Source organism: Strongylocentrotus purpuratus, unplaced genomic scaffold (assembly GCF_000002235.5).
Source record: "Strongylocentrotus purpuratus isolate Spur 01 unplaced genomic scaffold, Spur_5.0 spur5_scaffold_17, whole genome shotgun sequence".
In the NCBI taxonomy this organism is placed as follows: Eukaryota; Metazoa; Echinodermata; class Echinoidea; order Camarodonta; family Strongylocentrotidae; genus Strongylocentrotus; species Strongylocentrotus purpuratus.
This window is the reverse complement of record NW_022145602.1, coordinates 13435318-13507406: the sequence shown is the minus strand read 5'-3', so window position 1 is coordinate 13507406 and position 72089 is coordinate 13435318. Positions and strand designations below refer to the sequence as shown.

The window sequence follows — 72089 nt, the reverse complement described above, 5'->3', positions numbered from 1 at the left end:
AACACTCACACTGGGTTCTTTCTAAAACATCAAACAAGCTTTCTTCAATCCCTTTTGGCCAGGCCCATGAGCAAGAGAACAAGATTGTGAAAGGTGCAGGTGGCGCTATTGGACTCCTGGAAAACCCTGCTACCCTTAGATGATGGATGCTCTCTGGACCAGAAATGGCTACAATGCTGAAGGAGTTTGAGGAAGAATACTTCACGGAAGATGATAAGGAGAATCCTAAGAACTTTCAGCACCATGAGCAAGATCTCTCATCACAGAATTCGTTGAAGAAACAATCAATGTCCTTTTTACAAGCATCAGGCAAACGGGTAGTCCATTTTCGGATGAGTTAATGATCTGGTAAAGCATGACAGTTGCACATGCACAGAGAGAGCCGTTGCTACCACAGTCCACAATCTGGAGTAGACTAGAAGGAAACAGTACCAAGAGTTTTAAAGACTGTGCTTGGTGAGCGCACCCACTCAATCCACGATCCAATCAAGAGAAATTCACTGGCTCTCTTCAGACTGCAAGATAGTTCAGAAGAAAGACAAGAAGATCAAAGTGCTTCATAACAATATAGCACTTTTTGGTCAACTCTACGTCGCTCTTCTCTCTCAGACTTCGGTACTGATCTTTATCTACCAGGTACAAAGTCCGACCTGCTGCAATGCCTTGAGAAGCCTGACCAACCAGAGCCACCATCAGCATATTGCTGTAAAGTATTCGATGGAGCTGTCATCGTCCACTGTCTGCCTGTTATCGGCATCAGTACTTTGATGGGTACGCCAACGAAGTCTTCATTCCATACCTGGAGAAGCAACAGCAGACTACCAAGAGATTAGATCTTAAGTGGGACACTTACATTCCAGACATTTAGAAAGTCAGAGTCTATCCGTGAAAAGAGAGGAACTGGCATCCATTGGAAAGTGTCTTGATGTTGTAGTCATCCGTGTCTTATATTATCAAGACTCAACCATTAACTGACATCTAGGTGGCATAAGGTATGGGGAAGAAATACAGATACACCTATACTTCCACATCAATGCCAACTGTGGGAGTTTAGGATAGCCAAAGTCACAAGCACTGCCTGTGTTACACTCATATTCAGGTTGCGACACGACATCAGCATTTCATGGCACGGGAATGAAGTCAGTCTGCCAGGCTTGAAAAGTGTACGATGATGCCACAGAGACATTTTACTCACCGTAATATCTAGCCAAGCATCCCTTTTAGAAGATGACCGTTGACTCTGAGCCTTTCCAGGTTCTTAAAAGGCTGACCAATTGTCTTGTAAGACAAGTCGAGTCCATCAAACTATATCAATGAGACAAGAAGAAGCCTCCAGTACGACGCCCCGCCCCAAAAATCACACATATATGAATGTATTGTTGGGGGCTCCCATCCTAATATCGTTCAATAAGTCCCAAGAAGCCCTGTACCAAATATGGCATGTGTACAACACCAAATCAATGCCATTTTAAATGAATTTTTTTCAGGTAACCCTAATTTTTGTTTAAATGTAATTATGCACTGTATATGATGTGGGGGCTCCAATGCGATCTTACATTATATTTAACAAGGGGGCTCTGGCTCGACGCCCCACCCCCATTCACACATATATGAATATAATGCCGTGGGGCTCCGAACCTCACATTGTTCAGAAGGTCACAAGGAAGCCCCTTACCCAAAAATGCACTTTTACAACAACAAATCAATGTTATTGTACCTTATTTTTTATTTGGGGGCTATGGGACAACGCCCCCGCCCCCAAATTGCACCTTAAGTTTATAAATATTTTGTTGGGGGATCCTACTATAACATCTTTCAGAATGTCCTAAGGAACCCCTGTACCAAAAAATTGCGTTCGTGCAGCAACAAATCAATGTTTTTTTTTAAACCTTATTTCTTATTTGGGGGCCTTGGAACAACGCCCCCGCCCCAAAACACCCTTACATGAAGTTTTTGGACGGGGCTTCTATCCTAATATTGTTCAGTAAGTCGTAAGGAAGCCCTGTACCAAAAATTGCATTTTTACAACAACAAATCAATGTTATTTTTTACCTTATTTCTTATTTGGGGGCTCTGGAACGACGCCCCGTCCACCACGCCCTTATATTAATTTTTTGTAGGGGGCTTCTATCCTTATATTGTTCAGTTAGTCCTAATGAAGCCCTGTACCAAAAATTGCATTTGTACAACAACAAATCAATGTTATTTTACCTAATTTCTTATTTGGGGGCTCCGGGAGGGCGCCCCCGCCCACCACACCCCTATTTGAGATTTTTGCCAGGGGCTCCTACCCTAATATCGTTCAGTAGGTCATAACAAAGCCCTGTACCAAAAATGGCGCTTGTATCCGGCCGGTAACGATAATTTCACTAAGCCACCTGACTATATATCATAATGACGGAAAATGCGAAATACTCTTGGTCTGGGGACAGAAGGTTTGGACGACATTGCAACATATTATCTAGATTAGAGTGATCACCGGTTCGCATTAAACCTTATATTTTGTTATTATATTGAACACATTAATATCGCAAAGATTTTCAAAAAAATCAACCTGTTAAAATATCTAATCAATGACACTTGAAGAAAAAAAAATGCAAATAAATGAGAAGAAGAAAAGTAGAAAGTCATAGTTATAGGAATAAAATAAAAGACAATCTGCGACAACGAATGAAATTCATGGAAAATGAAGAGGATTATTCAGAATAAAGCTTCTTCCCATTTATGAAGAAGGCCAACTTCTCAATTAATAATTAGTACTAACCTGTGACTTTTTCAAACAAGGACCACCTCAACTCGTGCTCGGTTAAACACAATATAGAATGAAAGATGCCGATTCTGAAAAATTGTAAGATTCTCAATACTCTCACTGCTGTTACGATAAATCGAAAAGACACTGGTATGCTTATCCAACCAACGCAGTAATACTATTTGATCCTTTTGCAGTGAATCCAGAGATGTACATGTATTGCATGAATGCAAGTGTTGTGGGGATTCCCCAGTACACGTTGTCATTTCTGCATAGTCTAGGTAAACAGACAGTTTAGCCAAATATAGCGTTTCAGTAGCGGTTCTAGACGGTTTTAGGAGGCGAGAAAAGGGGGGGGGGGAGGAGGGGCACCTTGCCCCCCCCCCATTTTTACAGAACTAAAAAATCTCCCTTTTTGAATAGCTCACTACCCCCTTTTACTTCAGATAACTGACCCTTTTTCTTTCAAATAGGTGCCCGTTCCACAAAGGTGCCTCTTTCACCCCGAAAAGTGCTCCTTTTCATTTGTTAAAAGTTTTCGCTAGGCACATGTGAACAATGTATGCAATAACCCCACGCCCCCCCCCCCACACCAAGCCCCAATATATGAAAGTATCCTAAGGCTTACCTAAAGGTTCATCAAACAAGCTCCTAACATGGGATATGCAGGCGAGATTGTGCTCAATCGTCTGCTTAAGGTTATACAGAATACAAGTGGAGAGATGTGGAGATACCCACAAGGGTCTGCAAAGCTACAAACTAGCAACTTATTGTTGTTGAGGTGACTAATGTCATAATAACGGATATTGCGAAATTGTCCTGGCCTGGGGCGGGAGGGTTTGGACGACATTGCAACATGTATTATCTTAGTTGTACTAAAAAAAGCATACATTGCATCATGGAATAGGCCTAGTTACCTACCCGCTCCCTTCCTCTCGTCCAAATCAAAACGTTTTTCAGCAAATTTTTCCTTTTTTTTTAGGAATTTATAATATCATATCCCTTTAGCAAACAACGTCTTCTTCTTTATTTCATCGTTAGGGTGAACTGTGTTGACACTTGAAGTTATTTGAAAATAACTTTACACCCATGCATCTTGTTTGCAGGCACATATTTTACCCACAGCTTGTAAATTTTAATGTAAGTTCTGATAATGACCGAAATAAAACATTTACATCGAATAATAATGTTAATTAAAACAAAATAATATAAATATACCTTGCATTTGACAGAAATTTGACAAAATATTTAACTCACTATTCGTTTCTTCTAGAGTAACTTATGCATTGTTTTTAGCTATAGCTCCAGGCCAGCTCGTTTTACATGCCATTAATCCACATTTGCCACACTCGACCCAGGTGAGGTAAATGGGTAACTGGCAGGAATTAATTCCTTGAAATGCTAGAGCGTCATTGTGTCAAATCTGACAGACACGAGCGCTATACAAGTACCCTCTATTAATGTATTAATATTTTATACTCGGTCGATCTTCATTGATTCCATCTTCCAAAATTAATGTTGTTTGTACAAATTTAAAACAAAATCTTCAATACAAGTGTGTACGAAACTCATTTGACTTACATTCGTAGTTCAAGACCTATTACGTGCGGGGTAAGTGAAATGAAAATCGCATATATCAGAAGCGGATCTAGGGGGGGGGGGGGGGGGGGGGGTTGGGGGGGGGGGGGTTGCAACCCCCCCAAAAAAAAATCCGGGGACCATTTTTAAAATCTTATCTTTTTTTTTAAAACTTGTAATTTTATTTTATTCTATTTCTATGTATTTATTTCATTTATTATTATTATTATTATTATTATTATTATTATTATTATTATTATTATTATTATTTCTTTTTGGGGGAGGGGGGGGGGGGTTGGGCGAACAAATGTCACAGAGTCCCTTGCCCCCCCCCCATCAGCTTTTTTGAGGACACGGGCCACCGCCGAAGTGACAAGCTAGGCCAGCGTTGCCGATTCTCATCCCCAAAATCCCCACATTAAAAAAAAAAAAAAAAAAAAGGAAAAAAAAAAGAAAAAAAAAAAAAAAAGAAAGAAAAAAGAACGCACGCTGGAGAGAAACCCTTTCAAGTGCAAATATTGTGAGAAGATATTCAACTCATCTGGTAACTTAACCAAACACATGATAACTCTGGATATAACTCTGTATTTAACTGTTACTTGATTTAAAAAGACGTTATCATGCACTGCTTTTTATGGTCTCCATTGTGTTAATAGATGCCAGGAAAACATCACTTACGGGGTTCAAATAAACACCCCAAAAAAAATCGGCTCGCCGCTTCGCGGCTCGTGGACGATGCTCTGCATCGTCATTATTGGTCAACCCCCCCCCCCCTGAGCAAAAAGCTAGATCCGCCCCTGTATATTGACCCTGTAACATTTTTTTTAAACCACTTATAATCAATCTTAAACATTTATTGTATCTCCACTCTTCGTGCTATCAATCAAATCTTACCATGCACGCGTCGAATCTGTGAAATTTCAAAAGTAATCGTAATTTACTATTTATTGTGAAGTTTCGATTGATTGAAGTAAGGTACGATTGAAGGAGAATATATATATATATATTTTTTTTTTTTTTGGGGGGGGGGATATACTATTGATTTCAAAAAAATTATGTTACAGGGCCCATGTGTGTGTGCGTGTGTATGTGTGTGTGTAATTGGGTTTTTACAGACGTGTATCAATCAGACACAATCAAACAGTTGGCCAATCGCGGCCAACTGTTACCCCGGAAGTGAAAGTTCGCCGTGTATAGGAAATTGGGGAAAAGATTCACTGCAAATCGCACGCGACCGGATCTGCACTGTGACCCCGGCACGCCCCCAAATGTTTGTTTACATGCAGAGCGCTACTCTGACAAAATATTGAAAGGTTACAATTTAGGCCACGACCGAGCCTGCACCTGTAAACGCACAAAATTGCGGGGCCGAGTAGGCCTGGCTCGGCCGTGGCCGGCCCGGCCCTGGCCCTCTTCTCACTGTAAACGGGGTCTAAGTTTCGAACCTGCGTCCTCGGCCGAATCAGTTTGTAACTTCCAATGTTGCCTGGATTACAGGCCCATGCCACAACGCCCTGTTGTGCCCCCCCCCTCTCTCTCCCTCTTTCTCTATCTCTCTCTCTCTCTCTCTCTAAAGCTATTTGTAATATTAGAGTATATTCTGGAATAATGCTGCTATAGTACAAAGTCATCATTTTGATACGCTAATAAATCTAACTAAAGATAGCATATTGAAGTTTTGTTTTTCAAAAACAGCTAAGGTATATCATAATAATCTAAGACAAATTATACTTATTTTTAGTGGGGGGGGGGGGGGGGGGTTGGGGGGGGGGGGGGGGGGTTGATGAATATTTTCAAACGACAAAGGAATTTGGAGCACACAGAATGCGCAGCAAACTAACGGTGAGCGATGTCTAAATCGATAATGTTAACTCACATAGGTCCTTTTTTACCATAGATTTCCGTCATTAGTCCGTAGGGGGAGCTTTTCACCTTGAAATAATATACACCTTTCAGTACGGTCACTATAAAATGTACAATAACCCTCGAAAATAATTATTTTAATATACTGCTCCACACGGTCGATAATTTCCATGCTAATCTTTCTCTATCGGCTTTATGTAGAACATGCAAAAGTAAATTTAAAAAGCTATATAGCTGAAATCATCCATCCTTTATCTATAAGATAATGACGTACAGAATTTCGGACTCCCTAACATTTTTTTCCATTTTTCATCTGTAGGCCTACTTGCATGAAGACACAAAGTGTTGGGTATTTTCCAAAATCCTGATTCCTACATAAAGTAATATAAGTTGAATTTCCCACTATTTCTAAACAAATTATTAGAAACTGAAGTTTAAAAAATAAATATATAAATAAATAAACGATGTGAATTTAGGCCAAATAAAAAAAAAACATGCGTCCTGTTTTTTCTAAAAAATAGGAAGGAGGAGGCCTTTTTTTTTCTTTTTTTTTTTCTTTCAAAATGGCCGCTCAAAATGGCCGCTCGATACAATTTCCCTGACATTTTAGCAGTGTTTTTCATGTTTTTTTCTAAAAAAAAAAAATTCAAAACAAAATTTCAAAAAAAAAAAGAAAAAAGTAGGAGGCGGCCCCCCAAAAGGAAGTGGGCGGGGACGCTTAACATGAATATTTTTTACATGGCATTATCCATGACTTTATTTGTCTTCGTTGGAAGGGCTTATGAACTTATAGTCCATAATTGAGTTAATAACCGCACCTACCAAGGGTGTCGATTTGTATCCGTGGTTGGGGGGATGATAGGTGCCAAAATATTTTCGGCAATGGATCAAAGCAATCAAGAGGTAGAAGCGTGTGGCAAGTTGCACCCCCCCCCCAAGCGCGTAGCCAGGATTTCATTCTAGGGGGCGGTAGTGAGCACGCGAAGCGCGGTCCCTAGGGGGTTGCGTGCAGGGAGGGGGAGTCCCCCCCCCCCGCGAAGTGCGGAAGCTCTGATGTTTCATTAGATGATTAAAGAAAGAAGACGATCACCATTCTCGACTCTTAATCCTTGTTTGAATCAAGTTCCCCTTCCTCCGCGCATAGCGCGGAAGCTCTGACGTTTCATTAGATTATTAAAGACAGAAGACGATTCGATGTACCATTCTCAACTCTTAATCCTTGCTTGAATCAAAGTTCCCCTTCCTCCGCGCATAGCGCGGAAGCTCTGACGTTACATCAGATTATTATAGAAAGAAGACGATTCGATGTACCATTTTCGACTCTTAATTCTTAATGTTTGAATCAAGTTCCCTTCCCCTTTGACGTTTCATTAGATTATTAAAGAAAGAAGACGATCCTATGTACCATTCTCGTTTCTTAATCCTTGTCTGAATTCATTTTCGCCCATTCCTGCGCGAAGCGCGGAAGTTTTCACATTAGAGAAAGAAGACGATTTGTTGTATCGTGTCCTTCATGAATTCAGTTTCTCCCCTACCGCGCGAAGCGCGGAAGCTTTGACGTTTCACTAAATTATAAGAGAAAGAAGACGATTCGTTGGACCGTTCTCGACTCTTAATCCTTAATGTTTGAATCAAATTCCCCCTTCCCCGCGCGTAGCGCGGAAGCTCTGATGTTTTATTAGATGATTAAAGAAAGAAGACGATCCTATGTACCATTCTCGACTCTTAATCCGTGTCTGAATTCATTTTCGCCCATTCTTGCGCGAAGCGCGGAAGCTTTCACATTAGTGAAAGAAGACGATTTGTTGTATCGTGTCCTTCATAAACTCAGTTCCCCCCCCCCCACCGCGCGAAGCGCGGAAGCTTTAACGTTTCAATAAATTATTACTCTTAATCCTTGTCTGTATTCATTTTCGCCCATTCCGCGCTTAGCGCGGAAGCTTTCACGTTTCATTAAATTATTCGTAAAAGAAGACGCTTCGTTGTATCGTGTACTTTGACGTTTCATTTGATTATTACGCTTAATCCACGTCTGAATTCAGTTTCCCCACTGAAAATAATTTGTGTGACAAATAAGTTGTGACATAATAATATTTCTCCAAAAATGAAAAATCTTTTAGGAAATATCAGGAAATAAAATGAGTGAAAAAAACAAAAATAAAGATCCAATGACGTGAATTTAAAAAGGGTGAACGGAAACAACATAACAACTAGAGAACTATTTTATAAGTCATACTAATGTCCGAAAATCTTTCTCCTTGTCTCTGATCTCATCACGAAATCGTCACAGAGTTCATCTTTGTTTACACTGTCCAGGATTGTCTGATGTGCATTGCAGATTGCTATTTTTGCGCTTCGCGCTTAACATTTAGCTCGTTGCTTTTTGACGCTGCGTCTTTGCATTTGGCGCACTGCACTTCTATGATGCTGTTGATTGAACAAATTGAATAAATTCATCAATTCCTGATGAAACCGTAATAACTATGAGCGAGAATTCAATTTATTCTTGTCTCATATACGGTTGTCTTATTTACTTCGTATAAAAAGAGATAGCAAAATGTGTATATTGATGGTCATCTTGCGAGTAATAACCATTAACTACTCTCATCGGGCTCTCATCCTTAATTTTTCTCTTCATTTTTTTTTTTTTTTTTTTGATGGTGAATTATTGGGGGGGGGGGGGGGGGGAATGATTGTACAGGCCATCCCCCCCACCTGAAATATTGGGGGGGGGATATATCCCCCCATTCCCCCCGGGATCGACACCCATGGCACCTACTCTTGCACCAATACTGTTAATACTCTTTTTTTTTTTCTCTCTCTTTTTTTCTACTACTACATCTGCGTAACGGTTAAGTTTGTTACGTCATTATAACATACGTGCCTGCGCGGTACATTGTTACGTCATACTCCGCGCCGCGCCTCTATCTGGATTTTTCTTGAGAAGGCATTGTGACGTCATGATGCGTTGCGAGGTAACTTGAATGTTATAATATTCGCATCGCGTATTAATGTAATGTGTACGTTATACTCATTCCGCTTTCTCTATCAAGATTAATGTTTGAATTTTTACGAATCTCTACGATTTGCGACAAACTTTCGTGATGGACAGTTCGAATATCATGTAAGTTTATTTTTTATTTAATTCAACAATATTAGTTTGAATATCATGTAAGAATATTTTTTATTTAATTTAACTATATTCAATAGCCTTGCCACTTATGCACATTTTTGTTTGTATTTGGTATTAAAAAAAAAAAAATCAAAATCGAATATAATGTTGAGAAGATCCCATATTAACCCTTTGCTTACGGGAACCTGGTGGTCCCTGTGTTAAGCCTATGGGACATATCAAATTCAGTAGTCAACGAGTTAAGAGGAAATTTGAGGGCCGAGCGAACTTCTACGTATTTTGACTTAGGTACATAATAGACGTTACAACTGCTTACTTCAATAATATTCTCTAAAATTTACCCTTTACTGCCGCCATTCTCGTTAGAAAAGTATTCTGATTGATTTGGAGCTTTTTATTATATTGAAGATCATTATTTTGATGCAGACACATCTTTGACAAAAAAAATTACATGAGTTTTGTTTTGCGCTCAAGTTTTTGTATTACTTGTTTACACCCGCATTAAAGACAACTTTTTCCTGTTGGTAAATTTTGTCCTAAAATGTTTGGAGTTACTTGTTTGCCTGCACCAAATTAGCCAATTTCTTACTAAATCTATTTGAAACTTATTCTTATTTTGTATTATTTTCATTATCTTTATGTCATTGGATTAATATTTCTAATTCTGTTTTGTTTTTCAGACGGTTACGTCTTCGTGACCGTGTTGATTACACACCTGCTTTCTGTGATGTCATCTCTCAAGGAGATTACGTAAGAGTATGTTATATAATTCTAACAAATTGAATATTAATCTATCCGTTCACCTTTACAAGATTATAGTTTATCATATAGCTCTCAAGAAGAAAACAAAAAATACTCGAATCCACTCTGTTATCCTTGATGTGTATAATTATAAACTGTAGGCCTGTTCCCCCTTTTTAAATAAGGCATACATTTCATTATCGAAAAAAATTATGATTATTTAGTAACGAACTTCTCACTTTTCTTTTGAAACAATCCGCTTTGACAAAGACTTCGGATTGCACGGGTGATGCTGAATGATTGGAATTGTATATGTCAATGCGTATATGCTAGTGAAATTAATTCTTCTTGTTTTCTTTTTGCAGATTTTGCAGCAAGTCCAGGCCTTTTATTCCGGTCTCTTTGGAGTCCAAATAAACAGACTACGTCATAATGACGTCATACAGAGCATCCAGGACTTGCAAAGTAGCCAGAACCATCTTCTCTTACAGCTTCAGGTTAATGTTAGGACTTTTTATTTCACTATCATGTTAGCTCTGTATTTTTTAGAATAAAAAAACATTAATTCTTGGATCTCAGGTCGTCTTGATACGATGAACGCAATAAAGCCACCTTAGTCATTTTAATTTCCATAAGATTTTTCATGGATATTACCTACTGTCATTTAATATGTCATTAACGTGTGATCACCTCCTTTTGAAAAGAAGTCTTATAATTTGACAGCCCCTGATGTCCTTTGGCAAGACATTGATTCTACATTTGCCACTCTCCACCCAGGTGTTAAATGGGTATCCGATAGGATGCTAAATATAATGTGCTTAGATTAGCAAGTGTGCGTTTGTAAAAAAAAAAAGACGCCTGGCTGGAATGCTCCCCAGGGAGTGGAGAATGTGCATACATTGTGTGCGGGTAAGCCTGAATCCGATGACCGGGGTAATAATATATATATCTGTTAGCGCTTTGAGAGTCCTCGCCTTCGGTCCTGAAAAGCGCTATATAAGAACTAGCTATTATTATTATTATTATTATTACTTTTATCTGCCTGAATGATTGTTGGAAAGTTATTCACCATATACTACTGCCTTAATATTTTGAAATAAAAGAAGTATACTACCAACCTGAACTCATTTTCAGTGATGCGGAAACCTTATGATGAAGGTAAAATGCCATTAACATTGCTTACTTTTGTTTCCTACTTCTTCCGACCCTTAAAGGAAAGTGCCGCCATCTTGGGCATTGATCTTTCCAATGGCACAGGACCCTTCTCCAAAACAATTAGAGAGAAGTGGCGGAAGATGGGAACCCAAAAAGATGAGGCCACCGAATATCTGCAGGTAAAATATGATTAAATTGAATCAAGGTGCTCTTGTAGGTGGAAATTCGTTTCATTTCACATTCGAATTGCTATAAGGCAGCAATATCATACTAAGATGAATATTCTGGTACAATCAAATCGTGAAGAGAGTCTTATACATCCTGGAATATTTGAATGAATTTATCTTATTGTATTACGTAATCAGTAAGATTAAATCAAGCCTTCTCAAATCTTCCAACACTGAACTACCTACTCTTTGAAACAAAAACTGGCATTTCTTTACCAAAAAAGAAAGTTTAACCAAAAAATTATGCTTTTGTTTTGTTTTGACTTGCTTTAAAAATAAATCAAATAATTCATTTCTGGTGTCCTGCAACTAGTAATATTATCTTTGTCTTTACTTTTAAAGGCAAGTGAGGGCTCCGGTGGTGACCTATGCAAGGGTGTCCTACAGCCTGTCAACACTAAGAGTATCCCCTTCAAATCAGCACAGCAGATAGGCGGACAGAAGTACAGCTCATATCACCGCCTGATCAAACCTGGTGATTTGAAGGTGACTACCAGTCATGCAGAGACTAGCCCATCAGAGCTGCAACGGGAATGGTGCACAATCCCTTCTGAGAGTCATATTGATGGACAAATGCAGTGCCTTCTCTGTAGGCCATGTGACTTTACCAGTCTTTTGGGACCTGACGCATATATCCTATCGACTTCCACTTCAGAGGAAGACTGGTGCTCTGCCTCTTCTCATATTAAGGAAGCCAGTGTCCCTCGAATGGGTCTTCTCAAACCATGTGATTTCAAACTGTCGAAATCCATTGGATATTCCTCTACGAACTCAAGCCTAGAAGGGGACAAGTTCCCGACCGCTTCTAATGTAATTATTCCAACCAGTCTACATCGAGTATGCCTTTTACGACCATGTGACATGGATCTCAGCACGCACCAGAACTCATCTTCTTCAGAGACATCACCGAAACAAGACTGGTCTTCTGTATCTTCTCACACGAATAAGACGAGACTCTACCAAATATGCCTTCTAAGACCAGGAGATACCAGCAGCAGCATATCCAAGAACTCGACTTCTCCTTCAGAGTTGGATGTTGAGCAAAACTGGTTTTCGACCTCTTCTCAACCTAAAGTCAGCAGTCTGCCTCTCCTGCGACCACGTGATATCACAACCACTGGATCCCTAAACGTCTCCTCTACGCAGAAGAACAGTCCTCTCCCATGGAAGTTGCATCTGGTTAGACCGTGTGACCTTACCAAGTCTTCAAGCACTTCTCATGAGGTCACTTTCTCGACGACCAAATCTGATACTTCTCCTCCAACTTCGACCTACCTCTCGGCTTCTTCCCATCTACCTGACAGCTTCCATGAGAGTGTCTACTCTTCGGCTTCACTGGGACATGGTGATTGGAGTGTGGCTCAAGAAGGCTCTCCTTTACCTATGCGATATCTGCATCGTACAGCGAGCTACTCCTGCAGATCTTCAGGGTAATTAGCTTACCAATCATCGTTGATGAGAGAAGATTACATGCAAATCTATATAAAATGAGAAACTTTGCTGTCTTTAGCACAATATACCAATGAAATCGTTTATGCGATAAATCAAAATAAATGATATATATTATAAGAAGAAGAACTAAAAAGGAAGAACAAAAAGAAAACTGATTTTGGAGACGGAGTATATATCGGGATTGAAATTCACTTTCATACTCAATCAAAATTTTCTGTCAAATTCTATTTTAATTGAGTACCTAGAAATGTTTATTTGCAGTAAGTTGACAATTCATGAAACTCTTTCTGTAGCTCCAATTAGACATGAAATCGTTTTTCCTGAATTTGCAGATCTTGGGATGAATCTACTTCAATGAGCTCCTCAGTTTCACCAGGCTTCTCACCAGTCAAGAGATATCCTGATCTTGTTGAACAAACCCTCAATTCCATCTTCCTGCCTCACACCTCCTCCTTTGTGCGTTCTCTGGATGACTTGGCATCTTGGAACCCATCCGGACAAGGAGGATCCGAACTAGGCCGGGGAGTTTACGGAGCAGTTCACCTTTACAGCCACAAACAAACCGGGCAGGCAGTTGCAGTCAAGGTAATTACTCTTCCTAAAGATTACACAAAGCGCCGTGCAGCCATCTCCCTATTTAAGAAGGAAGTACAATTCCAGGAACTTGTGAGCAAGTCTCCCTATTTCCCCAAACTCTACGGGTGCTTCAGGCTTGATGAGGATAAGGTAGGCATGGCCATGGAGTTTGTGGGTGATGAGGTCATCGGAAAGAGCACAACACTTCGTAAGGCATTAGAAGTGTGTCAACCTGCACTCACCAGACAACAAATGCTGCTGATTGCTGTGGATGTTGCCGAAGGACTTCGAGTTCTGCATGACCAGGGTATTCTCATTAATGACCTAAAAAATGATAACATCCTTATCAGGAAAGAGTTTGGCAGGTGGCGCGGGGTACTGATCGATCTTGGATACGCCTGCATCCTTCAGAACCCTGTCAGGTTCCACTTCTCGCAGCGAGAGAAGCAAGAGTACCTGACCATCGGACGCTATGGACACATCGCTCCTGAGCTTGCAATACGTGAACAACCAGCCACAATCGCCAGTGATGTATTCCAAGTCGGAGCTGTCTACATTCGCCTGGGGCAAATCTATCAGATGAATGAACTCCATCAGCTGGGCTGTATTTGCTGTAGCATAGCGCCCTCTCAGCGTCCTACACTTGATGCTATTGTTCAGTGCCTTGGGGAAATTATGAAGAAGTACTATCAGTAGCAGGAATGAATCACTCGGACTGGCTCTACAAATGTCACAAACAATAACCGTCCCTTCTGGAAATCTTCAATATATTCCTATTGTCAAATATTTGAATGTACACTTTGTAAATTTGATATTAATTAAAGAAAATTCAAAATTCATATCTTCTTTATCAGGAATTTTTTCTTTCCTCTTTGTTATTAAAAAAAATAAATATATATATATAATATATATATATATATATATATATATATATAACTAAGAAAGATCAGAAGGGAATGAGAGATAAGGAGAAGGGAAACAGGGGGGGGGGGGGGGGGGGGTAAGCGGACACTTTTTTCTTTTTTTTTTGGAGGTCAAAATAAAATCGCAACGACTCAGCCAGCCGAAAAGTCGCTCAGTGGGGGGGGGGGGGGGGGGGGGGGGTAAGAGGACACATTTTTTTTTTTTTTTTGGAGGTCAAAAAAAAATCGCAACGACTCAGCCAGCAGAAAAGTCGCTCAGTGGGGGGGGGGGGGGGGGGGGGGGGGGGGGGGGGGGGGGGGGGGGGTAAGAGGACACATTTTTTTTTTTTTTTTGGTCTCGAAATTTCAAAATTTGACATTTTTTGTCGTTGGGGGGGGGGGTAAGGTCACCTTATTTAGGTTAGCCGTGGGTATAATTTTTTTTTTTTTTTTTTTTTTAAATAAAAAAAAAAAAAAAAAAAAAAAAAAAAAAAAAAACCAAAGGGGGGGGGTTTACATACATAAAAATACCAAAGGGGGGGGGGGGGGGGGGTTTGAACCCCCAAAACACCCCCCCTGCGTACGCCCCTGCATCAGCAGGTGACTTTATAAACAAAAAATTGGACCATAATTTGTTGAGCTGTGCTCCGAACCTCCTCCTCCACATCCTGCCAGAGAATCCAGGGTCCCAGGAGGTTGTCATAAAGCAATGTTATAAATATTTATAAATGCAAGTAAGTTAAAGACTTTGCATTTCACACATGTACAGAAATGAAACCATAGTTAACACACCATGTCATATAATTAAAGGCCTCTTCCACAGTTTTATTCATAAACAAATACATGAATTACATGAGATTAATACACCAGCATGTGTATATAATGACAATAATTATGCCAAAGGGGGTGATTTTCTTTTCCTTTCAAAATTGCAAACACAGAGCATTAACCAAGAAGAACATCAGAGAGATGTTTGTTCCCCTTATACAATACTGCAGGTTGATAAATGCTGATGCTTTTATTACAAAAAAAAATTACTTTGCTCTCTCCTTCAAATCACGGCACAGTCATACCACTGCGAGTATTTTGTTTGTTTTTCTGTATAGTTGAAAACAGTATCCACTGTCTTTGTATGTCATCTTTGCTGGATGAACTACCAAGCCCTGGGTTGCAAACACTGAATTCATATCAATCTGCAATCGAGTTTTATACCGACAAACTCATAAAGTGACACTCAGATGATTACAGATGTGCGATAGATGAAGAACCAGATACCAGTTTAAATAAATAACAGTGCTTTGTAGAAGATAGTGACCAGGGCATCGTTTCACAAAACTGTCTTTATTAAGAACAACTTCCCTGACATCCCATTAAAACGTGTGTAAAATTTAATACACAGGTTTCAATGGGATATCATTGGACGAGTACTGTCGACAGTTTCGTGAAACGATGCCCAGGGGCTCGTTTCAGAAAACCTGTTAGTAATTCCAATTGCGAAAATTCTACAGCTGTACATGCTCACACCCTCAATCAAATACAAGAAGAGTTTAAGGAGCTATACCGGTACATGTATATTGATTTTTGTAATTTGATATTGATTATAAATTTATGAAACCGGGCACACTTTTCCCCTATACAGGGTGTATCAAGAAAATGTATCCAACTTTGTTAGCTCCTTATCTAAATTCATGACCAATATGACTTTGAAATCTATGTCATGATGACGAATAACTTATTTGCTGTCCAATGATAAACTACGGTATTCATAATATTTCTGCCACGGGTGACTGAGCATCAGCGTCTTTAAAAGGTTTGTCAAAAGCGACTTGTTTCAACTTCGGGATGAAGGAATGAATGAGGGTCAGGCATCCGTGGCAGCACAATTACGAATGTGGTATCATTAGACAGAGTACAAGTTGCCCTTTACAGTGAAATATTTTTCAAGGTCACATACTGTAGGTAATAACTTTTTATTAGAAGCTTCCGAAGTTGAGTAAAAAGGGTTTTTTTTAATACACACTCTATGTGCATCTTACACATGTAACCTGAATGGTCATAGTTTTAGTACATGCAGCTGTGGGCATTAAAACAAATTCGTACTGAATAAAACACCAAATGCAGTGTGTGATTATACCATATTTAACCATTGCCTGTGTGATGAACAGCGAAACTTGGCAGACACATGTACGTGTATCTGACCGACTCTTGTAACGCCCCAACAATCTTCACTCAACATGCAAATAGCTGTGTATTACAAGACAGCTATCACACAGTATGGCATGGTGAGAGTACAAAATTACATAATACATCATACTATAAACAAACTGTAAACTTAGCGCACCTTCACCATATCATAAAAAGGAAGAATGATAAATGAGAGTGTGCGATACATACACGACTTCAACTGGAATTTTCCCGTATTTCTTTTCCGATGCAAGATGAGCCAGAAGGACATTTAACACTGTGTTAAAGTCCTCCAGACTCTAACCAAACGATTGGAAAAACTAAACGGCAAAATAAGCGTATTCCTGCATCTACATGAAGAAAGAATCCATACTTAGGCTCATATTCTGCTCAAAAAAGGATATCCAAACACTCAAGTTTAATAGGCTTCAGTCTTATAGGTCACGTTGAAAGTTGATCACGGCAACTTGATTTTGTCTCAATGAATTACAACTTAAAGGGAAAGTCCACCCCCAAAATAAGTTTGTTTCGATAGAGGCAGAATAATAAGAAAATCAGGTGAGTGAAAGTTTGAGCAATTCTGAATGAAAATAAGAAAGTTATGAATTATTGAAGTTGTGATCAATCAAATACAAATTGGCAACTCTGTGACTTATTATACGAGCTCTCCTTCATTTGCTTTGTGCATAATATTCCATAAAATCATGTTTCTTCGTTATTGATGACGGAATATATATTTGTTCCTGCAGGGGGAGTATAGAAACATATTTGCAATTATTATATTTAGGGTGCATGTATGGTTGAAATTTTTCTTGAGGGAAAATGAAAATTTTAGATTTTTTTAGTACTGAGCAAATGGAAGTTGAGCTCGCATGATACGTCATAGAGTTGCCAATTTGTGTTTGATTGATCCCAACTTCAAAAATCCTAACTTCTTTATTTTTAATCGGAATTTGCTCAAACTTTCACTGACTTGTTTCTCTCATTTTTCTACTCCTATTAAAACTAACTTAATTTCAGGGTGGACTTCCCCTTTAAACTGAGGATAAGCCAAGCAACATCCTTAATTTGTTTTGTAAAACATGGACCTTAAACTTACCAGTATATTTGAATCTAGGCAAGCATATCACTTTTTTAGAGTAGTTCTTCTATTTTCTATATCCTACTGGTACATGTCAATCACGGTCAGCTGATATTGCATCAAGTATCTGTACACTAATTTCTTCCAGGCTTAAAGGGATCGATTAACAATGTTAAGTCCGAGATGCGAGGCCCTAAGTGTTATCAGTGTCTGTGATATGGTGTTATATTGAAGCCCTAAAAAAATGCGCTTCAAAATGATCCAAGAAGTGCCTCAAAAAAGTAAAAAACCTTTGAGTGACCAGTTTTACCATACTCATTTTCCCCAATAGACTGTTGTGTTATGAAAACCGTTTGGCAAACGCAAAATTTGATTTCGATTTTCAATCATATATATCTTGATAATCAGACAGGCGATCGGCTTGTAAAAGTCATGGGGTTCCTGACTGACCTGAAGGTTTATAATTGTCATTGCAGCAGGAGCTAAATCAAGGATTTAGTAAAGGATCTAAGACAAAGTTACCGGATCCCTTTAAACATAGCTAGGAGATATCGCTTTTCGATGGCATCAGAGAATACACCTGAATAATATCCAAACAACCGTTCTGCAGCACAATGTGAAATGAGAAATGTTATATACAGTACATAACAAGCATTATGAAATACAAACCACACATACACACATGTATAGAACATAATAAAGATGTGACATATTTTAGATACACCTGTACGCTTGCTATCGATTGCAATGTAGGTACAGATTAATTGTGATTGACATTTATAGGAACATTTGTTCCATACAACGACCAAAACAAAATAATTCAGCCAAATCTTGTCTATTCGTACATGCTAACTAGCAAAAATGGGTTACAACATACATGTACATATGACATAATGAATACAGGGTGGAGTTAAACACTGTAATCCGAATGAACATTTAAACTGCTTTCTAATTTATTGACATATGTGTATAGGCTTCGCAGTTTTAGATCTTATAATTTACCGCTCGGTGAATATGCCCAAGTCCTTTGTTGCACGCAGTTCCCATTCATTTTACAAGCAAAAAAACTGTGGCGGCTTTTTACTGCGCCATATCTGAACCAGCCTTAAGAATGGATATAGAAATTGTCTTATTAGATATTAGATATATATTATCTTAAGATACGCTTGTTTTGTATGGGGTTTATTTCAATATTAAAAGCAGTTAACATTTGTAATTCGCCATGTCTGTCAAAATTGACACCCCTGCCGCAATTCTAAGAAAATGGTGTAATTGTGGGCACATATCTATAAAGTAATTCAAGAAAAGAAAGCAAGTAAACATAATTTTAACATACTACTAGGCATAATTTTGCAATACTAGAATTAGAACAATATTTTCAACATAACAGAAACATTCAAAATATCATGAATACTTATTCAGTTATGTAAACTATTAATTAATGTACATTGGTTGTGACAATAGATTGGGAAGCTCTGTAGATAATCAATTTATAGTAAAAGAGAAGCATTTACTCTGGATTCAACAATGTATCACAGACAAATTAAAAGAAAAATGGAAATAACATGAATACTATTGATTGTGATGCTGCTGGTAAAATTAAATCAATCTCATCAAGAAAAAGTTTGAAGCAAAATCTGAGGAACCAGTTTATATTGTTGTTTTGTTTTTTAATTTGGTGATGACAAAGTGATCTGACAAAATGTTAGGACACAGGATTACATTGAACGAGGGGAACGCAGCAAATCAGCTATAATTCAAAATGCTTCTGGGGCATGATACAATTTTAACAAGATAACAGCATATTGAATACAAATCTTTGAATAAACTGGACAAATAGGAGAGACAGATACAAAAAAAACTTTCCCCTTTAAGATCATCCCAATCACAATGCCTTATTTCAGAAGTACCACAGGTTAATCTACATAATATGATGAGAATATTATCAGGGTAAATAAAGAATTTTATGGAAGTTCCTTAAGCACAAAGTAAGAAAAAAAGGTATACATGTCCTATAACATTTGAGCAATACTCGAAATGTTCCTCACAACTTGATACTACTCAATGGTTAACAAGTAAGCGGTCATTGATGTGATACATGTACAATGATTGCCGAGTGCAGGAGTAGAGGTATTGGGGTCGACAGAAGGAATAATGACATAATACCATGTATACATTACTTATGGCAGGGCTCCACACCATAGCTCCTTGAGATAGAAAGTTGCGTCATTGGAATTTACTTCCGATTGGTCAGGCATTTCATGAAGTACAATTTCTATGGATCTATCTATGAGAGAGAACTATCCCTCTTTATATGCTATGCTCCACACTAATGTTTTGGTTTGAAATTTATTGTACCTGTATGCACAGCTCTATGTTTAAACTTAAAAATAGTAGGGGGTTTTAACGTATGATAAATTTTGACCTGGAATAACTGCCGAGAAAGTTTGGGACCTAACACAGAGCGTCCGCCTCACAACCGGGAGGTCGTGGGTTCGAACCCCGTCCGCGTCATACCAAAAGATGTTAAAAGACGGAAGTTGCTGCTACCTTGTTTGGCGTTCAACAATGAGGGATAGAGCAACGTCGATCTGGCGCTGCTCAGTGGCTGCCGGGCCCACGATCAATTAGGTAAAAAGAATTTCCATTTTCGGTTGAACTTAATAAAATCTGGAGTGGACTTTAAAAGATTATTTTTATTATTATATGGGAGTACTTTCAAAATCACTTTCAAAATAGCGGCCCTTTTCCATTCTTTTGTTGTTATAAAGGAGAAAGTCTAAACAGGATTAAATGGCTCTCTCTTTCTCTCTCTCTTCTATTAAGGGCATAAAACATAAATTGAACAACATACAAAGACCGGAAATGTTAAGATTAATACAATTGGATAAACATAAACATGAACAATCCTCCTCTTTCTTCTTGAACATTAGAGTTGATGAACAAATATGGTGTAGAAATGGACTTGTAAATAAATATATATAACTCTCCCTTCAACTCGCACACTATGTTAGATTTTGTTGCTCCCTCAAAGAGCACGAAAATCAGAGCAAAAACAATTACTGAAAGGACCATTACTGCATGATGTCTGCTTTTATATAACATGTATTCTCTTCTGGCTCTCAAAAAGTACATGTACATGTGAATTCTTCATATAAAAAACTCTCCATTTTTTAAATCACTGGACTGTGCGTTTATGCTCGGATGATAAGCGCCAATCTTGAACGATATTTAAACAAAAACGCAAAAATGGATCTAAGGAAATACTATCCCAAAGTCAATTTCTAGTAATCCTTGAAATTCTCACTTCTCTAGCATAATGTACATTCCTTGAAATGCTAGAGCGCCGTATGGCAGCTATGCTAAAGCCAGGAGTGTCACGTATGACAGACATGAGCGCTATACAAGAACCCACTATTATTATTATTATTATATTTCCAAATAAATATATCTTAATTGTTTTTCGCTACAAATTCAAATGCCATAAAGAAGACACCATTTCAATATTAAAGCATAGTGTGGCTCGGGTAAAGCTTTAACTCAGGAATACGAATAAATTAAACTCAACAACAAAAGATTATGTTCCTCCCAAGATTTATCTGAAAAGGAAAATTAGACCAAATGAGCTCCCTGTGAGTATTTCACCATAAAATATTAATTGTTGTGTTTTTGTTTTGCATTTGTTTTGTCTTATTTTGTTATGTTTTGTTGTGGCTTCATTTTTTAAAATGTTTTTTAATATTGTGGAAAGGGGGAGGGGGGGGGGGTAGGGAGGATTTGGTTATAAAAAATGAAAAAGTAAATCGTTTAAACGACAAAAGACTTTCCTGTCTATCCCCAACTATCTGGATTTCAGGTTGTATAACATTTTTTGTCCTTCAAATTTTGAAATAAATATCATACGATTCCCCATGTACCTTTTAGATTGAAAGAGGAGAACCATACTATGCCCTCGAAAATGACACTATGCATCTATAGTGACGCTATCACAGATTAGCTACTTTGTGCATTTCTGGTTACAGTTAAAACATACACAATAAATGGTGGAGTCGAACTCCCCTTGGCACTTTTAATATATGAATAATCATCACCAAATCTGTACAACAGTCACCTCAACCCAATTTAAAGTAGCAAAACACTTGGTAATATTTCAACTTGAGTTGCTCTCGCGGGTTAGTGTTTTCTCAATCAATGATGAGTATCACTGAAAGACATTAAAAAGAGCTTCTCACTGCAGATTCAGAGTGGGGTGATGAAGGTTGAGCTTGAACCGGTAGATATGCTCATAGTCCTTATGATTCAACCCTTCACCATTTCCCTACAACATGCTTCAATGATAAAGATGGCTCGAAAATCCATGCATGCAGCACGTGTTACTAGTAAGTTCAACAAAATCAAGTTCTCTCCTCGAGCAACGTTGCTTTGCCAGTATTAAGAACAATACCAAGAGCATTCACTTGCAGCGTTGACAAGTGAGGAAGGTTGAGAATTCTCGGTCTTCAGTCTACCTTTCGATCTGATCAGGACCTGGACTGGTTAGCCGTCTTGGTCCTGGTCTGGCTCGGGAATATGGTGCTGGAGCAGCATGGCGGCCCCCTCGGGCGGACCCCCTGCAAGTTCCGGGTTGACTGGGACGTCCACGCCACCGCCGAGGGAGGCAAGATTGGGGATGGAGCGGCTCCGGACGCACTGGAAGTCGACGTGTCTGCTCTTGTGTTCCTCCTTCTCCCAAGACATGCGCAGGAAAGGCCTCTGGACATAGTTGTAGATCACTGCCAAAATACATGGAAATACATATCAACATAACATACAGAGCTTCTTCAATGATTACCCTGGATATTCGATTTTCATTTCATTTTTATTTTTTCATTTCCAACGAAAAACAATACATTATAACGAATACAATGTAAAATGTATACAAAAACATAGTTACATTTGTAATAAACAAATCTTAATAGTAATTTATGTTATGTATGTTATTAACAAAGAAGAAGAAAAAGCCAGTCAGTCACTCAATAGTGTCTGACAGTAAAGTCTAGCAAGTAAACGGGTTTCCTTGCATAATTTGAATATGAGGACACTGCTAACGTTTGAATTTCACAGATAGGACATACATGATATATTCATAATTCCTACAAAGTTCTACAGAATTTGATGTTGGCTGGAAAAGGGACATAGTATCTTTAACATACTGGTACTATGTTTCAAGTCTAGTACAAATTTCCCTGATAATTTCATTGAAATATGTACAACAGCCGAGTAATGTTAATTCTCATAGAATCAGCCCCAAAACAAGACGTGTACAAATAAATGATATCTGCCAAACAATCTAAGGCCCCCCTATGATCTCGGCCGTGAAACGCCCGATCACCGCGAAAATTTGCATACATGTCAAGTGAAGTGTATAGAATACTATGGTAATTTCAATTTTTTGAAAAATTCACTCATTTGCATATTTATGGTAATTTATGCAAGTAAGGTCATAAAATTCACATTTTTGCCCATAAATCAGACATTATTCATATTTAAGCATTCTTTCTCACTACATATACTTTTTAGACCATTTGGAATAATAGTGCAACACAAAAAATAAAAAAACAGGGTTACTCCTTATGTTATCTATTGTTTTGATAATTTCTTATGTATTTTTTGTTTTTTTAACTTATGTATTGTTTTTGTTGTTTTACTTCATTTCCAATTATAATTCAACTATTTTGACCCCAAAATAAACAACTTAACTATAAACAAGACCAAATAACCAATGTTTTATCTCTTTTTTAAAAATGAGATTTCCATATGTTTTGTACACAAATCACAAAAATGAGCGATTTTCGGGCTGACAAAGACAAAAGGACATGTGACTTTGTAATGATAGGTCCAATTTTCGAAAAATTTCTTTCAAAAGATGTGCAAGACTCGAAAGAAAAAAGTCAAACAACTTTCAGTGCAAGATTTTCTTGCGTTAAAAAATTATCGCAAAAAATGTCGAGGGGGGGGGGGGCTTCTAAAGTCCCCCCTCCCCCCAGGCTAAATAGGGTTAAGCATTTGATTTAAAGTGGATAAGATGCCTTACAAATCTCATAATTTTTCATTTTCTCTCTCTCTCTCTCTATAAAGTGCCATATCGATTGACTTTGGTGATCATGCTGCTCCACAACCCTCGGCTTCTAGCCTTCTCTATTAGTACCACTCCCAGTTCTTTCACTCCTCTCTCTTCCAACAATTTCTGCAGAATTTCCATCCAAAGTATCCTCTTTCTACCCCTACTCCTCTTTCCCACAATTTTCCCTGTCAAAGCAAGATTCTCTATGCCTTTTTCACGTGTAATGCGACCCATGAACTTCAACTGCCAAATCAACATCTCATGTATCATTTTCCTTTGTACTCCAGCTCTTCTCAGAATTTCTTAAATTAATAACTTTGTCAGTCCAAGGGATTTTTATCATTCTTCTTAAAAACCACATTTCGCTAATCATTATCATTAAATCTATATTTACCTTCTGGTTTTCCTCCTGGTCTCTGCTTGATCTTCTCCTTGTAGGTTGGATAACCTGATGGGTTAGGACACAAAAATGGTAACATTTTGAAAATTCTTTCTTTAATCTAACCACATACAGTTGTAACAACAGTTTGTAGAAAAACCTGAAGATAGCCACAGCAATGAAAATGTCATTGATCATTGCATGACTGGTCTTTTTTTAGACACACAATGATGAACTTAAAATAAATTTTTACAGGTAAAACAAATTTTGGTAATACTTTCAACAGGATTGGATTATGATTTCAAATTGGAATAGAAAATCGGTCGATTTTAGTCAAGAAACATTGTTTTGAAGCAAGAGTAATATCAAACTTGAGAAGGAGTTCTACAACATAAAGATTTTAAAACAAAATTTGGTAATATTTTCAACAGGATTGGATTATAATTTCAAATTGGAATAGAAAATCGGTCGATTTTAGTCAAGAAACATTGTTTTGAAGCAAAAGTAATATCAAACTTGAGAAGGAGCTATACAACATAAAGATTTTATCATTCACAATTTCATCTCTTAAAGGGACTTTGTAACATTTTACAGATGAGAGAAAATGGTGCTATTAAAGCTAGTGACTTCAATATTACTAACGATAAAAATGGGGAAAAACTGATCTGATCAATTCCTTAATTCTCCCAACCATATTATTACAGTTTAATTACATTTTAGATGAACATTAATCGTCATAAAGCAATGAACAGGCTCTATATACCGAGTTTATACCATTCCAGACATTCAAGTGTTGAAAGATTTTTAAAAGCCTGTCTTATGTCTTATTTTCATGGAAAAACGGTTAGGAAAATCCAAAAAGTGTTTGGGAAATTTACTGACAAACCATAACTTCTATGCCTAGTCTTGTCACCTTCAAACTCATTTTCCAGCATATTGGCATATAAGCTCTGCATTTAATGAAGCTTAAGAGATATTAGAGAAACCTTACCTTCTATGCCTAGTCTTGTCATCTTCAGACTCATTAAAAAAAATATTGGCATATAAGCTCTGCATTTAATCAAGCTGGAGATAATAAATAATCATATCTGATCGATACACGTCTGTAAAAACCCAATTACACACACAAGCTTGAGAGATCTTAGAGAAACCTTACCTTCTATGCCTAGTCTAATCTTCTTCAGACCCCTATCCTTGAGTACCGACTTGGCCACGTCCCGGTTCTCAATGTACTTGAAGAACCTGTAGAGGGAGGTGCTGTAGATGACCGGGCAGTTCATCTTCAGACTCATTTCAAGAATATTAGCATATAAGCTCTGCATTTAATAAAGCTGGAGAGATCTTACTTACCTTCTATGCCTAGTCTAATCTTCTTCAGACCCCTATCCTTGAGTACCGACTTGGCCACGTCCCGGTTCTCAATGTACTTGAAGAACCTGTAGAGGGAGGTGCTGTAGATGACCTGGCAGTTCTCTTCGCCCATCGCTGGAGGGTAGTCTGGATCCCACTCTACCACGTCGTCCTCCAGTAAGATCACAATGTGGCATTCCCTTTCTCCTTTCTATTACACACACATAGATTGTGAAAGTAATAATAATATTCCGCTTATATGGCGCTTAAAGACCGTCACCACTACTGGGCCAGAAGGGATTAGACCACACAGAGAGCCATCGAGGTCACTGTGACAGGTGGCTATCTCATTAACTCAGCTCTCATTTAACATAAGAAAAAGAGGATCATGGGGGACCAACAGGCACCGATTGGGGAAGTTTTCTATATAGAGGGAGCAAGTAGCTACAAGTATGGCAGTGTGCCTTTGATACAACGTCTCTAAGCCAGAGATGCAAACCTCTTGACACAAAAACACAGACTGTGTATCCTACAAAGAAATATCAGATTTTGGAGAGAAAAATCAGATTTTCACGAAAACTCGACACTACCACTGGCCTGTCGGCCTACAGTCCGGTAAAATTTCAGAAAAATGTTTGCTCTTTCATTAAAATTTAATGAGAAAATTGTAAAGCAAATTTTTGTTGGGGTTGCAGGGTTTACTTGTACATGTATCTATGCGTTTCCGCTGTTTTTATGGGTTTAAAAACAAAAACAAACAAAAAAGAAGAAGAAAAATCGTATTTTAAGATTTTATGATCGTATTTCACTCTTATTATCAAAGTTGGCATCTCTACTAAGCGCTTTACAGATAAACTATTACCCTCTTATCAAACACGAATTTGCAGTCTTCTTTCTCTTATGATCATATTTGCTATTGATATCAATCTCATATAAGTTGGAATAACTACTATAACTTAATTAAAAGGTAATTGGCCTGGGGCCCGCCTTAAAAAGAGTTGCGCTTGATCCAAATCAATCGCAAGTTCTCTCTCTAATCAAACACAAATTTGCAGCCTTCTATCTCTCATGTTCATAGTTGCTATTGATATCAATCTCACATAAGTTGGAATAACTACTATAACTTAATTAAAAGGTAATTGGCCTGGGGCCCGCCTTAAAAAGAGTTGCGCTTGATCCAAATCAATCGCAAGTTCTCTTTCTAATCAAACACAAACTTGCAGCCTTCTATCTCTCATGTTCATAGTTGCTATTGATATCAATCTCAAATAAATTGCGAATAACTGCTTTAATATGGGGTTCTGGGGAGTGTTTCACAAAGATCCCAAGTTGATCTCAACTCTAAGGAGGAGCTAAAATTCTGGAAAGCCATTTGTAGCCTTAAAGTAAATTATATTCAAAAGCATCAATTCAAGTATTTTAGACTCTTCATAAATTCTTCAAGAACATGAAATCTCCCATGATAATAGAAAATATGAATGATTTGAATCAACATTTTATGCCTCTTAAAATAACTTTTACAAAATATTTTCATAGATGCTAACAGCTTTCCATAATTGTTAAGTCCAACTTAGAGTTAAGTTTGACTTAGAATCTTTGTGAAACACCCCCAGGGGGCTAGTTAGTGTTCCCTGCCTTGCACCACCTACCTGGGCGCAGTTGACCATCTCTGGTAGCAATGCTGCTTCCAAGTGCTTCTCAAACTCTTGTCTGGCACCGTCATTTGAAATCTCATGTAGTAGGCATCCTGCAATAAGGCATGAAAGAAGGATAACGACCTGAAACTATTAAATGTGTGCATTACAGTGACTCAGTAACATTGTCTCAGATTCTGAAACAAAATCCTGCATTTATCTCATGCTGCCATGATAATTATAAACCTTTAGGTCAGTCAGTCAGGAACCGCATGACTTTTACAAGCCGATCGCCTGTTTGATTATCAAGATATTAATGATTGGAATTCGAAATCAAATTTTCTGTTTTCCTAACAGTTTTTATAACACTACAGTCTATTGGGGAAGAGGAGTATGGTGAACTCGGTCACTCACATATATTTACTTTTTTGAGGCACTTCAAACTGGGATGAAAGTGTTAGGAGATGGCATTAATGTGAGTTTCCACTCACCAATACTTTCTACTTGTAAAATGATGATGACCGTGAATTTTCTGATTGCATGTACTTACGTAAATTTTTGCACTTAATGGTATCCTCTGTAAAAGGTATAAGGAGATAATCACACGCCTCTCTCAGATCCTGAATAGACACACTTGGGGGACAACGAATACAGCCAACTTTGTAGAAGTCCTGGGAAAGAAAAGAACAAAGTCAGGCATAAGACAAGAGCAGTCTGTCAACGCGAGGAATAATAATAATCTAGATTTATATCTAAAGCACTTTACAAATATCACCCCAGTCATCAGGTTCATTTACACACAATATACAACATCTCCACTCCTTGGGGAGTATTTCTACCATTTGATCACCGTAAGGTCATATGGCAATTACTAACACAAAGGCTTTTGTCATCATACAGGTTCCCATTTCTCTCCTGGGTATGGAGTGGCAAATGTAGATTAATGTCTTGCCAAAAGACATGAGGGCCGTGCCGGGGATCAAACCACCGACTTTGAATTTCAAGTCAAGTGCTTAAACCACTCGACCAAGAGTGGAGGAGTAACCTGAACAAAACAACATTGGCATTCAAAAATGAAATGATATATTAAAGCCTCACTGCACTACTTGTAGCTACTTGCACCCTCTAGAGCAAACAGTGCCTAATTGGTGACTGTTGGTCCCCCATAGTCCCTTTTTTTTGTTATGTTAATTGAGAGCTGATTTGATGAGATAACCATATGTCAGTGACCATGCATTGAGGGCTTATCCCTCCTGGCTAAACAAGTGCAGGTGGACTTTATAGAATAGTTTCTTTTTTTCTTTCTTTGCAATTTAACCCATCAATGTCTTCAAAGGCTTACTAGAATGGATGAGAAGATCTCTGCCGATATGCCATGCGCTACTTCATATTCTCCTTTATCGTTAGGCCTGGTCATCGTATGGTCTACTCCATTGCTAAACATTCTGTGGATTGAGAGAAAGGGAGAGAGGGGGGGGGGGGCGGAGAGAGAGGAGGGAGGGTGGGAGACAGACAGGGAGGGAGAGAGAGAGAGAAGGAAAGAGAAAGGAAGAGAATAGGGGAGATAAGGAGAGAGGGAGAAAGGGGGAGAGAGAAGAGAGAGAGAGAGGGGGAGGGGAGAGAGAGAGAGAGAGACAGACAGACAGAGAGGAGAGAGGGGAGAGAGAGGAGAAAGAGAGGAGGCAGGAGAGAGATATGAGGAGAGGAGGGGGAGAAATAGTCGAAGGATGATATCAAAGATACTCTTCAAAGCTACTTATCAACATTTTGACATGGTAATGTATAAAGCAGTTAAATGCAATATCAGTAATTCATGTCTGCAGTATGTAACAGTTATTCAAAAATTAAAAGATATTTCAAATATGCTAATGAATTTACAACAAAAATGTTGCAAACTGGAGAAGCTTTTCATCGTACCATTTAGAAGATTCTTTCCTGGATGGGTTATACACCTGTATATACATGTACATGTATACATGTAATTACCGGTAAAGATGTTCTGGCGAAAGTTCCAATTCGAAATGCCTAGAGTCTCGTTTAGATATGGCGGAGTACACACAGTTTTACAGGGTACAGAAATGTGGAGCATATTACACTTTAAATCATCATTTTTAAAAAATGCAGCGGTTTTGCCGCGTCATATCTGTACGGGTGTTACAGTTTACAAGAACCTCAGTGGTATATCCGTAAAAATGCATGAATGGCAAAATATATATATATATATATATATCTGAGAAGATCCTTTCTATTCAGCATCAAATGGAGCACGGCACACTAGAGATCCAAGAGTTTTCGGGTTCACAAGAAAAATTTATCAAGTAAATTATCCTCCATGGGCACAAAAATATCATCTGCTATGTATACTTCATACATTTTAGATTATGGAATAATAGAATAAGTTGTCGTAATCAGAGCTGCCAACCTTGTGCGACCAAAAAAAGGAACCACAATGGCAAAAAAAAAGGAATTCATTAAAACGAAACTTACAACCACTGCCAATGCAGAAATGTCCATTCCTCATGCTGTTTTTTTTCCATACAAGCAGGTATTTTTGTGTGGTTATTTTGGTATTATCGGCATTTCATTTTTTTCAAGTATGTTTTCAAGTATGTTTTAAGCTTAGTTTTCTATTGAATTTGTGATCAAATCAACATTTTAGGGCAGTTGTTTGACGTGCGGTATGTAACAAAATAAATTTATTTAAACAAAAATTTTAAAAAATTAAAAAAATTAAAAAATTATGAAGAAAAAACGTACTACCATAATTAGGACGGAAAAAAAAAAAGAGTTATTCCGGCAAAAACATTATGGTTGGCAGCTCTGCGTAATGGATTAAATGAGAGAAAGAGAAGGATTGAAAACTTCAGATCTTACCTTCCTAGCATGGTATTTGGTTGAGCAATGAAGAGCGACGGGTCTACTACAAATCTAGTGTTCTCTACAATCAAGGTTACTCGGTCAGCTAGCTTGAACTGACCAAGTGCTCCTACATGGTTTCTTGCCATACCTGTGAGAGAGGGAGATGGAGAGAGAGGGAGAGAGGAGGGGGTAGGATGGAAAGAGAGGTGGGAGGGGAGACAGAGGGAAGGAGGGAGAGGGAAGGAAAGAGAAAGGGAGAACATAGGGAGGGGAGGTTGGAGAGAGAGAGGGAGGGAGAGAGAGAGAGGGAGGGAGAGAGAGAGAGAGGAGGGAGGGGGAGGATAGAGAGAGGAGGGAGGGGGAGGATAGAGAGAGAAGAGGGAAGGTGGGAAAGAGGGAAGGAGAGAGAGGGGAAGGGAAGGAGGGAGAGGGAAGGGAAGGGAAGGAGGGAGAGGGAAGGGAAGGAGGGAGAAGGAAGGAAAGAGAAAGGGAGAACATAGGGAGGGGAGGTTGGAGAGAGAGAGGAGAGAGAGAGGAGGGAGGGGGAGGATAGAGAGAGAGGAGGGAAGGTGGGAAAGAGGGAAGGAGAGAGAGGGGAAGGGAAGGAGGGAGAGGGAAGGGAAGGAGGGAGAGGGAAGGGAAGGAGGGAGAGGGAAGGGAAGGAGGGAGAAGGAAGGAAAGAGAAAGGGAGAACATAGGGAGGGGAGGTTGGAGAGAGAGAGGAGGGAGGGGGAGGATAGAGGGAGAGGAGGGAAGGTGGGAGACAGAGAGAGGGAGGGAGAGAGAGAGGAGGGAAGAGAAAGGAGAGAGAATAGGGAGAGAAGGAGAGGGAGGGAGAGAAGGGGTGGAGAAAGGGAGAGAATAGGGAGATAAGGAGGGATAGGGAGAAATGGGTGGAGAGAGGGAGAAATGGGTGAAGGGAGGGGAGAGAGATGAGGAGGGGAGAGAAAGAGAAAGGGGGAAGGGGAAGTGAGAGTGAGAGAGGGGGGAGAGAGAGAGAGAGAGAGAGAGAGATAGAAAAGCAAGGAGAGAAGAGGAAGGAGAGAGAAAGGGGGAGAAGAGAGAGAGAACTCTGTCAAATGAGAACTTCAGAAGGCGACATCCAATTAACAAATGACAACTTCCCCTTCCTAAAATTTAATCAACGACAATATTAAATAATTTAAATTCATGTAATGAGCAAATCTATGAAGCTTTTATAAGTTTTAACATGCAATTTCTTTCAATAGCCCACCGACAGGAACATGTACATTGTACATGTATGCAATACTAAGATCTCAAGTTTGTTCACAAAACTAAATAGTTCAATACAACATGCCTGTACAACAGAGTGGAAGAAAACAAAAAGTTGCTTGATCCTACAATAAAAATTCTAGTGTGTTGACTTCTGCATCCATGTCATTTTGAGGAGGTACCTAAACATACATTGTTAACCTTCATACCCTTTATAGTAAACTTTTCTTTCCAACATTAGAATATTTTCTCAACCTGTATCAAAATAGATGTGCAAGAACTCTTGATTTCACGTGAATACACAAGCTCAATTTTATGCATGTTTCAATAGCAACACAAATACAAGCACAACAAAAACAACAAAACCATAAAGCAAGAAGACTTATTAGCAATCAAAATGATCAAATATTTGCTCTCATTGTAATTTTAGCAACAGCAAGTGGAATTCATCCTTCGAGATGCCAACATGCATTAAGGGTGATTATCACCCGGCCCCCCACTCCGAGAATGGACGGACCCCATGCGTGTTACCAAAATGTCCGGTAAAGGGGAACTTTTTGTGCGATAAAGTCCGGCCCGAGAATCGTAAAAAAAGGGGTGTATTAACTTTTCTTTAAAAAGGGGATTTTTTCTTTTTTTCTCTCATCTCTTTGGACTCCTGAAATATTATTCCGAATTTAGGGGGGTACATTGAGCATTTTTCATGATTTAGGGGGATCTCCAAGGCAGGAAAAGCCCGCGAAAAGACAGCGAAAGGGGGGTTCGGAAATGTTGGCAGTCCTCAGATAGGGGGTGCTTTCAAAAAGAGGGAACAAGCATGTGCGTACCCTAAATAGCACTGAGTGGGGGGGGGGGGGGGTGGGGCGGGATAATCATAGTTCAAGATCTTTGACTCTCAAAAGAAAACCAGAGAACATGGAACTGGCCAAATGCATGCAAACGGCCGACTTACTTAATCATGTCAACCGATATTAATCATCACTTGCAGCTTAAAATTAAATCTTCTGCAATCAGAATTCAACAATTCACTCAAAATGTCAAAATAGTGTTAAGTGTGAGAGAAAACTTGCATTCAATGACCCAAGCACATTCCAGATGGTATGTACATTTACATGAATTTTTTTTTGGGGAAAAGACCTTTGTTATGACTATGGAAATGCTTTTCATCATTCCGGATGAATACTGATAGAATTCTCTATTTAGATGCTTTTGGTTTTTGATTATTTTGTTATTCATGCATTGCTGAGCCTGGGAGGCTTGTTTTTGCCCATCTTTCATTGCTTGAAATAGGGACTTTTAAATTTGCACGTTGACATAGTGGACTGCTACGTGTGACATCCTCTTAAGACAATGGCAGTGCCTTAAAAGGACGTCACACATAGCAGTACACTATGTCGACGTGCAAATCTAAAAGTCCCTATTGAAAAAAATGGAGGCATTGCAATTTTTTAACGAGCATGTAAACTTTATATTTAGAAAGCAATTAACTCTTTATTTGACTTGTATTCAAACCCGGGACTCCATGATTGTGTGGCGCATAATGTACATGTGACAGAAGTCGACTGCACATGGCAGTCCTGTCTGATCTTTTAGTTGACCAAAGCCAGTAAAAGTTAAAGCTCGTGTACAGTTTTGGTAGCAAACAGGAAATTGGAAGGAAACTGTTCAATATAGCCTTGTGTTGTCCTCCATGTTTTTCTCCTACGTTGTTCTTCTATTAAAATATATATGTAAAAGATCACTTGGTATTCTATCCATTATTTTTGGCGAAATGTAGTGTGATTGTCTGCAAGGGATCCTAGACAAGGACTAAACACTCCCTTATTAATCTCAGTGTTTCACTTAGGAACAGCGTGTCTGTTAACTGTAGCATAAACACACAGTCGTCTTAGGTTTTACATACGTGTTTAGTCTAGGTAGCCTTTTTTAGAATTCACTTCTGAGGATGGTATGTAAAATATTTTCTACTTTTTATTTGTTCAATATTTTACTTAAGGAGGAAATAACTTCACAGCAGCTTTAATATCTTCCTACCTGTACTTATCACCTAAAATCAAAGAAAAGTTTCTGAAGGCTTACCAACACTGTACTATTACCTTTGATGATAAACCATACAGTTTCAAATTGCCACCCCACCCCCCCCCCCCCCTCCCCCTCCGTTTAAAAGAAAAATGTACAGATGTTATTGGGAAGAAGGGGAGAAAATCTAGAGAAGCCATATTTCTTGATATCAAACATCACAAACATTTAGTAATTAGTATGGAGCATTCGTGGATCTTCATGAAATGACATATACCGTGCTCACATGCAGTTCGTCGATTCCTGGGGTTCGTACAGTTGCTCATGGTTGTAATCGTGATGGTCGTCGAGGCAACGTCGGAAGGCGGGACTCTCCGTGCCTCGTTTGCGGCCGAGGAAGTCGGGGCAGCTGCGCGGGCGGCGGTGGAGGTGGTGATCGTCGTCTGCGGCGGCGTCGATGTCGTCGATGTCATTATCCGAGCGGCATTGGAAGAGGACGACGAAGGCGATTTGAGGCACGAGTGTGTTGGGGAATCGTCGCGGTTTGAACGAACTTCGACAGGTTGGGCTCGAGAGTTTGCCGAATCGGTGTCACTGGTCATCATAGATGAAGAGCGCCCTCCTACTTGCGGATAGGAGCTCCTGTAAGTACAAGAAAAAACAAGGAGTGTAAAAGATTTATTTTGTATTACTGGCCGTTGTTTTACTTGGCATTGTATTACTTGGCTTTGTATTACTTGGTGTTGTATTACTTGGCGTTGTATTACTTGGCGTTGTTTTACTAGGCGTTGTGGCCTGCGCCTGTAATCCAGCCAACAGTGGAAGTTACAAACTGATTCAGCCGTGGACGCAGGTTCGAAACTGAGTCACGTCTTTCGAATGGTGACGTTTAAAGGTCAATCCCCAGACGTAAAAAATCATATCTGATTGGTTTTTTTTATTTATTTTTTTTATACACGTCTGTAAAAACCCATTACACAAACACACACACACACCACGGCTCTTAATTGTGTTTCTTATAATCTAATCCAACCACATTGACGCATCCTACCGAATATTCATCTAACTTCTGGGTGGAGAGGAGCAATGTAGATAAAAATGCCTTGCTCACGAACAGAAGAGCCTTTCCCGGGATTGAACCAACGACCTTTGCATATCCAGAAAAGTGATTAGACCACTCAACTACAACACACTTTTGGATTTCCTATTGTAATATCGATATATTCATATTTTAAAGCTCTCTAAAGCCAATTCATTTATTTACCTAGAGAGTAAGTTAGTAAATTTTTCTTAAGAAATAAAAGAAGACCTACAAAAACACGCATTAGTACAATGTACATGTACATTGTACATGTACGAAGGGTACAAAATATGTACATGTACATGTAAGTTCCCCTAATAATTTATGAAGTAAAATCAAAAGATTGATTGATCTTTGTTGTATTGTACACTGCACATACTGTGTACATGTACATGTACATGTACACACAAATAATAGTACACATTCATGTAATTGTATATTTCACATAAAAGCATACATGTAGGGCCTTGGCATTATGCTAGACAGTTTTAAAGGTAAAGACCAGTATTGGAAACGCCCCAATTTCAAAAAATGAAATGGAAGCTCTCATTACCAATCATGTGAAAGAATATGTTTTGACTAATACATGATGATAAAAATTTTGCCGGGAAACTGCCTACTAATTCATATATTTGGTAAATTTGTTTCTCTCATGGTCTGTGAGAGATATAGGGTAGTCCCATATACATCTTTCTGTGTATAGTGCTTGTAACTTTACGAAGAATGGGCCAAATTTCTTATCATTTTGATGATTCCAGAACCTTGCAGATGCTACATGTAGATGCTAGATGATCAACCTTTTCTGATCGATTCCACAACGTTTCTTTCACAATGCAATCGCATGACCATAACTGGTCTTTACCTTTAAGGGGTAAAAACAGGAATTAGTTTGGACGAAATTGTAACTTTCATAAACAACACTACTACATTTACATGTACAGTACATGTACATGAATGTTAGCCATTAAATGCATTGAAAACACAACATTCACAATTTTTGCCCCCTTTAGACAAACATTTCTGGCAAAAAATCTAGCGCTCGTGAACCATACTGCAGGCCCGTAGGGTGAACATCATCTGTTTGGAGCCAATAGGACATGTAACTCATATGTGTGCTTTAAAGCTCCACTGTCCTACATGTACTTGAAGCTACTTGCTCCCTCTAGATATAGAAAACTTCCCCAATCGGTGCCTGTTGGTCCCCCATGATCCTCTATTTCTTATGTTATTTGAGAGCTAAGTTGATGAGATAGCCACTCGTCAGTGACCTCGCTGTGTGGTCTAATCCCTCCTAGCCACACTAGTGTTGATAAGCTTTAACACAGTTAAGTTATGGCCCTTCTGGCTCTCAACAGACTTGTGCATTGTCCTCAATCAACAACTTTAATACTACTCATGATGCTTCTTGACATGAACAGGTACATGTACATGTCTTGTATGAGTATCTGTAAAACAAAACATATTAAAGCTTATCTGCCATAGTTTACAGGAGGGATTAGAGCGCCCTGCAAGGTGACTGGACAGGTGGTTATCTCATCAACTCCGCTCTCAGTTAACATAAGATAAAGAGGATCATGGGGGACCAATGGTCACCGATTAGGCATGGTTTGTTATATAGAGGGCGCAAGTAGCTACAAGTAGTGCAGTGGGCCTTTAAACATCTTATGACTGAATCGTACCCCTCAAGAATCTACAGTACAAATGACAAAATACAGCAGAAATTACGGCACCTGTGAAATTTCTTTCAATGAAGTTTGTCAACTTACATACTATGGATGCCTTCGTCACAACAAACACAGCAAAATACTTGTAGACCAAGACAACATGGATCAAAAACAACATCGAGTGAAAGAGAGTCACAAACTACATGTATATGCGAAGGAAGAGCATGTGCTGCAGGAGAACTGTTGCAGTACTTGCTGTATCCGGAAGTGTTGTTGTGGGGGTAATGCCAGAAGATCTTGGCTTAATCAGATTTGAGCTGCACTTTGAGTCTGAGTAAGTGTTTATAGGCAAGATTTACATGCAGGCCGACAGGGGATCAGTGGGGGGAAGTGCAATGATTAAGGAGAGTTGGGCTCAGAAGAGGAAACAGAGAGAGGTAGAGGTAGAGAAAGAGAGAAGAGAAGAGAGAGAGAGAGAGAGAGAGAGAGGGAGAGGTAGAGAGAGGGAGAGGTAGAGAGGAGAGAGAGAGAGGGAGAGAGAAAGATACTGACTGACATACACAGGCCTTAAATTTCAATATTTTTAGGGCAAGGCCACTTTTCTGTAGGGCACATTTCTATATTACAGCACAAATAGGAAGAATTGGAAAGGGCACAAAAAATCTCCAAGGCCAATGAGAGGGGCATTGAGGCCAATCAAAGGGGCATCCAAGGCCATGGCCTCGGTGGCCTTGGATTAATTTAAGCCCTGCATACAGACAGAGAGACACACAGACAGAGACAGAGAGACAAAGACAGAGAGGGAGACAGAGAGAGAACAAGGGAGAGTGCAAGAGAGGAGGGGGAGAGAGGGGGACTGCTATAGAGAGAAACAGTCACACACAGAGAGAGACAGAGAGACAGACAGAAAGAGAGAGACAGAGAGAGAAAGAGAGAGAGAGAGCTAGAGAGCAAGAGAGGATGAGGACTGCTGTAGAGAGAAACTGCCACAGAGAAGGAAAGAGAGAGAGAGTTCAAAATCTTGACAGAAGGACTGACACATGGACAGCCTTAGATGGCGATCAGAACAGAGAAGAAAGGACAAAGTAGTACACGTACCTGTAGTTAACATGTACCAGGGATACAATTTACAGAACATTCAAGAAGGAAAGAAAAGGATGCTATGATAAAGAAACTTGGGCAAGATCCTATAAGGAGATTTGGGACTCTGGGAGAAAAGGAAATGATACATTAAGAATGGGGGTCGGGTGATTCACCAGAGGAACTTTGTCGACAACATGTTGTTGACAAAATAAAGAGGAAGAAATGAGGATGGTGGTTGTAGAGGGCGCTGTCAGAAACTGATAGATTTAAGGGCAATTCAATGTGTATGCAGTGATGGAAGAGGTGTCGTGGTCTAGTGGATAAGTCACCCGACTGCAGGTCGCAAGGTACAGGGTTCGAGTCCCGCCGCGCCACTAATGTCCTTTGGCAAGACATTAATCTACATTCGCCACTCTCCACCCAGGTGCTAAATGGGTACCCGGTAGGATGCGAAAGCCAATGTGGTATGCTTGTTGGGATGCTTTTTGGAATGCTCCCCAAGGAGTGGAGAAAGTGCATACATTGTGTGCGGGCAAGCCAGAATACGATGGTAATAATGGGTAATTACCGGGGTAAAAGCGCTTAGAAACTCTGACATTCCTGCCGTACTAAGCGCTATTATTAAAACAATATCTAGAAAAAACAGAAGAGGGCCAGTAATATGCCCTATACAAGTTTTGACAACTGAGGTACAAGTTTATGTGGTATGCTTGTTGGGATGCTTTTTGGAATGCTCCCCAAGGAGTGGAGAAAGTGCATACATTGTGTGCGGGCAAGCCAGAATACGATGGTAATAATGGGTAATTACCGGGGTAAAAGCGCTTAGAAACTCTGACATTCCTGCCGTACTAAGCGCTATTATTAAAACAATATCTAGAAAAAACAGAAGAGGGCCAGTAATATGCCCTATACAAGTTTTGACAACTGAGGTACAAGTTTATGTGCTTCTCCCACAAATTAGAGGGAAGTACCTGATGATTTTTCTCAGGAAATCGATCTAATTAGTGATAATCACTTTTATTGGCTGATCTTCTTGAAGTGTTTTACAATGTGAACATGCCTGTTCACATACTGTAGATTTACAAGAGAGAGAGGCCTACATGTACACTCGGACTAAATCACTAAATCATGCATGGATGCCGGTTGAAAAGAAACAAGACATCGCAAAGTGCGTTATTGAAACACAGATCATAAAATATAGATATTATGTGATATCCCTTCCATTTCGAAGACTTCTGCTAGATTTTTCATCATTTCATGCACAAGTATCCTCATGTAAAAAAAAAAATCTTTAAATTTTCTAGTGGTTTGAATTCTGCAAAATGCTACAAAATAATTGAAATACAACTGACACAGCAGTGAATTTTTCACAATTTTTGCAAGCTTCTTTCTGCAAAAAAAACATATCGTCCACATTAGCAAAGGTTTCAGAACGCAAAAATGTACAGGTAATAATACCGTATTTGTCCCATTTACACTATACATACATGTACATGTAGCTTTTATGCAATTTTCCTCTCCTGTTAAAAGTTTCTTCCCACAAAGATACATGTAGCCATTAGCCAGAATTAGAGAAAGTTTCATGTAGCAATTTTGTTATAGTTTTAGCGGATAATCGTCCTATTTAATAGTTGTGCAACATGTTCCACTGTATCTACATGTACATGTACAATGTATGTGCATGAACGTGTATATATTCCTTCATTCATAGAGCGTTTTTTCCTCCGGTGTAAAGAAGAAACAACTCAGTCACTAGAAGAGGGCTTTACATTCAAAGCCATCAGTCCCCTGCTTGCTTACAAGTATACACTTGCTTTCTTAATAGCAGGCAGGTGAAACAATCCATCAAGTACACTCCTTCTCCTTCCCCCCCCCCCTCCCCCCTCTAAAAAAACCCTGCAGTATGGCTTGGCAGTTTACCTAAGCATTTTATCCCAGCATGCATGAACATGCCTTTTTAAGCCCATCTGTACTAGTTTGGCCAGGGGGGATTAGTCTACCCTGCAAGGTCACTGACAGGTGGTTATCTCATCAAATCAGCTCTCAATTAACATTAAAAAAAGGGGATCATGGGGGACCAACAGGATCAGATTAGGCATTGTTTGCTATAGAGGGCGCAAGTAGCTATAAGTAGTGCAGTGGGGCTTTAAACTCACCTCCTTCCGGGGTGCCAAGGGATGTTCCTCCAACCACCATCCGCCGCATCCAGTCTACCGCCCTCGCTCGAAGCTGAACAGTGTTCCGAGTGACCTTCTGCCATGCAAGAAGGACTTGAATTTCCGACCGTTGGTGGACGCGGTTGTGTTCACTCTTTTTGCCGGTCTCCAAACTGTTGTATGTTTTAGCCCAAGAGTGAGCTCTAATCTACAGGGGAAAAGCTGGATGAGAACAAGATTAATAATCGATTACTTATGATTTCAATTTAATAATTTAATCGAGTGGAGAGGAGATATGCAAAATTTAGACTAATAATTGTATTCTTTTTTTCCATTTGTTTATTTATTTAAAAGAAAACAGGGTAAACCCATTCAAAAATAAGTTGGTCTCCCATGGGGCCCTGTGAGAATATACAAATAAAAGCATGATTAAACAATCAACATAAACATAAACACGATATAGAGTAATAACTGAAGAGGAAAATGGCAAGTAAACAAACAACAGATGAAAAAACGCTAAAATAACAGAAATAACACATTTAATAAAAATAGACCTTAACTTAAGCAATATGAAAACATATTGTATACCCAGACGTTGCGTCCGGACAGGTCGTGTATCCGGACAGTTGATTTAAAACAGTGATTTGAAGAAGTTTACAATGAATAATTCATAAATCTTCGAAGATTTATGTTTGAAAATGTTATAAAGGACAAATATTCATGATGATTAGTGCTTTTTGATGAATATTTTCAGTTAAATCTAAAGGCAAAAGAGAAAGCTTTATGTTTGGGTGTCTGGGCACCCAACCCCCCACCATAAAACTTCCTTTCTCATTCCACTAATAGTGATTCTGAGAGACATTTACAAGAGTTGGACATGACACATAATCAGTAAAGTCATATACTGGACATGCAGTTTTTAGTCAAACTCCAAATACGTCTAAAAATTGCTTATGAATTTCATGAGCCTTGAAAAACATAGCATTACAACCAAGATCTCATTTGTACCATTACTTTTGAATGATTTTGATCAATATACACGGCAGTTGAAGAAAGGTCAAATTGTTGTGGTGTACAATGTAAATGTGCATGGCTCAGATCAAGGGTACCCTTAGATTGAACACTGGGAAATTGTTTAATTATCCAAAACCATGAGACCCAGACACAAATTAGCATTTTTATATTAGAAAGTACCATTGGGGGAAGCTCCAAACAAGGTTTCAGCTTCATTGAGTTCAAATTAAAGATTTTAGAGCAATTTTATGATGTAAAAAGGCCTATTTTCAGCACTTTAATGTTACATTCAAAACATGCACTAATTGGTTACCAAATTTTTTACTAATGGGATGCAAAACTTATGATTTTTTTTTAATCTTGATTTAGAATCTATGTAATAATTAACATTTCTGTTGAGTTAATTCCTATTATTTTACTTTCTTATTCTATTTACATGTGATACAAGTTTTGTGATATGTACATAACTTTGGTGTCCTGCAAATTTCAAACCTAACTAACTGAAGAATGGTGTATAAATAATTGATTTATTTACAAGCTTGCAATGTTATAATGTTTAGTTTCACTTTATCTTTGATTTCCAATCAGATCATCTCATTCTGGGTCATGGTTTTAAAAATATTTAGATGTCTGTAAATGGAAAATGTTTGGTGTCCTGCAGTTATGTACAAACCAGTGCACCAGAATCTCTACAAAAACATAGTGTATACTTTCAAAATGACAATGTTATGGTGTATATAGGTGAATGAAGAGCACTGATAACATTGGATTCCGCATTTTAGCTTGTATGTGTTATTTAATCAACAATGAATGTGGACACCGAGTTATGTACGTGACAGTTATGTACGTATTCCATGTTTTGTTTTTCCAATAAGACCACCTATATTTAGTTATTTGTCATGGTAAGGTAGTAAAAAATGTATACCGGTAAGACATGTACACACATCTGATTTGGTGAGAAGAATATTACAAAATATTGCAGTTTGAACTTTTTCATGTCATGTACATAACTAAGACACCATTATGAAAAGACACCGAGTTATGTACATGTACGTTACTACCAATCAAAAATTTGAAATAATTATCATAAATAAATTTATTTATTCCATACAGCATGAATTGCACCCTTCTGTATTTTCATTTAAACAAACATTTATTGAATTTAAGGAACAAAAAGTTAAATATTATTTGAATGTAGAACTACTTACTTTTGGTGTCCACAGTTATGTACGATTACATGTACTGTAAGTACAGAAATCTTACATTTCAGTAGTTTACAAACTATTTACACATTGCAAATTATGTTTCATTCAGGAAACACATCATTCCTTCAATTGAAGTCGTTATTAGACTAATGCAAAACCATATCTGACAATAAGGCAAAGAGAAAGCATGTAGAGAATAAGATGTACTGTACATAACTCGGTGTCCACATTTGTTTTGGCCATATTCTAATAACTAAATAGAAAAAAATTGATATGGCAATGGTTTTAAGTTTTGTTTACATATGTACAGTATGTTTTAACATCTAATGTACTTTGTCAGAAAAATTAAAATTATAAGGGAAATATCAGCATGAAGTGGACACTGAGTTATGTACGTTACATTTTTGATGATGTGATATTTAGCTACTGATTGCAACTTAACGACGATTTGTTAAGGTCTGATTTTTTAGCTATATGTTGCATAATGTTTGCAGATTACAAAAATAATGTTGCCACAGTCTATAATTGACTTTTAAAATTCACCTCATATGTAACACTTAGGTGCCCTTGATCAGAGCCCTGCACAAATATTCAACCGTCAATGAAAAATGCCATTGCAACTTATGATCAAACAGCAGCGGGTGTGTTTAGTAACTGTTTATGAACATTTTGCCCTTCTATCAGAAAAAAAAATACTTTAAAAATTTGGGGGCAACTTTTCAAGCTTGCTTGCATGAAAACAACACTCTTTAATTTGTTTTGCATTGAACTCTATGCAACTTTTGGAGGGCTCTTTTATGACTTTTTGGGGCTTTTTTTTTTGCATTTTGGGGGCTAAGTGGCCCGAGCCCCCATGTAATTTGTACACTGCCTTCTATGGTGGTTATTGTATTATTATGATAGTAAGGCTCATGATCCTCTATTTATATTGATATTTTTGTGAAGCTTTTGTTGTTCTGGATTGAGTTGCAACATGTTGGCGAAATGAAGCGAATAAATGTTCCTCACGTTGAAATCACCTTTGTACATCACCGCAATTTCCCCATATTTACCATGCTTGAGGGCTGATGTCTGCGCGGGTGTATCGATGCACAATATTGATCACGCATAAAAAGACGAAAATCAAATGAATTTCGTTTTCAATCTTTTTTCTTTATTTTAGGACATGGTCTTTTGGGCAATTGCATACATGTATGAATCTTAATTCCATGTACAGTAATATTAGATAAATATTCATGCGAACAACCCTAACCCAAACTGGGTGCCAATTAAAGGGAGTGTATCATGACGAGACTATGTGTCTTTCCCGTGGGGGCGTGGTCCTACCCGGGGCAAATCGAGTATATTACGACTACTGACGACGCGACCGCAGCTTTTGCGTGCGTGCAACATTTGCGAAACCGAAGCGTGAGGAGAACTTTGGGCTGTTTCGCCAACGCTAGCGCGCACTGACCCAGTTAATCAAGTCCATTGATTTACGTGCAGTTGTCTAAAAGAAAACATAGACGGCGTTAACCAGTATTTGCCATGATACACTCCCTTTAAGGTAAGTGATATATCAATATCAGATTTCATTTCAAATCAGAAATCTTGGACATTAAATGATTCCCTATAGATCTACAGATCTCATACACATGACTCTGCTCAGCCCAAATCCATGGTGACAGTGCGAAAAATTTGCACATGCATAAAATGTATTTCATGCTCGGTAGCTCACGTCGCACAGGGCTGTCAACTCTCCCGCATTTGGAGGGAGTCTCACGCCACCACTCTCATTCTCCCGCCGCCCCAAAAGCTTGTAGTGGGAGACTCCCTCCACCAGGCCTTCCTCCCGCTCTCCTGCCAACGATGTAGAATCTTCTGGTTTATGAAAAAACCTCCTGCCAAACCGTATACCCCCCCCCCCCAAACAAAAATGTACTCTTACCCTCCCCCCCCCCCCCCTACCAAGGCGAAGCATGCTACCTGTGTTTGAGCCATCGTACAAATAGTACTGCGTTTGTACATTCAGATCACGCGTGTGTGTGTTTGTGAATTGGCGAACTGAGCCGCATACGGTGCACAGTGAAGACAATGAAGGTCGGGCTTGCCGTTCGTGTTCAAGAAGCGCATGCAGCTTAGCACCTGTCTTTTTTCATCTTCTGACAAAAATTGGATAAAAATTGGATGAATATTGCCTAGATTCTGGTGGGCATAGAAACATTGGTTAGTCTTGAAATTTGAGATGTACATGTACATGTATCCTAAATGATTTTGTCAATTATCCAACCATAGACCTATTGATGAAAAACGATCCAAAACTTCAAAAGGGAAAATTGTAAAATCATTCTGACACCCTACCCATCTCTCTATGTAAAGTGCCAAATTATTGGCATTGCCATTAGCACAGGGCAGTCAACTTTACAAAACTGCTTGGACTTGGAGGGAAATTGGGAATAAAATCAGATTTTTACTCAACACTCCCCCCCCCCCCCCTTCACCCTTGAGCAAACAGAATTTGAATATGAATATGATACGGTACGCTGGTAAGTCCTAATTAAAGTTAAAGACCAGTATTGGAAACGGCCCAATTTCAAAAAGTGAAATGGAAGCTCTTATTACCAATCATGTGAAAGAATGTTTTGAATAATACATGATAACAATTTTGCTGGAAAACCGATGATAACAATTTTGCTGGAAAACCGCCTACTAATTGATATATTTGGTAAATTAGTTTATCTATTGTTGGTGTGTGAGAGATAAACGCACGTGTGCGTAGTCCCATATACATCTTTCTGTTTACAGTGCTTGAAACTTCATGAAGACTGGGCCAAATTTCTTATCATTTTGATGATTCCAGAACCTTGCAGTACATCTATGCTAGATGATCAACCTTTTCTGATCGAATTCCCGTTTCTTTCACAATGCAATCGCATGACCATAGACTAATTGGTCTTTATCTTTAAACAGCTATCGAATGAACCCCGATGGAAACAAACGCTAAAGTTTATTGGTTCTTTTTTTTTAAGGTGCACAAGTTTTTATAATTTGTCTTTGTTTTTAGGAAAAATACTCCCAAAAAAGAGAAGAAAATTTACACGAAACAGGTAAGAAACTCATCGACTTTTGAATCATGACCATTATCTGAACAATTGACAGGGATTGTTGAAGATCAAGTTAATTTTGGGGTAGACCTATACCTATAGGCCTATGAACTTCTAGGGTAGATCTAGGCCTATCTCCGCGCCAGAGTTCAAAGTCTGGATATGATTCTAAACGAATCTGAACTAGATCTAGCGCTTTTCAATTTATTTATGTTTGAGGTTTTTTCATTAGCCGGGAGATTCTAATTTCTAAATTCTATTCTTCATCGTTTACGGGAGAGCGGGAGGAAGGGCGTGGTAGCGGGCGTCTCCCGTCCCGCTACGACTTTTACGAGCTTGTGTTGTGGGACTGCGGGAGAATTAGCGTGAGACTCCCTCCAAATGCGGGAGGGTTGACAGCCTTGCATTGGCATAGCAGTGTCAGTGACAGTGCAGTGACAGCTAGGCCAAGTTTAGTGAGTCATTCTTTCTTGTATTGCGCAATTCTTTTGTAGGCCTACGTTCATGCAAATGCAAATCTGTCTCTGCATTCTGCGAGTGTGAGTCTGTCGTTCTCAACATGCCTAAACCTCTTAACCGTTGATACCTTCTCATTCCAATTTTTTCTACGACTTTCCACACAGATAATGTACAAGGAATATCATCTACAAGTTTAAATCGAATGCTCAATTTGCATGGAACTCACATTTCCTGTTCCTTATCTCACGGAATGATTCATGTCTCGGCCGTCTTCCAATTCTGTGCCTGTGTCACTCGCATTGCAGTCACGTCGGCCATCAGCTGCATCTCATACAAAAACAACGGCAAATGCTACAAGTGATTTCCTGTCGTAGCTGGCAGCACAACACAATGATGAATAACTGGCCCTTACCCAAATCTGGCAAAACTGCTGAAATACCAACAAAAAGGGGTTCCAACTCCATCGTAAAATTGTGTTCTCGTGCCCCTAGCGCATATTAACAGAAAATATCTTTTTGTTTTCTTTTTTCCTATTTAAATATATCTTTATGAGTATACCTTTCTTGACAAGTTCAACATATTATATCAAAGGAAATCATTTCCAGAAAGGCCACTTAACATATGGCCTGAATGTAAATAAGATCTTTTCTAATAACTGTCCATTTCCCCTTCGATAAGTGGCTACTTTTCCTTTCTCCATAACATGCACCCCTAATTCAAGGCGACTGTAAAAAGAGCCCCTTTTTCTTTAATTTTGCTCGCTCGCATTTATCGATGTTATAATTATGTTACTTATAACAGAACTTTTCAGTCTGTCTTCATTAGATTGTGCTAAATACTCATCAGGTTTTTGTTTGGTCTTCTTTAATTAAAAATGTAATTTTTTGCACTGGGACCTCACAAATCTTAACATTTTTGCTCGCTCGCTTCGGACACTCGAAAAATAACATTCAGATCATCACACCTAACTGCAAAGTATGAAAGAAGCAAATATTGATATGATACCTGGTAGTTTAATCACAATCGTAGTCGCCCCTTTTTCTAGAAAGTGCTCTTTTGGGGGTAGTGCCCCCTCCTTATTTTGGAAGACGCTCCCTTGCATTATGCTACTTGGTGAAGATAAGGATTTTGTTCTGATCCCCCAAAATTTTTTGTTGATTATGCCACTGTATGTCTACTTATTGACTCATTTTTTTTAAATACTAATATATGGCCAGTATAATGACGCTGTAAGATGCATTGTTTTTAATGATATTTTATTTCTTTCCTCATAAAATTCACATTGCAAGAAATATTTGAGTAAGTAATACAAAGCAAGACCTTCGATACAAGACACTTCATGCATTACATCAATCAATGAACAATGAACATGAATAAATCTTAAATTATACATGATTGTACATTTTTTCTTTCATGAAACAGTTTATAATCAAAATAACCACAGAGGTAGGTATGTAATAATAATAATGTATATGTTTTGAACAATAGAATTACTGCTCTCTATATTGTGTTGAATTTAGGGTAAGGGTAATATACCAGTTTATATAACATCCTGTTAATGAACCGTTTAGGGTTATATAGATGCCCTGTTCATACAACATGTAGGATTATATATATATATATATATATATATATATATATATATATATATATATATATATGTATGTATATTTAAGTGAATGATGCAAGGGAGCGGGAGATGGGGTGGCTCTGTGACTCATCCTGGTTAAAATATTCATATCTGTTGACAAATTTCAAATTCCTACGTTATAACATCGTCTACAAATAATAATTATTAATAAAGAAATGACAGGTATTTTAGCCATGTCGGCAAATCTAAGGACTTTGTTTTTGGCTTTTGCCAACATTTTAATTTGTGCGCAAAAATTACATATTAATGATAATAACTCTAACCATCATCATCATCATCATCATCATCACAACATCAGACTGATTGCATTTCATCGACGACGTGAGTTACCAATTAATCAGAGGAAAATAAATAGGCCATATTTGTTATGTATTTATTTATACAGTTAACAACGAAATTATTCATACCCTTACCATTTAACATATTAATAATAATAATGATATTAATAATAATCATCGTAATCCTTTAAAAATACGCCTCTGTGACACACTTTATGCCGAAAATTAGCTCTAGCGGGTCATTATTTTCATGAATTATTCTCATGCATGGCATATTTTACTAAGATAAATGACATTTAGTCTTGATTAAATTAAGCTGAAAGCATTACTCTTCCTTGCGCTATTACATGCCCCTTTGGCACTTTCCATGCCGAGAATTAAAGCTCTATAGCGGGTCATTATTTTCATGAATTATTCTCATGCATAGTATATTTTTCCAAGATGAGACATTTAATCTTGATTAAATTGAGCTGAATTTTCCTTGCACTATTAATCAGCCATCCCAAAGGACGCCATGAATACATGTTCCAATCTACTGGCAAATGGCCCTCAAATAATTATCTTCAGCACACAAAAATAAAAGAACGGCAAGCAGCAAAGTGCTCTGAACATGTCTGTCACCAAGTAATGCATTAGATGAAACTGATTGCTTTTCATCGACGACGTGAGTGATCTTTTAATGAGACTAGAGGCGAATAGAAAGTAGGCCATGTTCGTTGCGTATTTATATATACAGTTAACAACTAAATTATGTATACCCTTGTGCGAGTTTTGTAATTTGTTCAGTATGAGAAAAAAAGGAATTATCCCATCTATGCTTCTTGGAAATATCAAAGCTTACATCTATTTAAAAAAATCAACAAATACCCCAATTCTACCAATCTACCTTCCATTCCTGAGTTAAGAAAAACACAGCAAACATTAAACATGCAAGGGGTATGATTGATGGATATGTGAAATGTAGGTCCCATGGAAACTGTGTAGGTAGAGAGAGAAAGAGAAAGAGAGAGATGAGGAACTGCCCAGGACAGTCAACTGTCTGTATATTGTCTCTTTATATTCGTAAATCTTGGTGACATGCGCGCCCCCTCAAACACTGGCTATATGTACAACAGAATTTATTAAATTATTGATTTATATATTAATGTCTTATACATCAGGCATGGTAGGTCATTCAGTAAAAAGAACCGCTTTCAATGACGCAACATATGCTGCAACATACACAACACATGAACAACAACATTACCAACAATTACAACAAAACAAAAATAACGTTTGACATGAAATACTAGAAATATAAATATACAAATAATAAGTGACATATATAAACAATACATATTGCAAGAGTTGCTAAAAAAAAGGAATAACGCAAGAATACAGACCCCCCCCCCTTCCCCTTTTTTTGTGGAGGGGAGGGGATATGCTAATTTATGGGGAGTGGGGCGAGTGCGCGTACGAACTTAAAGGTAAACATTTAAAACGACCGGAATCAGGGCCAGGTTTCATAAAACTTTTTATAAAACACGAATGCTAAATTTTATGGAAAATTTAGTCTTAGCCAATCAAATGCCACGATTTCAGTTGCTTATGACAGTTAATGTAACTCGTCATTGTTAACAATTTGTATGTACCAGGACCCAGTCTACATTTACCCCATATCCGTCTTGGAGGGACTTCACCCCTCCTATTAATTAATATTTGGATACGCCACTACAAATACTGTGTCCCGAATTCACAAAGTAGGTTTGTAGACAAACTTAGATTATGTGCGTCATATGACGCCGCGTTTTGGCGCGTTTCAGACCAAGGTTTGTCTGAACCTTGGTCTGAAACGCATCGAAACGCGTCATGTGACGCACATAAACATAGGTTTGTCGACAAACCTCCTTGTTGGAAGTATCGTCAATGATTGAAAAGGTTGAGAACACTTAGCAAAAGATTGAAATTCCATTATTATAGCAATTCCATCATAAACCCTCACTGCTCCTGGATTTATAGAAGGACATGACCTCCTATAAGCAGTAAACTACGAAGCCATGACAGTGTCTTTTAAAGATAAAGTTGAGTTCTGGTCATGCGATTGCATTGTGAAAGAAAAGGTGTGGAATGGATCAGAAAAGTTGATCATGTAGCATGTAAGTATTGGTGTGTACTGCAAAGTTCTGGAATCTTCAAAATCAAATAAATTTGGCCCAGTCTTGGTAAAGTAACTAGCACTTACACAGAAAGATGTACATGGGACTACAAAATTGGTGTCGGGACCCGACACCTTGATTTCCTTATCTTTTTATGTTCATTACTTAGCAATTGCACATTTTCTACTAAAATTGTTTGGCAAATGACATTTATTTGTAATCTTAAACATTCAGTGTAAGTTCGTTCGATTCTGTGAGAATTTTTTTTTTTTTTTTTTTTACCAGAACTCAAGTTTATCTTGAAAATGAACATGAGCATTTTCAAGTTACGAATATAATTCTTTCATACGTTATTGACCAAAGCAAAAGACTTTGATAGCTTTTTGATCAATTTTGCAAGCCTTACCAAATCTTGTATCAAACCAAATGTCAAGTAAGAGTCCATATTCGAGATTCGTTACATACAATATAGACATAGGCATCAGTTGAAGTTAAAGTCGAAGTTTTATTTTTCCATATTCCATTAAAAACATTCCATTAAGAACATGAACTATATGAACAGTAGAATATGTATATATAAACAATACATTACAGTAAAACGAAAACGTGGAAGGGAACCGCATAGCTTATAGGCCATCAGCCTTTCTTGACAGAACCCTTACAAATATATATTTATTCGACAATAATTATGTACAAGCACAGAATATAACTCAACAAACCAACAAAGTAAAGTCAAACGGAATATAAACGAACACCATAAGTGCAACACACATTATACAAAGGAATAAGTTGCTCGATGGTCATGACAAGAGGGGCTAATGATATATTTTCTTTCTCTTTTTCTGTTAAAATTAAGTGATGGGCAAGATTTAAGTTCAACAAAAAGGGAAGTCCAAAGCCTAGACCCAGTGTATTTCACAGTGGTCCTTCAGATATACTAATAAAGGGAACATGTAGGTTTAATACTGGATTTCTGGTTTGATATCTTTTGGCGTACTTGTTCGTTATGAAAATTCATTAAATACTGGTGGCAGAACACCCTTGAAATAAGAGTACATAAGCTTTGCGACCTGAATAACATGAATATCAGATACTTTTAGAGTGTTAAGTTTTTGAAGAAAAAAAATCTGTCGAAGCTAAAAAATGAGAGTTTGTAATATTATGTATTGCACGTTTTTGTAATATGAAGTGGTTGCACAATTTCCCCATACAATAGTACAATAAGATAAGTCTGGTAAAATCATTGTTTGATAATACACTGTCGCCCATATAGATGAAATATTTTGTTTTCACCCCAATTTATGGAATTATTTTGACAATGATTTATTCCTAATAGATCTAGATAATAGTATACATTCTCAGATTTTATTGAATAATAATTTGCCAGTGTTTGTTTTGCGAGCTGCTAAAGCATGTGTATGTTACTATGCTTATCAACTAGGGGATCTACGCCCTTAAGTCATAAATGACAGTAATGAGGATTAATGCCCCACAAAAGGGCACTAATATGGCACATCGACACGGTTTTGATCCTGGGGCCTTACAGTTACGAGGCAATTGCTTTTTCACTGAACCATGACTGTACGCAGTACAGCAGTATAGAGTGATCAACAATATCAAACGCCTTTGATAGATTTTTTTTTTTTAAGGCCCAAAACTGATTTTTCTTTTTCTTCTTCTTTTTTTCTTCTTCAAATAAAGATAATATTGTGTGCTGAGAGTTAAAAGGATGTGAACTTAATGTTAATAAAAGTGATTCAACACCATTCCAGCTCTTAGCAGACGGTACATAACAAGATCGTTTTGTCTGTGTCACATAAAAAATGCATTCATACATAAATAGCAAACTTACATAAATAACACTACCGGGCATAAAGAGAAACAGAGATAATAGCGTGAGAAAACGAGGGAAAGAAAGAGAAAAAAGAGGGACAAAAGGCAGAAAGAAAGAAAGAGAGAAATAGAGGGAGGGGGCAAGAATCCAATCCGGAACTGCAAAGACGTGTACATACCTACTCAAAGGGATAGCTAGAGGCAGTATCGACATCAATAGTATACATCAATTGTACCATTCTACTCAAAGAATTTCATGTATACAACATGGCAAAATATATAGCAAAATAGAGTAGAATTTAATAGCAAAGCAGAACAAAAAACATCACAATCTGGGGGGGGGGGGGGGTGGGTATGTATATTTTATAATGATACTCTTGGTATTGCAAGGGGCATTATGACAAAATGACTAAATATTAAGACTTTCCAAAATGCTCTTTCAATGCCGAGGGACGTGATATGCAGGTAGTTTAGCTACATTTCTATCACCATAGCAATACTACTGTTTAGCAATGGCGCTTGTAAAATGGCGACTGGCTGGAATGCTCCACAGGGAGTGGAGAATGTGCATACCTTGTGTGCAGGTTAGCATGAATCCGATGACCGGGGTAATAATATATATCTCTGTAAAGCGCATTGAGAGGGCCTGCGGTCCTGAAATGCGCTATATAAGGACGAACTATTATTATTATTATTATTATTATTATTATTAACATTTCGTTTTATTAGATGTAAGTTCCAACAATCTGGATTCTAAAGCATCCATGTCCTTTGCAAATGTGAAGAAAATTGTAGAATACAGGATAGCAGAGAGGAGCAACGTCTTTCATTACATTTCAAGAAATGAATTGATAAACTTTGTTTAAGAGCTTTCCCCAATTTCTTGTATTATTATAATTATTATTATTTGTAAATATGTTATGTAATTTTACTGGCAATTGAGATTGTTGATGATTTAAACTAAATACATTTAAAAAGTATCTGGGAACTCATAGAACTTTATAGCGTTATTGATATATTAAATATTTCAAAATTAATACTTGAAACCAGAGAGGTAACATTGTAATAAGACCTATAAGAACTGTATGTGAATTCAACAATGGAACCTTTGGTTCCACTTGTACCAGGACGCTCTTTCATAACAGTTGTTAGCAATATATTTATTTTTTAAAGCTAAAATTCAATGACAAATTAGCTCACATCCAATCAGATGCCACGATTTCAGCAACGTTTAACAGTTAGTGTAACTGGTCATTGATACCAACAAGTTTTGATGACATAGTGCCCTGATTCAGTTTCAGCAGCCATTCGGAATAAAGGCGCTCTCCGGGAGTTACATTTCATGATGTTCTAAAAAAAATTGTCGGCAATTATCTCATCTCTCAGTATCATCATAATTCATCTATCCCAACGTCGCGCTTTTTGTGGAAATACTATAATCCTGCACAATTATTAGTAAGTTTGCAGGCAAAGACTCTTATTCGAAGCTTAAAACTAATACCATAAAGCCTTGAGCCGAGCCCAGCTCTACCAGCCTCTGGCTGAATAGCTGTAGTAGGCTAACCCTATACAAGGCCACGGAGTACAGTAGACGCGACACCTAGCTAGTCTGCATTCTGTATAGTCTCAAAGTTCAGACACTGTTTTTACGTACTACGACAGACAAGTGGTTGTGCCTGAAATGATGAGTATCATGGACCACGTTGCTTCCTAGCACAAGCCCAACTATCAAAGAGCAGATAACGTCGAAAATTCCGACGAAAGTGTTTGTTGGTGGCAGCGTAGATGAAGGGATTTATCATAGAGTTACCCCACACGAACGAATTTGTGATGTCCCAAGTGAGAAAGGAAACGCAGTCGTAGCGACATATTGCAAACATGACATTAGTCACTTGGACAGGCAGCAAGCAGACCAGGAAACAACCCACAAGGATGCCAAGGACCACAGCGGCTTTCCTATGTCTGGCAAATGTACGTTCCTTTGAGCCCGACCCGTTGGCTTGTGGGGCATTGTTGGATACGTTTTCGTTCGGTAGTGCCTCGGTAAGCTCGGTGTCAGCATTTGCAGAAGTGCTAGATGAATCGGCCAGAGTGCCTTGTTCCTCGAGACATGACGCTGCTGAGGAATTGCACTTGTCTTGACGTGGGGATTCCCTGTCGTTAGCTCGCTTGTTGGCTCGAGTAGATAGTCCGTCCGCAGGACTCTGCCCTACGATACCCTTGGATCTCCGTTTAATGTTGGTATAGACTGAAACATTCAAGACAACCAGGACTGTGAGGGGAATGAAGACCACTAAAACGTTCACGAACAGTGTCATAGCAAGACTGGACGTAAATTCCAATTCACATTCCTCCTCATAATCCACCTTGTACTGCCCAGTTATAGGACTCCACGCAAACGCCAGTAGGGTAAACCAAACGAAGACCACTGCCCAAGTAATGCAGATGATTAGTCCGATTCGCTTCTTGGTCTGAAACGTCTGATACTTCAGTCCCATGGTCACGAGACAGTACCGGTCCCAGCTGATCAAGACCATGGTTAGAATGGACATCACACCCACCACGTAGTCTACGAGCGACCATATCTTACAAAGGACCTCACCGAACGGCCAGTAGCCTTTGATGATCCATGTGAGATTGAAGGGCCACATGAGGGCGCCCACCGGCAGGTCCGTGATTGCAAGGTTAAGAATAAGAAGGTTGGCAGCCCTGGCCCGGATGCTCTTATCTCGAAAGTACGCAACAATCACCATGATGTTGCCAACGACAGTCACAACGCATATTGCAGAGACAATCAGTAGAACTATAGCGAGCCAGGCTGTTGAGTCAGTGTAAGAATAACTGTCATCACTAGAATTAGTGATACTTGCGTTTAATTCCATTGTTGATATTTATACGATCGAATAGAATATAATCTGATGATAAAGCTCCTTCATTACGTCAAGCTTTCATAATCATATTTTTATCAGCCAGTTTTCCATCCTAAATGAAGAAGCTTTTACAAAATGTTTCGCCAGAAGAAATGAGTGCGTTTAATTCCAGTGCTGAAACACGACCCATTGATTGATTGATAATCATTCTGATGATGAACTTCTTTTCTGTTGCACAGTTATATAATATATTTCTAATTCTGAATAAATATGAGCCAGTTTTCCATCTACATGAAGAAACGCACTTTCAAAACCCGGAGATGGACTTCACAAACTTTTAATTCCCTTGAAGAAAAGATAACTGCGTTTTCCATTACTGAGTATAACGCTACCGAAAGATTATTCCGACGATAAAGTTCTTCGGGACGTTATGCTTTCATATCAATTATCTTTAGATGGTTTTAGAGCTATCAGCCAGTTTCTTTAGCCTACTTGAATCGCAGAACGAGAAAGCTTTCACAAAATAATTAATGTGCGTCGCTTGAACACCAGTTGGAAGGATGATACTTTAATTCCATTGCTGCAAAAATGTAATGGAATTCTGACGATTCGATAAAGTTCCTTCAGGACATCAAATACCCTTCAATGATTCATATTTAATTAAAAAAACAAAACGTATATATTCCACCCTGACAAAATGCAGATCAAGAAGAATTCTTACAACAACAAATAGTGAAAAATGTTGCATGAACAGTTGCAAGATGTGTTCTTGTCAGTGGCCAGCGGACGATATGGGCGCGAGTTGATTGAACTCCGAAAGCGCTATACATTTTTGCTTCGTACGTTGTATGAGCAGTTCATAAGCTAATTACTGTATATCGCTTCTTTGAAGCGTTGTGGTTGACTGATCCTCGTGATGTAGGCGCCGGAAGCAATTTGTGGTTACGGGGGGGGGGGGGGGGGGGGGGGGGGGGGGCAAAAGAAATATCTCCATCACCACCGCTCTTACGTGTTACATGCAGGCCCAGGGGAACATTTTTTCAAAGTGGTGTATGAACGATCAGGTACAACGTAGCGGGCGAAGCGAGTGGAGATTAAATTTCCAACAAACGCATAAAAAAGTATAATTTACCAAAAGAATTGAAAACAAAACCTGGAAAATCATGTCATTTCAGTAACTTTTGTAAATCAGTGGTATCGAATTAGAAGAAAAAAAACCCGTTAGAATTTCATTCCGGGGGAGGGGGCAGATGCGTCCCCCCCCCCCTCCATTAGTGCGCCAATTTTTAGGGGCTATTAAAAAAGAAAACGCTTTCCCATCCTCTCACAATATTACCACGATATGCGTGTATCGTTATTATAAATTCCTCTATTGATAATATAAGGGAATGTTAATAAAATCTAATTCATGTTTACTCTCCTTTTCTTTTATTGGAATATAATTGTTATGTGATTCAATTAAAGGTTTATTATTATATATTTTTTTCTTTTTGCTTTAAAAATACAAACCATTTTTACTCCTTTACGACTGATTTTTTTTTTTTTTTTTTTTTTTTTTGGGGGGGGGGGGGGCTGCCTTTATTGGACTATTATAGCACGCAATGTTGGATGTAAAGTATTATAAACAGTAACTTGGACATCATTGAAAAAATGTGATATATTCATTAGCCTAATGGAAACGAATTATTATTTTGTTGTATTTATTTAATCATTCATTCATTCATTTATTTATTTATTCATTTATTTATTTATTTATTTATTCATTTATTTATTCATTAATTTGTACTTTCACAGACCCCCCCCCCCCCAAAAGCGCACCTTTAACTTTGTAAGAAGTGCCCATTTTTACATAGGAAAAGTGCCCATACTTTGACAAGTGCCCCTATTATTTTTTTTTTAATTGCCCCTTCCCCTTTCAACTTCTTATAAGCGCCCCTGTTATTTTGACACGTACCCCTTCTCCTTTGACAAGTTCCCATTTTCCTTTGCAATAAGTGTCCATTTTCAAGTTTCAAGTTTCAAGTTCATTGTTTCCACATCTTTTTTAAAAAACAGCAAGTACATATTACAACCTTGAAAATTGCACAGTAAAGGAAAAATACGTTTAGTAAATTTACATAAAGTACGTGGTACATAAAATGGGAAGATAACTTGCATAAAAAAAAACGTTTCAACAAACGCACACACAAAACAAAACATGTCAAAACAACATATTGTAAAATCCCGCCCCCCCCCCCCCCCCCCAACGGAGGGATACCATGTGTGTTACCAAAATGTCGGGTAAAGGGGTACTTTTCACGCACCAAAGTCCGGCTCGTAGTACAAAAAAAAGACTTTACACACCGGACTTAGGGGGTGTTTTCAATAGGAGGGAACATGCATATGCGTACATTAAAAACACTGGGTGGAAGGTCCGGGTGTAAAATAAATATGAAGATGAGGGTGAATCCGCACAGGCTGAGAAGCCCATCAGTGGCCAATTCCCAATTATCTAAAATGTTATGAACATAAATGTTACAATTATACATTGAAAAAATATAGATATACAGAAATACAAACATAAGGCAATACTACTTTATTTATATGTTTATTTTTTAGTTTCCAAAAGATAATGTTTGAATTTGCGTTTAAATTGAGAAAGTGACTTTGATTTTGTTTCAACTGATTGGGCATTTCATTCCAGCATTTGCTCCAATGAAAGTTATTCTTTTGCGTGAAAAATTATACTTGTATAACGTCAAATGTAATCTTTGGTTGAACGGGTACTGTGACTATGGATTGCACAATTAAAAGTAAAAAGACTAATAAATGTTGGGGGTAAAAGGTTTTTGAAATATGAAAACATAAAAACTGCAATCTGTATAATCTATTTATTTACATTACTATTATTAAAAACATTTTAAATTTTTTAAATTTTTTTATTTAAAGATCAGTATAAGGATAGCGGTGGTACATTATTTACGATGCGTAGCACGTCTTTGTAAGACTATAATGACAACATATTACATATAATGCACAATTGCCCCAGATGATATTGCATATAATGTAATATGAGATAAAATCAATGTGTGGTTTGTATAATGTTTTAAAAATTCGTTGGGGAAATATTTCTTTAGTCGATTCAATACTCCGATAGTCCCTGATATCTTTTGACAAATGTCATTCACATGTTCTTTCCAGATTAAGTTGGCATCAATATGAACTCCATGAAATTTTGTAGAGTTTACTCGTTGTATGTCATAGTTACCAACCAAAACATTAAGGTATTCTCTCATATTTTTGAGTTTTTAGTTTTGAGCTGCATAGGCCTATAATTTGTTGGCAGAAAACCAGTTATAAACCTTGTTCATCTCAGTGTTGAATGCACATTAATTTCATTGATAAGCATTACCAGAGATAAAAATGTTTGTATTAGCATCAGCAAAAATGATTGAAAATAACTATGCCATCAAATGCTTTTGAAAAAACTAAAAACACTCCTAAAAGGACAACCGGCCCCTTTTCAAAAACTTAAAGTGCTCTTGCCAAAGTATAAAGGGCAATTATCAGAGCTATCATAGGTGAGAACGGCACTTCTTGCACCTGAAAAGGGACACTCAACAGAAATGAAAAGAGGCCCTTGTGAGAATGGAAATCGGGAATTTGTTGGAGAGAAGGCCACATTTTGAAAGGGGCTTTAATCAGATGTTAAAGGGGCATTTTGAATGGGGGAGGGGCTTATATAAATACTAAAAAGGGCACTTATCCAAAGGGAATATGGTACTTATTAGAAAGGAAAGGGGCACGTGTCAAAATCAGCAACATTTGCAAATCACTGGTATGGAATTAGAAATAAACCACGTTTGAATTTTATTTGGGGGTTCAACTGCCCGAAGCCCCCCCCCCCCCCCCCCCATCAGTACGCCACGGTGTAGACATGGCCATTAACAGGACACTAGTGTGTCCTGTTATCGGTTGACAAAAATAAGTACTTCCCTAAACGTACGTTTGCAGACAGGAAACTTAAAGAAATTATTATACAAATGCACTGTTGCGAGTGTGTTAGCGCAAGGCCAGTGCACGAAGTTTAAGCCTCGATCATAAATACCGTTACGGGCTGCTACGAACGCCGTACGAACGTTTTAAGACCATTTCGTAAGATCATCTAAAGAAGGCCGTACGAAACAAGCGTTCGTAGACCGTTCGTAAGTTCAAAGATTGGTCGATGGTCTTGTCCAAGATTTTTTTCCAACCTCGTTCGAAACCCTCTCTTCGTACAGCCGTACGAACGTCGTAATAACATCGTATGAACCACGCAAGATCGAGAGACAATTCTAAAAGCCTCACGTTCTTACCATGATCGTAAGAACGCCTTAAGTTGTTCATAGTAGGCTCTTACGGAGTTCGTAAGAACGCCTTACGAACGGAGATTCGTATGGCCTTCCTACGAACGACTCTTGGCGTTCGTAAGGCGTTCGTAAGGTGCTCGTAAGGTGTACGTACATACTTTATGCAATTTGTGCATCGCTTCTTTGCTACTTGACAAAATGTCCCCCAAAATCGTAACATCTTCTTACGAAAGACTTGAGAATGGCGTCAGTTACACCATGGACATGGTTACACTTACGGCCATCTTGCGAGAACAATAACTCGTAAGATCGCCGTAAGTATAACGTAAGAAGAACTCAAGGCATTCTTACGAAAAATTAAAAGGCTTTCGTACGAACTCATTAAGAAGGACGTAAGAAAGACGTAAGAAACTATGCCCCCATCTACGAATCTCTACGAACTCTGGAATTCGTACGAACGCATCGTACTTGTGGCCGTAGCTTTAGTCAGTGCACATAGGTGATATCGCACTGACTAAACTGAGTGCACTCGAACTGCTCTTACACACGAGCGAAACAGTGCATTATTTTTATATGTGTAAACTCTACAAAAATTAGTGATCGTTGATGAAAGCTGGTAGCACCCTTTCTTCAAAACTATTTACCAAAGTGACGAACTTTTAATAGTTCGTGTGTACATTTTAGGCCCGTTTGTAGAATTCTACGTTGAAATGAAGGTGTTGGTTACTTTGGAAATTACTAAGTTGAAAGTAAAATGTAGAAACGTGGGAATGAAAAGGTAAGTAAAATTAATCCAAGTGAGAAAGAGAGCGGGCATGGTGGTTGTGAGATATAGGTGAGCAGAAGACTAGAACCTACATTATATCACATGTACCCAAATCAACCCATAGATGGTCATTGGAATTTGGAATTATTATCCCATGTTGAAGTTCGGAATCCTATGTATGAAAGCGACCTCGGAGCAGTTTCGTATAACAGCTTCACAGCTTGAACTCAACTACGCACGTCGGGGAGAGTTTGGGTCGCCCTCTATCGACAAGCGCTTGAACGTGTTCATACAGATCAGTGAGATGACGTCCTTACAACCGGTTGATACATGGAAATGTAACATAGCATGTACCAAGGAAAGCAATGTAAAGCGTTTTCACAGTTCAATCAATTTCGCGCTCATATCGTCCGCAGGTCGCTGACAAGAACACATCTTGCAACTGTTGAGACAACATTCGCCAATATTCTGTTGTAAAATCTGTTTTGTCAGGGAGGAGTATATACGTTTTTGATTGAATATGAATCATTCAAGGGTAAATGAAATCTCGAAGGAACTATATGGTCTCGTCAGAATTACAATACGTATTCCTCGGGCGAGGCATTTGTGCTTTGAAGCCATTTTGATCGTTATATAGGTGGAAAACTGGCTGAAAAAATTAAAACATAAATATGACTATGCAAGCATAATATTCTGAAAGAAAGTTTATCATCAAGATATCTATCATTCGGTCGTATTTCGTCAATGGAATAAAAGTATTATTCCTCCAACCGGTGCTCAGGCGAAGCATATTCTGTGAAAGCATTCTCGTTCTGCAATTCAAGAAGGGTAAAGAAACTGGCTGATAGCTCTAAAACCATCTAAAGATAATTGATTTGAAAGCATAACGTCCCGAATAACTTTATCGTCGGAATAATCTTTCGGTAGCGTTTTATTCAGCAATGGAAAACGTAATTTTCTTTTCTTCAAGCGAATTAAACGTTTGCGAAGTCCATCTCCGGGTTTTGGAAGACAAGTGTGTTTCTTTATGTAGGTAGAAAACTGGCTCATATATTTTTTAGAATTATAGATATATCCTAAAACTTTGCAACAGAAGAATGTTCTGAAAGAAGTTCATCATCAGAATGATAATTAATCATTCGGTCGTGTTTCAGCACTGGAATTAACGCATTCATTTCTTCTGGCAAAACATTTTGTAAAAGCTTCCTCGCTCTGCGTTTCTACATTTGGATGGAAAATTGGCTAATAAATTTACGATTGTGAAAGCATGACGCACTGAAGGAGATTTATCATCGGATTATATGCCATTCGATCGTATATTATCAACAATGGAATTAAACGCAAGTATCAATTTTTCAAGTGACGACAGTTATTCTTACGGTGACAATTACGATACCCTAACTCAACGGCCTGGCTCGCTCTAGTGCCACTGATTTTCTCTGTAATAAGTGCTGTGACTGTCGTCGGCAACCTCATGGTTATTGTTGCGTACTTTCGAGATCAGAACATCAGGGCCAGGGTGGCCAACCTTCTTATCCTGAACCTTGCAATCACAGACCTGACGGTGGGCGCCCTCATGTGGCCCTTCAACCTGACATGGCTCATCAAAGACTACTGGCCGTTCGGAGAGGTCCTTTGTAAGATATGGTTGGTCGTGGACTACACTGTAACTGTGATGTCCATTCTAAACATGGTCTTGATCAGCTGGGACCGGTACTGTCTCGTGACCATGGGACTGAAGTATCAGACGTTTCAGACCAAGAAGCGAATCGGACTATCGTCTGCGTTACTTGGGCAGTGGTCTTCGTTTGGTTTACCCTACTGGCGTTTGCGTGGAGTCCTATAACTGGGCAGTACAAGGTGAATTATGAGAAAGACTGTGAATTGGAATTTACGTCCAGTCTTGCTATGACACTGTTCGTAAACATTTTAGGGGTCTTCATTCCCCTCACAGTCCTGGTTGCATTGAATGTTTCTGTCTATACCAACATTAAATGGAGATCCAAGGGTATCGTAGGGCAGAGTCCTGCGGACGGACTATCTACTCGAGCCACCAAGCGAGCTAACGAAGGAGAATCCCCACGCCAAGACAAGTGCAATTCCTCAGCAGGGTCATGTCTTGAGGAACAAGGCACTCTGGCCGATTCATCCAACACTTCTGCAAATGCTGACAAACAGCTTACCGAGGCACTACCGAACGAAAATGTATCCAACAATGCCCCACAAGCCAACGGGTCGGGCTTAAAGGAACGTACATTTGCCAGACACAGGAAATCCGCTGTGGTCCTTGGCATCCTTGTGGGTTGTTTCCTGGTCTGCTTGCTGCCTGTCCAAGTGGCCAGTGTCATATTTGCAATATGTCGCTACGAATGCGTTTCCTTTCTTACTTGGGACGTCACAAATTCGCTCGTGTGGGGTAACTCTATGATAAATCCCTTCATCTACGCTGCCACCAACAAACACTTTCGTCGGAATTTTCGACGTTATCTGCTCCTTGATCGTTGGGCTTGTGCCAGGAAGCAACGTGGTCCATGATACTAATCATTTCAGACACAACCAATTGTCTGTGGTAATGCGTAAAAACAGTGTCTGAACTTTGAGACTATACAGAATGCAGACGAGCTAGGTGTCAGGTCTATACTGTGCTCCGTGGCCCTGTATAGGCCTATTACATCTATTCAGCCAGAGGCTGGCAGAGCTTGGCTCTGCTCAAGGCTTTAGGGTATTAGTTTTAAGCTTCGAATTCGAGTCCTTGCCTGCAAACTAATGGCGGTCTCTTGCGTTTTCTGTAATTTATCTTTTTTCATTGAAATTATATTTGTGTTTGTATGCATCTTATTTAATGTACTTAAAAATGTATAATTATGTAAAATGAAGAAATATTTGTTACTTTATGTATATTATTATGTTCTATTTTGAAAATGCAGAAATAAAAACAAACAAACAAACAAAACTAATAATTGTGCAGGATCGTAGTATTTCCACAAAAAAGCGCGACGTTGGGATAGATGAATTACGATGATACTGCGAGATGAGATAATTGCCGACAACTTTGTTAGAATAATAATGATGATTATAATAATAAAAATATTGGGGGAAACTCTTAATATACAAAGTTTATCAAATTACCACTGCACAACACTTGGTAGGCAATAACAAACATCAACTTAAATGTAAAATATATGAAACATCAAACTGAATGTTCATTTCTTGAAATGTAATGCAAGGGCGTTGTTCTTCTCTGTTATCTTGTATTCTACAATTTTCTTCACATTTGCGTAGGGCATGGATACTTTAGGATCTGGATTAGACTGTTGGAACTTAAATCTAATAAGATAAAATGTTAACAATTTAAAAAGGAAGTTGATATATCTGTCATGTTTTTTTTACATAAATGGCAATAAAATATTCTTAGATACTGATAATAAACGCGTAGAAAGATAGTATTTAATGGTAATAGAATTGGGTCAGGAAAGATCTACCTGCAACACGTCTCTTGGTACTGAAAGAACGTGTTGGAAAGTCTTAGTATTTGTTCATATTTTGTAATGCCCCGTACAATACCAACTATTATGTTATAAACATAAATTGACATCAAGAGTATTAGGTTTTGTTTAATGATAATTACCCACCCCCCCCCCCTTCCCGGATTGTAATGTCTTTTGTTCTGTTTACTGTTACAAATCTACCGAATTTTGCTATGTATTTTGCCATGTTTTCTACACAAAATTCGAGTAGAATTGTATAATGTTGCATACTGCCTTATGTGCACGTCTTTAATTTACAGCTCCTGATTCGATGTTAGCCCCGCCCCTCCATTACTTTCTCTCTCTGTCTCTCTCTCTCATTTTCTCCCTATTTCTCTCTTTGTTTCTGTATTTTTTCCTTATTTTTTCTCTTTCTGTCCCTCTTTCTCTTACCCTAGCTGTTTTTCTCTTTCTCATTTTGCTCGTCAGTGTTATTTGTATCAATTATTAATGTATAAATGCATTAATGATGTGACACAGAAAGAAAAATGATCTCGTTATGTACCGTCTGTTAAGAGCTGGAATGGTGTTGAATCACTCTTGTTCAGCATTAATTTCACAACCTTGTAGCTCTCAGCACACAATATCATGTTTATTTGAAGAAAAGATTTAAACTAAATAGTTTTGGGCCTTTAAAAAAATCTATCAAAGAGGGTTGATACTGTTAATCTCTCTATACTTATGGGGAAATTCCATATTACGGTAAAAGGGGTACAGTTTTAAAATGGTTCTGCCATACTTATTTGTTGCACTTAGGGTGTTTGTTTATATTCCGTTTGACTTTACTTTGTTGGTTTGTTGAGTTATATTCTGTGCTTGTACATAATTAGTGTCTAATGTATATATTTGTAAGGGTTCTGCCACGACAGGCGGATGGCCTATCGGTTCCCTTCCACGTTTTCGTTTTTACTGTAATGAATTGTTTATAATTATTCTACTGTTCATATTGTTCATTTTCTTAATGGAATGTTTTTAATGGAATATGGAAAAATAAACTACAACTTCAACTTCAACTGATGTCTATGTCTCTATTGTATGTAACGAATTTCGAAAGTGGACTCTTACTTGACATTTGGTTTTGATACAAGAAATGTCATTTGCCAAATAATTTTAGTAAAAAATGTGCAATGGCTGAGTAATGAGCATAGAAAGATAAGGAAAAGTCCGAAACCATTTTTGTAGTCCCATATACATCTTTCTGTGTACAGTGCTAGTTGCTTTACCAAGACTAGGCCAAATTGATTATGATTTTGATGATTCCAGAACCTTGCAGTACACACCAATACTTACATGCTACATTAACTTTTCTGATCCATTCCACACCTTTTCTTTCACAATGCAATCGCATGACCACAACTCAACTTTATCTTTAAAAGACACTATCATGGCTTTGTATTTTACTGCTTATTATAGGAGGCCGTGTCCTTCTATAAATCCAAGAGCAGGTAGGGTTAATGCTGATATTGCTATAATAATGGAATTCCAATCTTTTATTTCGCGTCTTCAACCTTTACAATCATTGACGAGACTTCCAATAAGGAGGTTTGTCGACAGACCTAGATTTAAGTGCGTCATGTGAACGCGTTTCGATGCGTTTTAGACCAAGGTTCAGACAAACCTTGGTCTGAAACGCGCCAAAACGCGTCATATGACGCACATAAAACCGAAGTTTGTCTCCAAACCTCCTTTGTGAATTTTGGGCTCTGTAGTTGCGTATCCAAATATTAATTAACAGGAGGGGTAAAGTCCCTCCAAGACGGATAGGGGTAAATGTTGACTGGACCCTGGTAAATATTTTTTTATATATTTTGTTATCAATGACGAGTTACAATAACTATTATAAGCTACTGAAATCGTGGCATTTGATTGGCTAAGAGCAAATTTTTCATACTATTTAGCATTCGTTTTGTATAACAGGTTTTATGAAACCGGGCCCTGATTCCGGTCTTTTTCAAATGAAAATATTGGAAGCATATGCGATCCTACAATATTCAGTGATCGTTGTCGCGGTTGAAATCGAGTCTAAAGTTATGAAATTGTAAATAATAAACTCTTTATGTTGTATAGCTCCCTCTCAAGGTCAGGATATTAATTAAGCTTTAAAACAATGTTTCTTGACTAAAATCGACCGATTAGCTATTCCCGTCGGGAAATCATATATCACAACTACATATTCTGAGATTTTCATGGTCGCAGCTACCACTGTACGACCGTATAGGCGCTTTTTAATATTTATCAAAATTTACCGGGAGCACCGGTAAATTGTTATATTCAATTTTTCTCGAAATCAGAATTGTACTTTTAGGTGCTAAATTTTCCAGTGCTTATAAGACATCCACAGTGGCATCCAAATATATCAAAATTGTAAAGAATCACTATCCACCCAATTTTCCAAATTTCCCAAAACTTTGTATTACCTTTAAGTTCGTGCGCGCACTCACCCCACTCCCTACGAATTCACATATCCCCCCCTCCCCTATTCGCGCGTTATTCCTTACTTTTGCAACTCTGGCAATGTTATTGTTTAAATATGTCACTTATTATTTGTATATTTATATTTTCTAGTATTTTATGTCAAACATTATTTTCGTTTGTTGTAATTGTTGGTATTGTTGTTGTTAAAGATAAAGATGAGTTCTGGTCATCCGATTGCACTGTGAAAGAAAAGGTGTGGAATGGATCAGAAAAAGTTGATCATTTAGCATGTAATTATTGGTGTGCACTGCAAAGTTCTGGAGTCATCAAAATCATAATAAATTTGGCCCAGTCTTGGTAAAGTAACAAGCACTATACACAGAAAGATGTATATGGGACTACACAAATGGTGTCGGGGCTACTAACCTTGATTTCCCAATCTTTCTATGCTCATTACTCAGCCAGTATACATTTTCTACAAAAATTGTTTGGCAAAAAATAACATTTATAAGTAATCTTGAACATTCAGTGTAAGTTTCGTTTGATTCTGTGAGAATTCATTTTCTTCTTTTAAAAAAAACCAAAACTCACCTTTATCTTTAATGTATTTTGTATGTTGCAGCATACGTTGCGTCATTGTAGAGCAATTGAATGATCTACTTTGCTTGATAAATAAGACATGAATACATAAATTAATATTTCAATAAATTATGTTATACATAGCTAGTGTTTGCGGGGGCGGACATGTTACCAAGGTGTACGAATACAAAGAAACAATACAGTTGACTAGGGTAAATGTTGTACATGAGCAGTTCCTCTTGCTGTAGTGTAATGATCTCTCTCTCTCTCTCTACCTAATATACAGTTTTTCATGGGACCTATATTTCACATATTCATAGCCCTTGCATATTCAATGCTTTTTGTGTTTTTCTTACTCAGAATGGAAGGTAGATTGGTAGAATTGGGTTAATTTGTTGATTTTTTTTTATAAATAGATGTAAGCTTTGATATTTCCAAGAAGCATAAATAGGGACAACTCGTTTTGTTTCGCATACTGAACAAATTACAAAACTCACAAGGGTATACATAATTTAGTTGTTAACTGTATATATAAATACGCAACGAACATGGCCTACTTTCTATACGACCTAGTCTGATTAATAGATCACTCACGTTGTTTATGAAAAGCAATCAGTTTCATCTAACATTACTTGGCGACAGACATGTTCAGAGCACTTTGCTGCTTGCAGTTCTTTATTTTTGTGTGCTGAAGATAATTATTTGAGGGCCATTTGCCAGTAGATTGAAACATGTATTCATGGCGTCCTTTGGGATGGTTTATCAATAGTGCAAGGAAAATTCAGCTCAATTTAATCAAGATTAAATGTCTCATCTTGGAAAAATATGCTATGCATGAGAATAATTCATGAAAATAATGACCCGCTAGAGCTATATTGTCGGCATAGAAAGTGTCAAAGGGGCTTGTAGTAGTGCAAGGAAGAGTTATGCTTTCAGCTCAATTTAATCGAGACTAAATGTCTCATCTTGGAAAAATATGCCATGCATGAGAATAATTCATGACAATATTGACTCGCTAGAGCTAATTTTCGGCATAGAGTGTGTCACAGAGGCGTATACCAGACTTTATATTTTTGGAGGATATGATGATGATGATTATTTTTCATTATTATTAATATGTTCTATGGTAAGGGTATGAATAATTTCGTTGTTAACTGTATATATAAATACATAACTAATATTGCCTATCTATACTCTGATTAATTGGTCACTCCCGTCGTCGATGAAAAGCAATCAGTCTTATCCTATTATGATGATGATGATTCTTGTTATTATTATTAAAATGTTATTTTTGCGCACAAATAAGATTGTTGGTAGAAAAGTAAAAACAAAGTCATTAGATTTGCCGACATGGCTAAAATACCTGTCATTTCTTTAAAATAATTAATATTTGCAGACGATGTATCGTCTACAAATATTAATATCAAATTCCTACGTTATAACATTGCATTGTTATAACGTAGGAATTTGACATTTGTCACAGATATGAATATTTTAACCAGGATGGGTCACAAAGCCACCCCATCTCCCGCTCCCTTGCATCGTTCACTTAAATATACATACCTATGTATATATACATATAACCCTACATTTTGTATAAACAGGACATCTATATAACCCTAAACGTTTCATTAACAGGACGTCATACAAACTGGTATATTACCCTTACCCTAACCCTAAATTCAAAACAATATAGAGGGCAGTAATTCTTTTGTTCAATACATATACACACCTTCCTCTATGGTTGTTTTGATTATAAACTGTTTTATGAAAGAAAAGATGTACAATCATGTATAATTTGAGATTTATTTATGTTCATTGTTCGTTGATTGATGTAATGCATGAGTGTCTTGTATCGAAGATCTTGCTTTGTATACCCTACTAAACTAATTTCTTGCAATTTGAATTTTATGAGGAAGGAAATAAAATAAAATCTTTAAAAAATGCATCTTACAGCATCGTTAGACTGACATATTAGTGAAAGAATGAGTCAATAAGTAGACATACAGTGGCATAATCAGCAACAACGTTTTGGGGGTCAGAATTAAATCCTTTTCACCACCAAGTAGCATAATGCATTGGCGGTGGAGCGTCTTCCCAACTAGGGAGAGGGCACCACCCCAAAAGAGCACTTTCTACAAAAAGGGGCGCCTACGAAGGGAAACATCAACAAAACCTACACCATGTTTTGACATTGGTTTATACCCCTACATCGTCATGATTGTGATTACTATCAGGGATCATATCAATATTTGCTTCTGTCATACTTTGCAGTTAGGTGTGTTGGTCTGAATGTTATTTTTCGAGTGTCCGAAGCGAGCGAGCAAAAATGTTAAGATTTGTGAGGTCCCAGTGCAAAAAATTACATCTTGTAAAGAAGACAAACAAAAACCTAATGAGTATTTAGCACAATCTAATGAACAAAGACTGGAAAGTTCTGTTATAAGTAACATAATTATAACAACGATAAATGCGAGCGAGCAAAATTAGAGAAAAATGGGCTCTATAATTTAAAGTCGCCTTGAAGTGCATGTTATGGAGAAAGGAAAAGTAGGCATTTATCGAAAGGGAAATAGACAGTAATTAGAAAAGAAAAAGGGCTCTTTCCAAAGTATAAAAGGCAATTATCAGAGCTATCAGAGGTGAAAACGGCACTTCTTGCACCTGAAAAGGGACTCTCAACAGAAATGAAAAGAGGCACTTGTGAGAATGGAAATGGGGAACTTGTTGGAGAAGAAGGGCACATTTAAAGGGGCTTTAATCAGATGTCAAAAGGGCATTTTTAATGAGGGGCTCATATAAAAAAGTAAAAGGGCACTTATCCGAAGGGAATATGGTACTTATTAGAAAGGAAAAGGGGCACGTGTCAAAATCAGCCACATTTGTAAATCACTGGTATCGAATTAGAAAAAAATAAACCACGTTTGAATTTTATTTGGAGGTTCAACTGCCCCAAGCCCCCCCCCCCCCCAGTCAGTACACCACGGTGTAGACATGGTCATTAGCAGAGCACTAGTGTGTCCTGAAAAATAAGTACTTCCCTAAACGTACGTTTGCAGACAGGAAACATGGTGATTATACAAATGCACTGTTGCGAGTGTGTTAGTGCAAGGCCAAGTGCACGAAGTTTAAGCCTCGGTCACAAATACTGAGCATGCTTCTGAACTGCTCATTCAATGTGCAAGGCAAAAAATGTAAAGCGCTTTCAGAGTTCAATCAATTTAGCGCTCATATCGTCCGCAGGTCGCTGACAAGAACACATCTTGCAACTGTTGAGGCATCATTCGCCAATGCTTTGTTGTAAAATCTTTCTTGATTTGTGTTTTGGCAGCGAGGAGTATATACGTTTTTAATTGAATATGAATCATTAAAGGGTAAATAATGTCCTGAAGGAATTTTATGGTATCGTCAGAATTACAATACGTATTGCATCAATAGAAAACGCCAAGCAAGTATCATCTCCTCATCAGGCGAGGCATTTGTGCTTTGAAGCCATTTTCATCCTTATATAGGTGGAAAGCTGGCTGATAAATTTAAAACATAAATATGACTTTGTAAGCATAATGTTCTGAAAGAAAGTTTATCATCAAGATATTTATCATTCGGTCGTATTTCATCAATGGAATGAAAGTATTATTCCTCCAACCGGTGCTCAGGCGAAGCATATTTTGTGGAAGCATTCTCGTTCTGCGGTTCAAGTAGGCTTAAGAAACTGGATGATAGGTCTACAACCATCTAAAGATAATTTTAATGAAAGCATAACGTCCCGAGATTCTTTATCGTCGAAAAAATCTTTCAGTAGCGTTTTATTCAGCAAAGGAAAACGCAATTATCTTTTCTGTAGGCGAATTAAACGTTTGTGAAGTCCATCTCCAGGTTCTGGAAGTGCGTTTCTTTATGTAGGTGGAAAACTGGCTCATATTGATTCAGAATTAGAAAAAGATTCTATAACTGTGCAACAGAAGAATGTCCTGAAAGACGTTCATCATTCGGTCGTGTTTCAGCACGTGAATTAATCGCAATCATTTCTTATGGCGAAACCCCTTGTGAATGCTTCCTCTCTCTGCGTTTCTTCATTTAGGGTGGAAAAATGGCTGATGAAATTATGATTATAAAAGCATGACGTACTGAAGGAGCTTTATCATCAGATTATATGCCATTCGAACGTAATAATCAACAATGGAATTAAACGCAAGTATGAGTTTTTTAAGAAACGACAGTTATTCTTACGGTGACAATTACGAATACCCTAACTCAACAGCCTGGTTCGCTATAGTGCCACTAATTGTCTCTGTAATAAGTGCTGTGACTGTCGTCGGCAACATTATGGTGATTGTTGCGTACTTTCGAGATCAGAGCATCCGGGCCAGGGTGGCCAACCTTCTTATCCTGAACCTTGCAATCACAGACCTGACGGTGGGCGCCCTCATCTGGCCCTTCAATCTCACATGGCTCATCAAAGACTACTGGCCGTTCCGTGAGGTCTTTTGTAAGATATGGTTGGTCGTTGACTACACGGTGACAACGATGTCTGTTCTAACCATGGTCTTGATCAGCTGGGATCGGTACTGTCTCGTGACCATGGGACTGAAGTATCAGACGTTTCAGACCAAGAAGCGAATCAGGCTAATCGTCTGCGTTACTTGGGCAGTGGTCTTCGTTTGGTTTACCCTACTGGCGTTCGCGTGGAGTCCTATAACTAGGCAGTACAAGGTGGATTATGAGAAAGACTGTGAATTGGAATTTACGTCCAGTCTTGCTATGACACTGATCTTGAACGTGTTATATTTCTACATTCCTCTCACAATCATCGTCGTCTTGAATGTTGCTGTCTACACCAACATTAAACGGAGATCCAAGGGTATCGTAGGGCCGAGTCCTGCGGACGGACTACCTACTCGAGCCACGACGCAAGCTAACGACGGGGAATCCCCACATCAAGACATGTGCAAACCCTCAGCAGGGCCATGTCTTAAGGACCAAGACACTCTGGCCGATTCATCTAACACTTCTGCAAATGCTGACACTGAGCCTACCGAGGCCCTGCCGAAAGAAAACGTGTCCAAAAATGCTCCACAATCCAACGGGTCGGGTCCGAAGGAACGTACATTTGCCAGACACCGGAAAGCCGCTGTGGTCCTTGGCATTCTTGTGGGATGTTTCCTGGTCTGCTTGCTGCCTGTCCAAGTGACTAGTGTCAAGTTTGCAATATGTGGCAAGGACTGCGTTTCCTTCCTCACTTTGAACGTCACAAATTCATTCGTGTGGGTTAACTCCATGATAAATCCCTTCATCTACGCTGTCACCAACAAACACTTTCGTTGTAATTTTCGACGTTATCTGCTCCTTGATCGTTGGCCTTGTGCTAGGAAGCAACGTGGTTCATAATACTGATCATTTCAGGCACAACCACTTGTCTGTCGTAGTACGTAAAGAGAGTGTCTGAACTTTGAGACTATGTAGAATGCATTTTCAATGTTAAATTGGAACTATTTAATATTATTTTCAATTGCAAATACCTTGGGCAACCAAGTAGGCTAAGTATGAAGTTCAACTGATGTAAGATTTTGAAGCGAGCTATAGCGCCATGAACTCTTGAGCTGGCGGATGTACCGGCGCTATTATACAAAATAATATAGACTGCTTTGAGGAGCACGGTTAAATCTATTGCACAAGGGGATCACGAAACTGGCATAGAGCAGTCTCGAGATCCCCGAGGAGCTACAGTTGTTAACCGTGGCCGGAAAAATAAACAGTCAACAAGCTTGTTTGTTTTATAAACCAGAAAAGAAATTTAAAAAAAATATGCCTGTTAAAGTATTCAAAGAGTCGAAGGAAATTTACTCGTCAAAGAGCACTGCGCGTGTCCTAACTGCGAGTATCCATTCTTCATTTCTTAAGTGCGGCCTCTCTACCGGTAGCTGCAATTTAAATACCTTGAATATGATTTTGTCTACATCCATAGCATGTAGATTTAAAGTTGAATGTTTTTTGGGGAAAGATCAAAAGGTGCATCTCTTCGATTGTTATATTATGAACATCTGTTGTTCTACATGTTTTAGTAGGGACATAAACTTGATTCTTTTATCTTGAACCTTACTTGATATTTGGTCTGATCAAGTTTTGGTAAGGCTTGCAAAATGAATCGAGTGATAAGTTACTAAAATCTTAGATGTGGTCAGTGGCATACGCAGAATTTTTTAAAAAGGGGGTGTTTGAAATTTGATGGCATACTTTTCAGTGACCCGGCGAGGGAGCAAAGCGACATTGGGGCCTGGCTTTTAAGTTGGGGCACAAGGAAATACGATTCCCCCCCCCCTTCTTCCAGTGGTGGTTGAAGCTGAAAGAGGCATAATGTCACTTTGTTTTTTGCGACAAATTTTTAACGATTCATATTACATGTTATGAGTGTAAACATGAACAATAATGAATGAATCTGGTTACCGGAAGTGTTCCGTTTTGGCAACATGCAATTCTACACTCCAGGGTTGAAAGTGCTTTTCTAGAGCAGATAAATTCCTACTTATGGGGGGGGGGGGCAAAAGTGCCCTTCGAGGGCAAAAATTGCAATATTGCGTTACTAAAAGTGGCCAGTCAGCGGCGAAATTCTAATTTCTTCAAGGGGGCAAAATTGTCCTTATCGAGGGGCAAAGTACCCTTCTAAAAATTAGTTGCCATCACTGTCAAGTGTCTATTATCTAGTGTGGTGTTTTTTTCCGCTGTGTTAATTTTGTACAATTCATT

General features: G+C 38.3%; 5 protein-coding genes across 8 annotated transcripts; 3 read left to right on the top strand and 2 right to left on the bottom strand.

Annotated features, from left to right (window-relative positions):
- Nucleotides 1-21386: 21386 nt before the first annotated feature.
- LOC576172 (BTB/POZ domain-containing protein KCTD20) lies at nucleotides 21387-45317 on the bottom strand. 4 transcript variants are annotated; one of them, XM_011672499.2, is made up of 11 exons: nucleotides 45190-45317; nucleotides 39203-39424; nucleotides 33496-33860; nucleotides 29982-30114; nucleotides 28450-28552; nucleotides 27658-27778; nucleotides 27123-27220; nucleotides 25551-25684; nucleotides 25280-25356; nucleotides 24139-24192; nucleotides 21387-22413 (listed from the first exon to the last, which is right to left on the bottom strand). In XM_011672499.2, the coding sequence occupies exons 2-11, from the start codon at nucleotides 39304-39306 to the stop codon at nucleotides 22178-22180; spliced, it is 1425 nt and encodes a 474-aa protein (XP_011670801.2). In that variant the 5' UTR covers nucleotides 39307-39424; nucleotides 45190-45317; the 3' UTR covers nucleotides 21387-22177. The 4 variants fall into 4 exon arrangements, with proteins under 4 accessions (XP_011670801.2, XP_030843615.1, XP_030843614.1 ...); XM_030987755.1 differs by having other exon boundaries at nucleotides 33505-33860; XM_030987754.1 differs by lacking the exon at nucleotides 25280-25356 and having other exon boundaries at nucleotides 25474-25684.
- A 7234-nt stretch (nucleotides 45318-52551) lies between these two features.
- LOC115925075 (histamine H1 receptor-like) lies at nucleotides 52552-53613 on the bottom strand. The gene has a single exon (XM_030988228.1). It carries the CDS (start codon nucleotides 53611-53613, stop codon nucleotides 52552-52554), a length of 1062 nt encoding a protein of 353 aa, XP_030844088.1.
- A 6685-nt stretch (nucleotides 53614-60298) lies between these two features.
- On the top strand, nucleotides 60299-60670 carry LOC115925074 (5-hydroxytryptamine receptor 1E-like). Its single transcript, XM_030988227.1, has one exon. It carries the CDS (start codon nucleotides 60299-60301, stop codon nucleotides 60668-60670), a length of 372 nt encoding a protein of 123 aa, XP_030844087.1.
- Nucleotides 60671-60732: 62 nt separating this feature from the next.
- LOC115925073 (5-hydroxytryptamine receptor 1A-like) lies at nucleotides 60733-61359 on the top strand. The gene has a single exon (XM_030988226.1). The coding sequence runs from the start codon at nucleotides 60733-60735 to the stop codon at nucleotides 61357-61359; it is 627 nt and encodes a 208-aa protein (XP_030844086.1).
- An 8312-nt stretch (nucleotides 61360-69671) lies between these two features.
- On the top strand, nucleotides 69672-70733 carry LOC100894068 (5-hydroxytryptamine receptor 1D-like). The gene has a single exon (XM_030988225.1). It carries the CDS (start codon nucleotides 69672-69674, stop codon nucleotides 70731-70733), a length of 1062 nt encoding a protein of 353 aa, XP_030844085.1.
- Nucleotides 70734-72089: the final 1356 nt, after the last annotated feature.

Coding starts and splice junctions, on each gene's coding strand:
- LOC100894068 (XM_030988225.1), top strand. CDS start 69,672: ATGGTGATTGTTGCGTACTTTCGAGATCAGAGCATCCGGGCCAGGGTG.
- LOC115925073 (XM_030988226.1), top strand. CDS start 60,733: ATGACACTGTTCGTAAACATTTTAGGGGTCTTCATTCCCCTCACAGTC.
- LOC115925075 (XM_030988228.1), bottom strand. CDS start 53,613: ATGGTGATTGTTGCGTACTTTCGAGATAAGAGCATCCGGGCCAGGGCT.
- LOC115925074 (XM_030988227.1), top strand. CDS start 60,299: ATGGTTATTGTTGCGTACTTTCGAGATCAGAACATCAGGGCCAGGGTG.
- LOC576172 (XM_030987754.1), bottom strand. CDS start 39,306: ATGGCAGAAGGTCACTCGGAACACTGTTCAGCTTCGAGCGAGGGCGGT. Junction 33,861..39,202: donor CCTTGGCACCCCGGAAGGAG/GTGAGTTTAAAG, acceptor TTGTACTTACAG/GAGCTCCTATCCGCAAGTAG. Junction 27,221..27,657: donor CATTAAGTGCAAAAATTTAC/GTAAGTACATGC, acceptor GCCTTATTGCAG/GATGCCTACTACATGAGATT.